The sequence below is a fragment of the Lynx rufus genome, unplaced genomic scaffold (genome assembly GCF_022079265.1).
Source record: "Lynx rufus isolate CCGP_SWC_20201006 ecotype Redwood Valley unplaced genomic scaffold, mLynRuf1.p SCAF_5, whole genome shotgun sequence".
Taxonomy (NCBI): domain Eukaryota; kingdom Metazoa; phylum Chordata; class Mammalia; order Carnivora; family Felidae; genus Lynx; species Lynx rufus.
This window is the reverse complement of record NW_025814867.1, coordinates 81,156,086-81,228,174: the sequence shown is the minus strand read 5'-3', so window position 1 is coordinate 81,228,174 and position 72,089 is coordinate 81,156,086. Positions and strand designations below refer to the sequence as shown.

At 37.9% G+C, this 72,089-nt stretch overlaps 2 protein-coding genes across 2 annotated transcripts in view; one reads left to right on the top strand and one right to left on the bottom strand.

Moving 5' to 3' along the window:
• The window catches only part of TMEM207 (transmembrane protein 207), a 19,101-nt gene extending 8,320 nt beyond the window's left edge, over nt 1–10,781 (top strand). Inside the window, exons 3-5 of the mRNA XM_047099271.1 lie at nt 188–232; nt 1,039–1,181; nt 10,645–10,781. Coding sequence (XP_046955227.1) covers nt 188–232; nt 1,039–1,181; nt 10,645–10,781 — 325 coding nt within the window. The remainder of the gene's footprint in view (nt 1–187; nt 233–1,038; nt 1,182–10,644) is intronic.
• Nucleotides 10,782–23,751: 12,970 nt separating this feature from the next.
• CLDN16 (claudin 16) lies at nt 23,752–45,720 on the bottom strand. Its single transcript, XM_047098696.1, is given in 7 exon segments — nt 23,752–23,885; nt 24,609–24,800; nt 28,430–28,594; nt 31,874–31,976; nt 45,391–45,525; nt 45,527–45,577; nt 45,580–45,720. Coding segments are annotated over 7 exon segments (921 nt in total).
• Between the last annotated feature and the right edge of the window lie 26,369 nt (nt 45,721–72,089).

Here is a 72,089-nt window from a genome sequence, read left to right as displayed (position 1 = left end):
TATTCTTAGTATCCTGAATGAAGTGGGCACACTGTATACATTTGCTTAATTGTGCTGGGGCGGGGTGTGATGTGCAGTGAGTATTGTTCCAGAGAAACTGGTAGGGTCAGAACGGATAACATGGTCTGAAAGAATAGGCTTTGACCAGCTAGAGGTCCAGCACTAACTATTGTCCTTCTACCACCAGGTGCATAAACTATAAAGATCAATACACAAATGGCTGGTATATCTGGTAAGGACATCCCAATTTGTGATAAATTTTTGGTGTTATGTATACACTCTGTGTCCTAAATAATTGAGATGGCACATGAAATCATACAGTTAAGGAAATGTTAGGGGTCATGTAATACATGTGGCAACATCATTTTCAGTTTATTGTCCCCTATTTACTAATGTACTTCCTGTGACAGGGAACTTAACTATTTTTAGGACTAATATCTTGTTCCCAAATTAGAGACATGTAACAGTAAAATAATTGTTCTTTCTCTTGAAATCTCCACCACATGACTCCTCTACTGATTCCAAAAGTCTTGAAAACCCTCAAAATAAAACCGCTGCCTTTTATAAGCTAGTCCTTCAGAAATTATAAGACAGTTATCAATCTCCTCATACATGACTTCCATATTTTCTAAGCAAGTTTATCAGTTCTCTCAATTAGAAGGTTAGCTCCTGTCTTGTCCACCTTTAAATCCCCAACCCCAACATTTAGAACCTGTTCAGTTGCTTAAATACTAGTTGAATGTATGGCTGGCTGGCTGAAAGAAAGGAATAATGAATGAATGGATGAAGGAACAAAGACCCCGTTCCTTAGAACACCCCTCCAATTTCCAGAGGAAATGATCATTACCCCCTGGCAAGATCCACCACTCTGCGGCAGGGAATATTCCCGGTTCAGTGAGGATGGATGAGGTGTGGCAGGGGATTGCTCAAGGAATCTGGCCTCACAGAACCTTGCATCCTAGCTCCTGAAGCTCTTGCCCCTTCTCCAGGAAGTAGCAGCAGTCTTACTTACTCCTCTGCTGCTTCTTCTGGCATCAGGTTCTTGTTGCTGATTTTCCTGGTGGCTCTTCTCTGTGGAGTAGTGTTCTCCTGCCTCCATTGCTGGCTGCGGAGACCTCGAATTGATTCCCCAAGACGCACTATGGCTGTTTTTGCTGTTGGAGACTTGGACCCCGTTTATGGTGAGCTGTCTGCACACTTCTAGACTTCCTGTTAGAAATCTAATGGTTTGTAGTGAATTGAAAAACTAACCTCTGGAAAGCAGATTGGTGAACTGAGAACAAAACATAGTTTATTAGAGACTCAAAGGAATTCATTGGGGAGAAAGTCTACATGAGATAACTTCAGAAGGAGGATCCCCCCCCCAAATGTGACTTAGGGAAATGACTCGTAGTTTAGTACAAGGATAGACCTAAACATTTTCTCAGTCAATACACAAAAGCGAAGAGAGACACAGGGCTTGTCACTCCAAGTGAGTGGTAGAGTTTAAGGTACAGAATAGTCTCTCTGAGCCCTTGATGTAAGTCTAGCCTGCCTTGTGTTCATGGTCTCATTTACTAAGTTCTCTATGCCTCACTTATCTGCAATGACATTGAACCACACTTTCCAGATTGTCTGCTACCAATGGACAGCCTGAAATACTTGGAATCGGGCAGGCGGATATCAATATCCATGTCCTTTCTCTCCAGACACACAAGTAGCACCCTGATCCTGCCTGCTTCCAACCCCCACCCCCAAAACCATGCCCTTTCTGCTATTTTCTAGTTTACATAAGAGTAAGGAATGGATCCAAGTTTTCAGAGTTATTTGTAGCTGCAGCCTTAGCTGTAAGTAATAGAACTATCACTTAACTGACCTGGGAGGTCACAGATCATAGTTTATTTATTTGTGTTAAGCATTGTTCTCAACCAGACCATCTGTTGTGAAACTTTCCCTTTAAGATGCTATTTTGTACACCATCCATAGTTGCCTTGGGAGGGTGTGGTGGAGATTAACAGCCACTCTCCAGGAACTTGGACCAGCATAAGATTTTTAATAGATGGAACAGGGCATGCCTTGAGAAAACTAACAGCTAAATAAAAAGTGGGGTAAAAAATTAGCTTAAATGTTTTAATATCAAAACTTGGTACTCTAAGATTTAGGGATTATATTTATTATTGACTTTTTAAAAAGTTATATTTAATGGAAGAAACACATGTCAATTTGAGAAATGGTTACTTGGGGAAGGATAATTAAAGTCTCCAATGAAAAAATAATCTTTCTCTTAAAATTGAACACATTCTATTAAGCATAGGAGGAAATCAGGTCACTGACATTCTAATAAATTTTATTAGTCAAAGTGGTCAACATGGCCACATTGGTCTATTTTTCTTTATTTAATTTGAGATATTTAACAAGTAAACGCAATTATGATTCTTCCAACCTGACTTGAGTTTCTAAAGAGGAGAATCTTCTCTGGTCTTCTTAGCCTTTACTTACTCAGAAGAAGACTCTTTTCTAGACTGTCTTGAATCTTTAGAAATGTCTCCTCTTAATAAGTAAGCTACCCAGTTATACTGTTATCATTTTTAACGCAGTTTATTTGCCATAGTTATATCCCCATTTATCTGATGTTTTATATTTCCTGTGTGGTGGTTTACACATATGCTTTTGAATTTGCCTGAACTTGCCTCAACAGACAGGTATGACTGGGAGAGAAGGTGTCAAGCATGATCGATTACTGCAATAATCTGAATATAATCATATCAAATGCAGGGTATTAGAATCACATTCTCTGTATTACTACATGACCCTGAAGTCATTAAGGACAGGAAAAGAATATACTTGGGAAGAAATGGTTCTTTAAAAAAATACAGTCACAGTTTATTTCACATCTACCAAGTGCTAGGCACAAGATTAGGGCTTCTTGGATGTTATTTCTAACTGCTAAAAACCAACCTGGAAAAGTGGTTATTATTTCTCCCAAAGGATGTTATATACTTTTCTCACTGTGCTGGATAAATATACCACATAGGCCTTTGCTGAAAGTCAACTAATAGACTTCAAGTTGTCCATAATTGAGGGCAGAGAGCCAGCAGAAATCTGGGCAGGACACTCATGGCTTAGTCACCTCATCCCTTGTGCTAAGTATAGCCTGGTATCTCAAACCTCCAGACATTTCCACTGGGTGATTCCTCAACGGTAGGGATTACTCTCCAGAATCCACATCCCCTTTCTTATTCTCTTGGGTCCTCCTTAATCCCACTGGTAGCTCACTGAATCTTACTTTGCTCAAGAAACACATAAACTCTCCCTCAGCTGAAGTTATTACAAAACTCATTTTTGTCGCTTTCCATCTTAGGACCAGAGGCTCAGTTTCCCATTTCTATTTATTTATTTATTTTCCCCTTGCCTAGTTGGGTGTTAGGTTATCCCACCTCCCACCCATCTATCCTATCTCAGGGATGCTCAGAGTAGCTGTACAGACAGTGAACAGCTATTCACACAGTCTTGGATGTGAATGTGGCTCCCAGAGTTGTGCTTCCTTGCATTCCTGTGTTTCCTCTCTAAAAAAAAAAAAAAAAAAAAATAGAACAGGGGCGCTTGAGTGGCTCAGTTGGTTAAGCATCTGATTTTCGATTTCAGCTCAGGTCATGATCCCTGACCTGCATGGGGTTCTCTCTCCCTCTGCCACATCTCTGCTTGTGCTCTCTTTCACTTTCTCTCTCTCTCTCTCTCTCTCTCTCTGAAAAAAAAATTGCAACAGAATAATTTTTGAAGTGGTATTCTCTGTGATCTTTAGTGATATCTTTCTGACTAGCAATTTGTGTATTACACATCCCAGAGAGTCAATTTTTTAAGGCATTCTGAAACCCAGACCCAGACCCAGACTGGATTTCGTTTCCCCAGTGGATCCCCATTACACTTTCATTTCCCCTGACAAACGATTCTTTCAATCTACTGTTTCTGGAAAAAGAGGTTTCCTCCAAAAGAGAAATGAAGAACCACTACAGGATCTTTTTACGGCTACAGGGGAGGTCAGGACCCAAATCTCCACAGTACCCCATAGAGTATGTGCTCACAGCTTCAAGGTGATCCAGTCACTGCCAGATTCACACACCCACACGGCTGGGTATGGGGCTTCACCTGTGTTTTCCTCACAGTCTCAGGTCAGAGGACAGAGGAAAATGAGAACCCAGTTGAAAGATAATGGTGACGCGAGAATATGAAATAAGATTTCTGGACTCCCTGCCACCCTCTGAGCACAAAGGGGAAGATAGCAAATTCCCTCCTGAATGCAAAATGTCGGAAATGGGTCATTTAAAACATTTTAATGGAGAGAACTGGATTTGCTCTATTAAACTTGAGTTTCTTCCTAGATCTTTATTTTATTTCTTCAAAAATTATCTCATTCTATTGCCACTATTTGTTGAATATATTAGTTGAAATAGCTCTGCTCTTCTGATCTGTGGATCCAAGATTTGACTCTCAGGGTCCCATAGAAGCTGCCCTCAACTGAAGAGCCAAGAAGAGAATTTTGACAGAATATGGAAAGGTAGAGTAGACTGAACTTGAGTGCTGTTAAAATGTGTACAATGGGAGATTTCTCTCACTAGCAATTCCAGGCAATATTATTATGGCTCAAGTTGTCAATGACCTTTTTTTTTTAATGTTTATTTATTTATTTATTTATGAGAGAGAGAGAGAGAGAGAGAGAGAGAGAGAGAGAGAAATAGCACAGGGGAGGGGCAGAGAGAGAGAAGAAGACACAGAATCCGAAGCAGGCTCCAGGCTCTGAGCTATCAGCACAGAGCGTGATGCAGGGCTCAAACCCACAAACCACGAGATCATGACCTGAGCTGAAGTTGGACACTTAATCGACTGAGCCACCCAGGCACCCCACCGAGTTGTCAATTATCTCAATTAGAAATATCCAAGAGAGAAAGGCAAATGTGTGGCCTGGGATCCTCATAAACAGTGTGTAAACATATTATGTTTCCATGTCCATAACATATCACAATGAAATTATTTATGCACCATAAAGGGAGAAAAAAATCTCTCTGCTACCCCCTTGGAGGGTAAGGAGGAAGGGTGGTACTGCTAGGGAAAGAAAGAAAGAGGGGGACCAAAAGAAAGTCAGGAGGGTGAAGGGAAAGGTGAAAGATAAGAGCAAAAGGAGAAGGAATCTACAGTTTGAAGCTGGAGATATTTTGAGTACTGAAATTAATACCTATTTATTTCATACAAGCCCTAAAGTCATGCTTGTTTTTTGTTTGTTTGTTTTGTTTTGTTCTCTTGTGTCAGTCCCGCCTCCTTTTCCTGGACTCAGCCCCAGGGGTCTCCTAGATAGTCTGTCTTCCCATTATCACCCGCCCCTGCTACCCCTGACTCATCTCCTGGATCCTTCGTTTTCCCTTAGCATCCCTGCTATTCCCTAGGAAGGACCTGTTCAACGTCCCATGCCTTCCTGAATGGGGTTGTCCATAAAGTGGTCTCTGAGACCTCTCATCCCTTCTTTCAGTCATCAGACCCTAGCAGTTCTAGAATTAACTCAGCACCTGTGTTAGGGGCAGACATGATTTCTTGTTTCAATGTTGTCTTATGGCCTTACCTTGCCTTACCTATTTTAATGATGCTTTTAGGATCCTTCTTATCTGCAAAGACCACAGAAAACAAGAGATTTGCAGGTTTTCCCTCCTTCAAATGTATAAGTTGAGAGAACCTACATTGGGCAACAGAAAGTGATTTTTTAAAGGAATGTATGCAAATTTTTAGTAAAGTGGGAAAAGAAAATCATTAAAATTCTCCATAACCATCTGTACCCCAAGATCAAGGACTGTGAGACAGGCTGAACAGAGAGAAAATAACAAGTGACTTAAGAAAGTTTTGAGTTTGTCAGTTTAATGGTTTTGCTTATTAAATCTGTATTTAAAAAATGGCAAAGAAGTTTTAAGTTTGTTTATAAACAAAAATTTTTCTGTTAATTTACTGAAAATAATGAAAATAAGTTTTCACTGAAAATAAGGTTTTGAAGCTGAATAAAACTCTTATTTATGAGAAAGCAAGACATTTTAGGATAATGAAAAGAAAAACGTTTGGGGTCTGGTAGGTGAGAGAAGGACTAAGGGCTTGAGGGAGAAAAAGCAATCTAGTGTTCATTAGAAAAGAAAATTTGAGAGCATAGAGGAGAGATCCCCACCATTATTGACAGCATAGCAGAGAGATCCTTGCCATTATTTAACTAAAGTAATAAATTACTATAAAATCTATATTGACTGCTTTTCCATCCTATGTGATTCAGAGCTGGGTCCTATTAGCTCTAACAGGGCAGAAAACAGATCCCATGCTATTCCTGAGAAGCCAGCAAGGTGAGCACCCACATTGACACCCTTCCTGAAGACACTCATCTTGGCTTAGCTCCTCTTGGGGGCTGATCTCCTCAATAATGCTGCCTTTCAGATCTAATCTTCCTGACCCCATTTCTTCTGCAATTTCAGAGATAATCTTCCCCTTTTCTTACTTCAGGGTAAATAGAAGTACTAACCTTTCAGCAATGATTAAATGGGAGGGTTCTGAATTGGGGAGGGGAAAGAGAACTGGACAGGGACAGAGAAGAAGCCTGCCCTTCCATGCCCCTCCTTTCCTCCCCCAATTCTCCCGGATCCTATCTTATCTTCAGATGTTTTTTTTTTCTTAATGTTTATTTATTTTGAAAGACAGAGGGAGAGAATAGGGGAAGGGCAGAGAGAGAGGGAGACAGAGGATCTAAAGGAGGCTCTGCACCAACAGCACAGATATGGGGCTCAAACTCATGAACCGTAAGACCACGATCTGAGTCGAAGCTGGACACATAACTAACAGCCACCAGGGTGCCGCTAGGATGGTTTCTGAAGTGTTATTTCTGTATACTTTATGTTCTCCATGTAAATATTCTGTGACTCGTTTTAGGCAAGGAAAGAGGGAGTATTTCATTCACATGCTTTCTTTTCAGGGCATGATAATAGTAACAGCTCACAATTTGTTGAGCATTTACCATGTGCCATGCTCTGTACTACCATCTCTAGTCTCGTTTATTCTTCTCTACAACCTTACGAGGGGTCCACTATCATTCTGAACACTCTAAAGATGAGGGAAGCAAGGCACTTAGCCGATAGTAGAACAGTGACTGAAATTCAGGCACTGTCCACCACTCTGATAGAAGAGGAAGGAATGAGATACAGAAATGAAAAGAGATGAAAGAAGTGGAAGGGGCAGGTTCAATAAGGCAAGTCAACGGGACTGCTCTTAACGATGTGGGAAATCTGAACTCTGGCTATAAAAACTCAGCAGTGAGTATATTGGTTTTACAAAATTCAACAACAAACTCATACCTTCTCCAGAAGTTCCATAGAAAATGACAGGATATTTGCAGGCATTTTAACTGAGTTCTTCCAGCTTAATTTGTCAGAACATAAAAATTATAGGGGCGCCTGGGTGGCGCAGTCGGTTAAGCGTCCGACTTCAACCAGGTCACGATCTCGCGGTCCGTGAGTTCGAGCCCCGCATCAGGCTCTGGGCTGATGGCTCGGAGCCTGGAGCCTGTTTCTGATTCTGTGTCTCCCTCTCTCTCTGCCCCTCCCCCGTTCATGCTCCGTCTCTCTCTGTCCCAAAAATAAATAAACGTTGAAAAAAAAAAATTAAAAAAAAAATTATGTCTGCTCACCGCTCCCTTCATAGGATACAGATATCCCCCGCTATCTGAAAGCAAGCCTTTCATAAGCCGGAAAGACTTACAGAAGCGATTACCATTAATTTATATGGAAAAATTTTTGAGTGTTTCCAGACCCCCAAAATAACCTGTCTTTTCTGATTCCTTAGAACACACCTTGCTACTGAATGCACAAAGGAGGTCAAGATAAAGCACAGAGAGATGCTCACAGACACATTTCAAAGCCATGGTGGCTTGATGTTGGGAGGTGGAGTGTAGCTCCAGGGAAGGAGCTGCGTGGGGGCCACTCTCCTGCTCAGGTGCACACTGCCTCTACAGTGGCTCACTGCGAAACAAATACTGAACATCATTCTCTTTTCACCCTTTTTTGTAAAAACAAAAACCCTCTTTGAATTTCTTTCGGTTAGCAAAAGCAGTTACTAATGGACTTGTTTCTTAAAACAGAAGTGGGGTAATGCGAACATTCGGAAAGTGGAGGGTACCGGTATTGTCTGTAAACCTGCTTTGAAAAAAAATTAAAAACTGATATATGTTTGATTTCACAAAAGCTTTCTGAGCACATGGGCTTAGTTATGTTTATCAAATGAGTGCCCTGTGGTTTTCATAACAGGCTTAAGAGCAACGGCCAAATTTGTAGTAAGACGATAACATAAAACTTACCCACCACAGAGAGTAATTGTTAATATCCATCTGCCAGAAGCACAATATTGATAATAGCAGCAGCAGAGATAAATTTGAGCTACAAATTGTCAAGTTAATCTGATCAACCACTCCAGGCAGAATGATAGCTAAATGACCATTGACTTGCTACTAGGTATACCAGGAGCAGTTCACCTAGGAAATGGACAATGCTTAGTACCAGTACCCACAATGCAGGGAGGTGCTGGGGCAAATACGCTTTGCCATTGTTAACTGTTTTATCCAGTGCCTCAGACTTAGCTTACATCATCCTAAGTTTCCTAACTGCAAAAGCCTCTAACTCCACAAATTATTCTGTTTAATAATCTCTGTGCTATAATGTTGATAATGATAATGATTAAATATTTAACCATTAAAATAAGATAAATTAGAACATAATATTGTAAATAAAAGAAAATGCATGCATATTCCTGGCATATGGTAGAGTTCTTGATAGATCTACTACTCCTACTACTGATAATTAGTTATTAATGGATAATTATTATGTATCAGGTTTTGTTTTAAGCACTCTAAATTCATTTAGCCTTGCTTTTACAGACATAGATACTGACATTATCCTTTTATTGCATAGGAGAAAACTGACATACAGAAATGTTATGTAATAGCCTAGGAGTAGATCATTCAATTAAATAAATAATTCCTCCAGGAAAGTGCTGAACCAGGTTTCCATTCAACATTCTCTACCCCTCATAGATTATATTAATGTTTGAATTATTCTACTCTGCTCTCCCAGCCAGTGAATACAAATACAAATATATGAACATTCACGATTCCAAATAAACATTATTCATTCCAAGGTAAAGATTCTGAGCAACCTGCGTTTGGATTCCAGTGATACAGCTATTGCCTAATATGTAACTATTCCTTAAGTTGTTTTGATAATTGTGTCATTTTCTTTGGGATCTCCTTGGTGGTATCACATTTTAATCCTTCAAGAAGAGGTCAGCAAACTTTCTCTATTAAGGGCTAGATAGGAAACACATTTGATTTTGCAGGCCAGTTGTCTCTGTGGGGACTACTCATCTCTGCCATTGTAATGCAAAAAGGGACAATATGTAAATGAATGACATGGCTGTGTTCCAATTAAATTCAATATACAAAAAATGGTCAAAGAGCTAGATTTATTTCAAGGGCCTATTTTTTCTTTAATGGTGAATTTAGAGGTGTTACTGAAATTTATAGTTGTTATTGTTTTGAAAAGAAGGAATCAAATCATTTCAACACAGCCGAAGACCCTGGTTAATATATATATATATGGAGAAATGTCGTTATGAAATATTACTGTTGGTTCCTGTTGTAACTCAAAAATAGTAACAGTCTTTCAAGGGAATACTAATAGGAGATTTCCAAAAGAGGTACTGAAATAAGTTCATCTCTCCAAGTGATCAGTTTGAGGAAGAAAATGCTTGTTTTTGATATTTAATGGTGTCTAGTGTGCATAATTTAAAAGTTGAAATTTTGGGGCGCCTGGGTGGCTCAGTCAGTTAAGCGTCCAACTTCTGCTTAGGTCATGATTTCAGGATTCATGAATTTGAGTCCCCCTTCCCCCCACCGCCTCTTGTCAGGCTCTGTGTCCACAGCTAGAGCCTGGAGCCTGCTTTGGATTCCATGTCTCTCTCCCTCTCCCTCTCTGCCCCTCCCCCCACTCATGCTCTGTCCTCTCTAAAATAAACATAAAAAATTTAAAAATAATAATAAAGTCAAATTTTTGATTTTGAAGCATTTTTCAAAACTTTTGTAATGTTTTTTCTTTATTGTGTGTGTGTACTTTAAGTGCAAACTTTGCACAAGTTAACATTTTTACTATTTATTATAGAGAAATGTTTAATTATGTTAGTTGTAGTTTGCAGAGCATAAATCTAAAATAATGAAGTTCAGACATTATATTTAAATATTTGTATTGAAATTTGCATTTCCCATGAAGGAAACATTAGCTAAAATACCATTAGTATTTACAGGAATCTTATCTTCTAATCTGCCAAAAAGGGCATCCCTCCTACTTTCAGCTGCTAAAATGTAAATGCTTCTTGATGGGTTAGTCAATGATGATATAGTCTGTTCACGAGAGCAAATTTTCTTGCTATAGTGACTAACCTATCACTGTAGAGAGCAAGATAGTTGTAAATTTTTTCTCAAGGGTACAAATAATTTTCTGTTGCTCTAGTGATCCAAGAAATGCCAGATTTTATTAGGCAGTTCCTGTACTTCTGTTTTATGCTGACTAGAAAGATTACAAGTCCCCGTTTTTCTCTTTCCAGGGACAGAAGTGGCTGTGAATTCAACTGTTGGAATTCACCTTCAAACTCAAAACCCTGAACTGTATCCTGCTCCATGTTTTGGCACATTAGGACCCCCACCTCCATATGAAGAAACTCTGAAATCAAGTCAATTTTAGCTCTGGATCATCAACTGGAAACATCAGAAATATTTTTAATTCTAAAAATCAAACTTAGGAACAATTCTTTTATTTAGTGGGAATTCCCAGAAATCAATTAATATAGCCTGAAAAAGGACAAATAGGCAGAAGAATGAATGTGGGGAAAGGATTTTGGTCAGGAAGATATTTCAGTAGTAAATTAGTGGACTCTTAGTGTATCATTGCTGTGTTATATTTTGTGCTACACAATCAAGTCAATGTTTCTCCATCAGTACTCAAATAGACAGTGATTAATGCATGGAGTGGGTCTTCATTAAGTTTGGGATTTCACTCCAGGTACACATCACAGCTTTCCTGGCCTTATTATCTCTCTTTTAATCTGACCTCCCCCCTAGTATGGAATTAATAAGAATTATCATAATTTCACAATGACCCGAGCATGGTGCCAGACCCAGACCAGAAAGAGAATATTTGAATTAAGGTAAAATGCGACACTAGGGAACAAGGGACACTCAGAATTGAAGGGTGAAGGATGAATGAAGAGGAAGATTAAGAGCCCAGTTCAAACAGTTGCCTGTCTCAGCCTGAGGAGAGAGAAAGTGTAGATAGAAGCTGAAGAACTCTACCTAAGCTGTGGACCATATGTAATAGCACAGTGTGGAGAAAAAGAAAGCTCTCATTTTGTATGAGTAGATATGGACTCTGGAGCCCTCAGCCTTTCTCTGGTGTCTGAAGACTTGGCATTTCTTGGGGAACTATGATAAGAACCTTTGGCATAGATATCAATGTTCTCATTGAGAACCCTGAGTACAGAAGTAGCAATGGGACATTTTCAACTGGCATTTTTGCGGTGGCCATGAGCAAGGGGGGCAGAAAAAGAAATCTGTGGCACATGTCTGGCTGTCATCGGCTGACAAATTTGTCGAAAAAAACAACCTGTATCTCCACTTATTCATCTAATATACCTCTTAAATTTAACTTGACCAAATTTATCTCCTGACCTTTTCCCAAATGTGTTTATCCAAACCTCCTTCATCTCAATTGATGGTAACAGCAAATATCCAGTTGCTCAGACCAAAGAACTTGGAGTCATTTTTGAGTCTTCCCTTTGTGTCATTTCTTATATCCGTGTTGTCAGAAAATGGCTTGGCTCTTGGGCACCTGGGTGGCTCAGTCATTTAAGCGTCCGACTCTTGACCTCGGCTTATGTCATGATCTCATGGTTCATGAGTTGGAGCCCCATGTTAGAGCCTGCTTGGAATCCTCTCTCCTCTCTCTGCCCCATCGCACTCATGCTCTCTCTCTCTCTCTCTCTCTCTCAAAATAAATAAATAAATTGATAAAAAAAATTAATATTAAAAAAACAAAGAAAACAAGAAAATGGACTGGCTTGGTTTTAACTTCAAAATAAGCCTACACTCTATACAGTTTCTACTGCATCCCTGCTGTGAGCCAGTCACTACCAGTTCTTGCCTGGATGGTTGTAATAGCATCTCAACTTGTCCTTTTGCTTCTAGCCTGCCTTTCTGTATTCTGTTTCCAACACAGTAGCTGGAGTCATTTTTTCAAAACGTAAAGAGGATCATGTCCCTTAACTAAACTCCAATGACATTCCACCTCACTGAGAGAGAATGCCGAAGTCCTTGACCCATGGCCCTGTAGGATCAATACCCTGTTCAGTCTCCTTTCCTATGAGTCATATCCTTCCTCATTTGCCCCAGGAACACTGTTATCAGACCTATCAGGTGTTAACCTCCCTGCATCTTTCTGTTAGGGACTCTGGTACTCACTGTTTTCTTTTGCCTGCAATACTTTCCCCCCAGATATCGATATTATTTCACCCTTTTACTTCCTCTAAGTCTTTGTCCCAATGTCACCTTTTCATGAAACCCACCCTGATTATTCTACTTTTTTTTCATAATTTAAGGTTTTTCTTGACTTTATTTATTTATTTTGAGAGAGAGAGAGAGAGCAGGGAGGGGGAAGAGGGAGAGAGAGAGAATCTGAAGCAGGATCCACTCTGTCAGCACAGAGCCCGATGTGGGGCTTGAACCCAGTAACTACAAACTCATGATCTGAGTCAAAGTCAAGAGTCAGATATTTAACCAACTTAGCCACCCAGGTGCCCCTGATTATTCTAAATTGCAACCTTTCCCAGACCTGATAATTTCAATTCTTTCTCTCAGATATACTTTTTCCAAAGAATTTTTCATCTACTCTACTACATATTTGAATTCTATTTAAAATCTGTATTCATCTTCCCTTGATAGAATGCAAATCTATGTGGGAGGGACTTTTGCATTATTCAATAATTTATATCAAAGGGTATAAAAGAGTCTGTTACTTAGCATGTATTCAAACACATTTTTTAAGCAATGTTACCTAGTTCTGGAAAGTCCCAAAAATAACAGGATGAGATTTGATGGGGACAAGGCTTTATGACAGTGAATGTGGGTAAGAGCCAGGGACAGCTGGCTTAGTGCTGCTAAAATAACCTCATTAGTATCTACTGTTGAAAGAAGACCAGAGAAACTTGTGTTAATGTACTTTAATAATCCCAGGTAGGCATGCAGGGTTTAAGATGCACACACTGCTTTCAGATTTTATTGTCATAATTTTGTGACCAAGCTATTCCTAACTTCAGGGTATCCATGGGAAATTGAACATATCCACTCCCTTCTGAAATCCACTAAGATTACAGTAAAAAAGTAAAAATGTTTTTAATTCACAAGAACAAAGAGAGTGGCAAGAAGAGGACAAAGAGGATGCACAACAAGATTTTAGTACCTGGAAGATGTCTCAGATGTGTATAGATGGAGAAATCATAATTCATTTGGGTTTCAAGTTTATCCACTTTGCTAAGTGTCTCCAGGAAAGAAACTGAGAAGAATGAAGCAAATTCATGCTGTAACAATGTAGAAGGGCCCAAGAATAAGAGGTAAGAGAGGTGAAGGGAATTCTGGAAATTATCATAAACATGATCTACAGGAAGATAGTATTAAGCAACCCATAGAGGAGCCAGTTCCAGTCAGAACATGACAGCAAATGGTGTAGGATAATAAGAGGGATGATAAAGGAAAAGATATAAATGAAAATGTGGTGATAAATTAATGATTGGTAAATGGAAAGTGAAGGAACTGAAAAGACAAGGCAATTATAAATCTATGAAAAACAGAGGTTGGATTAACCCTTCAGCCCCCGAAATGGTTACGCTATGAATAATGTAAATAATTAATATTGAGTTTTACATTGAACATTAGTCATCTCGACAAGCTAGGCGGAGGGGGAAGTGTGATTGAGGAAAGGTGGTAGGATTTAATAAGAAAACTAAATCGTAGTCAGATGGTGGGAAGTCAGTGAATAATATCTAAAAGTAAAAGAAAACAATAATGGTAAAGTACATCATTTGGAAATTAGGTCATAAGTATCTGAAGCAAAACACTAAATGAGTTGAAAATTATTGCCTCAAGAAATAGGACTTGGAGAAGGGCTGGCTTTTATCATGAGTCTACAGTACTATTTGACTTTTAAAACTAAATATGTGTGTTACTTTAATTCTCTCTATATATGTAAATATAAATATAAAAATATATCACTGCCTTCATTTAACAGATTAGAAAATGTGGGTTGTGGAAGGGTAATTGACTTGCCCAAGACGTGTAGCTAATTAGCATGGGAGACTATATTACAGACTAGGCATTTTGATCTTTCAATTCCTATTCCAGGTTTTTTTCCACAATGATCCTCTAACTTCATAAGTGGCTACAAAAATAAACATCAGAGAAAATGGGTTACAGTTAAGTTTATCTCAAATAAGTAATGCTAGGGAGTTTTTGTTCATATCCGTTGAGCTTCATATGTTAAAATTCATCCCAGGTATAGAACAGGCAGTGGCTACATTGATACCTAGAAAAGTATAAGCACATCTGGAAACAGGGCTAATGATTGAGCATCTGGAGTTTCCCAAAGACATTAGTGACAATATGGTTGAAGTGATCGGAATTTATTTTTGTGACTTGAATTTATGTGTCAGGACAAGCCTAACCAACACGTATGCTTGGCATGTGGTAGGCTGGTTAATTTAGGGGGGTAGGGAAGAAAGAATGGGGATAGGGTGTGGGCAGGCGAGTAAGGCTGGTAGAAAAAGGGTTTCTTTCCATAAAAACTTTTTTGGCAAAGACCTCATCAGAGATCCCAGACTACGTTTTTTACTTAATTCTAAAAAACCACATACTAAACAACTATTACATGTTAATTATTGTACGAGGTTCTGGATGTTTTTTTTCTACCAAAGTTAGTATGATTTTTAATGATATTATAGTTTCCACTATTTTGCTCTGATCTCCAGACAGAGACTTAGAAGTTCTAGCAGATGGTCTTTATGGTCCACTGAAAACAACTGAAAGTAATAAAACTAATTTGGATTATATGATTATCATAACCTTTTAAAAAGAAATTTAAAATGATAAACCTGTGTTTTTTTCTGTCATCTCATTTCTGAAAATCTTTACTTGCGTCTTATTTCACCAATAAATTTTTAAAATTCTATTTATTTTATTTACATATTTTTAAAATATAATTTATTGTCAAGTTGGCTAACATACAGTGTATACAGTGTGCTCTTGGTTTTGAGGGTCGATTCCCAGGATTCACCGCTTACATACAACACCCAGTGCTCATCCCAACAAGTGTCCTCCTCAGTGCCCATTTTAAAATTCTTTTAACCTGTTGTCTCAGATTTTAATTCTAATAGGACTAGAGTGTTTCCGTCTTCTGTTAAAGACCATTCCTTTTTTTCTAAACAAAGCTTTTCTTACTGCTAAAGGGTGTAGCTTTTTCTTTGAACATCCAGCAGAGGGCATGAAAGCCTACCTATGAGTCTAGCCCAGTGTTAGATTTGATTTAACGGCTAGATGAAATCATGAAGCTGGGTTACTATTGACATCAGATTTTGACAGACCCAAGCCTAATGGAATAATCATGACATTCAAATTTTCAAGGAGGAATCTATTACCTCAGCTCATATTGCTCACAGTGAAGCTGAGCATCAGATAAGACACCGGCCAGGTGTAGAAAATCTGAAATGTACCCTTATGAGGATGGGACATCTGAGCGTTGCCCACAAAGGCAGGCTAACTTACGCACACGATGTTTACGTGACATGTAGCGTCTACAGCACCGACCCTACAGTTCCAGCCTATTTCTTTTTTACCTGACCACAAGTTCCCCTTTCATTTCCGGTTTTGTAGTTCCAGACTTGTTTCATTTGTGTGAGGAACACAACTTTTATAAAAGACAACTTCAAAATTCAATCTTTCACGGAAATGAAATAGAATTGGGATAGGGCTGAACAGCATTCATGTGAACAATGAAATGAAACTCCAGCACAATATTATATCTAAGGCAAAATGTGAAATACTTCAGGATGGTATAAGAGAAAATGAGACAATGAAAATGTGCTGGCAATGAGACCCCACTTTTGATAGAGAATGATTTTTTTTTAAATCAGACCAACAGAAAAAAAAAAAAGAAAATATACATTCCAAAGGGATCATTTGCTTTTAAATTCATTTTGCTTTGTGATTTTGTGCAAAATAACTCTATACAGGCTGTTTTTTTGTTTTGTTTTGTTTTGTTTTGTTTTGCCTTTCCTATTTAATACTGGATCCTGGAAAAGAGTATAATTTGTGTTGTTATTTTACTAAATGTATTTCTAGGAAAATGAAGTAAAAGTGACATCCCTTTACAAAATGGAATCATTTAGTGATAAACAAGATGTAATTTAAATTTGTGGGGGTTCCTGGATGGTTCAGTTGGTGGAACATCTGACTCTTGGTTTTCAGTTCAGGTCATGATCTCATGGTTCATGAGATTGGGCCCCATGTTGGGTTCCATACTAATAAAGTGGAGCCTGCTTGGGATTCTCTCTCTCCTCTCTCTGCCCCTCCCCTGTGCTCTCTCTCTCTCTCTCAAAACAAATAAACTTAAAAACGTAAATTTGTGCATTTAGAAAAGTTATTCTTTCCTTCTAAAATTATGTCAGTCTATACCTAACTCATGAAGCAAATAATGTATACCAATCAAGATGGCGGATTTTTACATTAATAAAATGAAAAATGGTACTTCTCAGAAGCACTAAAACTATCAATGAATGCAGGTTGAAATTATCAATAAATACAGCTTTCTTATTTTTATTATTACGGATGTTGGGGAAAGACTTCTTTTTTGGAAACATCTGTTTATGGGATCCAACAAGCAAAACTAAGAGAAATTTTTTTTCTCTAGCAATTAATATAATTATGTCTGTCTTTATATTTAATAGTTTTTCTTTTTTCCATTGCATATGAAAACTGAAGTGTCAATTCAGATTATTCTCTCTTTTATGTATCTAAATTTGGGTAAATTTATAAACTTAAAGAGTCTTAGTTACCACTAATTAATTGCCTTCTAGATTTAGTTATTATTTTTGCTTGAAGAATATTGAGAGACACAAAATAAGAAAGCCTATGGACATATTTTATATAATCAGTGAATGATTGCAACTTAACCTGATATTGTGTGGAATATTTGTCACCTGAGATATGGCAAAAAAAAAAAAAAAAATCAACGCCATATGAGGAGAGTTGGTATGAAGGGATGGGATACCAATCTCTTAAAGATGTTAAAACAGGGGCGCCTGGGTGGCTCAGTCACTTAAGTGGCCGACTTCGGCTCAGGTCATGATCTCGCGGTCTGTGAGTTCGAGCCCCGCGTTGGGCTCTGTGCTGACAGCTTGGAGCCTGGAGCCTGTTTCAGATTCTGTGTCTCCCTCCTCTCTGATCCTCCCCGGTTCATGCTCTGTCTCTCTCTGTCTCAAAAATAAATAAACGTTAAAAAAAAAAAAGATGTTAAAACATTACTGGGGAATGTTTTGATAAGCTGTTAAATATAAGAGAAAGCAAAAGAGTGAGGAACCACAGGGCTTTTGCTTTGCTGTTTGAGGTATACATGTTTCTTTCATTACAGAGCTAAACTGTGTAAGGCTTTAAAAGAGAGTCTGTTTAAAAATACATTTTCTGTAGCACCTAGGTGACTCAGTTAAGCTTCTGACTTCAGCTCAAGTCATGATCTCATGGTTCCCCTGTTCGAATCCCAAGTCAGGCTCTGTGCCGACAGCTCAGAGCCTGGAGCCTGCTTCAGATTCTGTCTCCCTCTCTCTCTGCCCTTCCCCTGCTCATTCTTTCTCTCTCTCTCAAAAATAAATACAATATTTTTAAAAATATATCTTCTTTTACTGTAATTTTATTAGCGTAAGTCAAAAATTCCATTGAGAAAGCAACAAAATTTGACATATACTCAGAACAGCCATTAATGGGACACTAACTTCACATGATGAAGTCTCCATTATGTTTCTAGCTCCCGATTTTTATTCTCCAATAATGCATATTTTTCTCAGTTTCCCTCATCTTTGTTTTGAAAAGGTTTGCTAAGTGCTTCAGTTTCTGCTATATTAACCAAATTAGCTTATTTTGTTTTTATTTACTAACCTCAAAGCCTTTCCCATCTCTATTAAATAGATATCCCCAGATATCCTTTTCCAATCAATACTTCCCACTCAATAGCTTTAGAAAAGAAAGGCATAGTGTAATGCGTGTTTTAATTTAGTAAAGGAGAAACTATGGTTTGCAACTAGAGTATATCTCAATTCCTTCCCCAAGTTCTCTGGGCTTAGCTTGGCTTACAATATCATAATTTAAAAAACAGCAGAGAAGTTTAATGATTTCAACAACCCTCCCCAGTTTTCCACTGACATCCAGCCCCTCCTCCAGCAAATTCAGGAAAACAATTCAAGACCGAAGTCTATTGGCTTCATGTCCCTTTATCTGTATGAAAGCTACATCACAAAATCATCCCCTTTCCCTCTTTCAAACTTTCAATTTCCTTTTCAACTCTGGTTTTTCTCTCCCCCTGCCCCCCAAGTACTATCAAGAAATGTTAAAGCTGTCAGTTTTGTGGAAGGAGTCAAGTTTTTGCAAAGGAAATGTCATAGTACTTTACATTTCGCAAAAGTCTCCTAAACCTGGATTCAAATATAGACTATAGAAATTAAAATCATAGTATATGATTTGAGTCATATCAACAGCAAAGTGTGGACAATTTTGGATTTGGAATTTTGGATGCATTTAAAACATATATTGCAGATAGTAGCCACAAATCAGATATTGGAAAAACTGTTATTAAGGAGTCTTTAATTGTTAATGTTGTTGACTGATCATTAATGGTATTGTGCTTATATTATCAAAAAGGTCTTTATTACATAATGAAGTATTTATGAGTGGGATAATATGATTTCTAGGATGTGTTTTAAGTAACCATATATATAAATAAATAAACATCATTTTCTTATTTTTTTGGCTCTGGAAACATATATCGTGAATTTCAGCTGTTGAAAAATAGAAAACTGCAGGCTCCAAATGGTGTCACTTGAACTGAGTTCCCAAACTGGGGCTTAATACCCAATCTAACTGCAGTTGAGCCTCCCCAGAAATGTGACTTTAACAGGTCAGTCAGGAATTGTTTTCTCCATCAACACCAATAAGTCTGTCACCTGGGTCCTCTTCATCCCCCAAAGAAAGATGAGGTCATCAGCATGTTAAGACACTTTGCAAACAGCATCCTCTGGAACAATCTTTTCCTTTTGCTAGTAATTTTCTTGCCCCCACCCCCATCTGTAAAAACCTGGCAGTTTTCTACAGCTCCCCAGAGCACCTCTCTGCTTGCTGCTGGATTGGGGTGCTGCTTGATTCATGGAGTGTTCAAGACAACCGATTAGATCTTCACATTTACTTGGTTGAATTTTGTTATTTAACACAGCGTATGTCCATTTTTAATTTGCCAACTCTAATCCTAGCTTGTGCCTTTACTTTGTATGAGCAATGAACTTGGTATGAGCAAAGACATTTAATAAGCTATTGTACCTTTTGCTTACAGTATATTCTATTTTAAGAATAAAATAGAATTAAACCATTGTATACCAAAATCCAGTCCTTCACATATGGACTATCTCATTTTTGATTACCTGAAAAGTGTTTTTACTTATTTTTATATTTCAACTCAGTTTCAAACTTAAATGGATTTTAAATGGAAACTTTAAATTGTATTGTAAGTGGAAAATGTGCTTTTTCAAATCCGTATACAAATAAATAGATGGCTATAAAACATAAATATTTAACATACCACCTAAAAACATGTCAGATAGCATTGTTAGTTTAACACACTTTGAGAAGCTCATCAATATAAGCTTTGAAATTTGGGAAGCACCATAACATGGGACCAAAAACATGAAAATCTATAATTGCTATCCGCAGAAATGTTCAATTAGTGATTATTTAAAAAGTTGATCAACTGTATGGAGAACACACGGAGGGTTACTGGAGGGGTTGGGGGGGGGTGGGCTAAATGGGTAAGGGGCATTAAGGTATCTACTCCTGAAATCATTGTTGCGCTATAATGCTAAATAACTTGGATGCAAATTAAAAAAATTTTAAAAAAAGTTGATCAATGGTGCTCAATTTATTTAAATAAATGCAGATCAAAGCAACAATATAATATTCTTTTTTACCCATGATACTGATAGCAATATTAAAGATTGTTAACATCTTGTGTTGATGGCACTGTAGAGAAATAAGCCCTTTTATATGTTACCGGTGAAAGTGTAAATCAGTACATTTTTTGGGGGGTGCAATTTGACTATAGATATCAAAAGTGTTAATATATTCACATAGATTCAGCATTTCCACTCTTAGACATGGAGAGTAACGCTATAGTTATAATCCTGCATGAAGACAAAGGTGTTTTTAAAAAAATATCCATTGCCACATAGCCTATAATTGCAAAAATGAAGGTATTTAAAGGGACAGATGAGATAAATAACAGTTTGTATAAACAATGAACTATGCAGCCATTAAAAAGAATGAGGTGTTATGGAAAAATGCCAATAAATATATTTAATTATTGATTTTCTTTTAAAAATGAAACTACTGAGTAGCAGCATGGTGAATACATTTTCCAAGGATCTATATATGCCATAAATTTTATTTTTTTTTTTTGTTTGAAAGGATACAAGAAATATGTAAGAGGTACAACTTTTGGGAGAGAGACTGTAAGGGAAGTCCATGGATGCTGGTAAGAGAGATGTTAATATTCACAGTTCTGTATTGCTAATTTTTGAAAAATCTTAAGCATATATAATTCTCTGTTTCAATAGATTCTCTAAGTGCTGGAATAATTAGTGTTTTTGTTTGTTTGTTTGTTTTCTTCCTTATCTTTTATTGAGATAATAAGATTATCTCAATAAAAATTTTAAGTGACAAATCACCAGCGTTTTTGAATGGAAACATAGGGTAACCAATATCTCATTGTGCATTATGTTGTTTTCAATTAATTACTGCACATCAGGGGCCAACATTATTTACTTGGGAATAATTATTTCTGAGCTCAAAAGCTGCAGAGCCTGCTCCAATAATTCTTTTACTACCTAATTCTCAGTTAATTCCTCTATTTTATTTATTTTAAAAAATTGAATATTTATTTTTGAGAGAGAGAGAGAGAGAGAGAGACAAAGACAGAGCATGAGCAGGGGAGGGGCAGGGAGAGAGGGAGACACAGAATCTGAACCAGGCTCCAGGCTCCAAGCTGTCAGCACAGAGCTGGACACAGGGCTTGAACCCACGAACCGTGACATCATGACCTAAGCTGAAGTTGGACACTTAACTGACTGAGTCACCCAGGTGCCCCTGTTCTCCAACTTTCTGTAATGCACACATACAACGTGTATAATAACAAAAGGCTAATTTCCATTAAAAGTGTGATATTAGAAAATAGGATTTAATGGAAAGATAGGTAAATAAAATTGTCCAATTTTATAAATTTTATTTTTTCTTGTTCCAAGTAACAAGATACGACTGAATTTTAGTATCAGATACTGTTTGTATATTTTGGGCTTATCTTAATTTTTCTTTCTGGGTGTGTTGAGTTGCTACCATGTCAATTATTACTTCTTCACTATTTAATATTTGTTTTGTTGTCACTGTATTCTTTGTTATGCTTTATTTTGGGAAGATTCATTAAATTATAGTGAATTAGTAATAAACATTCCCAAAGGAATAAAAAAATGAATATTTCTCTGAGGATATACGAAACATTTTTATTGAGAAAAATTTTAAAACACTCATGAATGTCAATATTCTGAATCTTCTGAAATATTTTCTTATACAAATGAAGTCTTTGAGGAAGGAACAATTTATCTCTCTAAAATCTAATGAGTTATTTAATTAATTTTACCCTGCCTTTCCCAAGAAAAATTTCAAGAGACTTGCTAGAATATGTAAAACATGACAGACAATGTATCATAAAATAAGGATGGGAATAAAAATTTTAAAAACCAAGGCTCAGAAAGAACAACACGAAATTAATTTTCAACTGCATAGAATGACACCAATATAACAGGTAAACATGATCTACAAATAATTTTTTAAGTGTCAATTACATGGTTAATAATATCCATGAAATAAAAGTGAATCAGTTATTCTTAACCTTAAAATTAGATTAGAATTTCTCCTGAGAATACTAGTAAAGAGATACCATGTGAAGTCATGAACACCACTCTCAATGTAAATATATGTTCTAGGCTTTCATCATCTTATTTTCACATTGTTTTTAGCTTTATTAACTTAAAATACTTCTTTTGGGGGTCTTCAGAAATTCGCAGCTAAATTTCCATTTTCCAGAGAACTACTATCTAGTTCAGTGGATAGCCTGTTAAGATACTGCAAAAGCATTAAGCTATTCATGTGATTTACAAGAAATCAGAAAACCTGAGATTAAATTATATAACTTTAAAAACAAACCCTACCATTTAAAAAAAAATGTATGACCACAGTGTGAATACGAACAAGATGCTATTAGCAATCATTCACTGATTTCTTTACGTGTATGATTAAATATATAATTCCATTTTTTTTCTCGACAAATAGACATCTTGTGAGAAAAACTGATCTTTATTTCAGTGGAGAGTTGTGAGAATTTATTTCTTCCAATCAACAAATATTTGTTAAATTTTATCATTTGTCAGATATTTTCCTGGGTGCTAAGGATCCAGTTGGTGGGAGAACACCTGAATCAGTGAACTTTAATATGGTGCATTTTTGAAACATTTTTGGATGTCCAATATATAAATGACTGAACTCTCTGGTTTAGCTGTTGCAGCTGTGGTCTAATAATTTGGCAATATATAGGCAAACTTACAGTCGCAATAAAATAATACACAGATCTCTTATGTTGTTTACGAGGAAGACAGTGACCACTGCTCTGGTATTAATCTGACATTTGCTTTTGACATTCCAAGTATGGAGGGGACACTTCTTATCTTTCAGTTCCACCAGCAGCTGGTAGATGAAGCTGTTAATTTCTTTTTTCTATTTTAACAGAGTCAGAGTAACAGTAGGGTTTGATATACTAGTTTAAATGTGGAAAATCATCTTCAAAGTTATCAAATAACTCACTCAGTTGAGAACACAAAGAATGAACCAAAAGCCAGAGAAGGAGCTAAGAGGCTGTCAATACCTTCAAAGATTAGAATCTCTGGCCTCTTTTAAAGGTTGCTTTCTAGTCTTAAAGTATCATTTTACTTGAATATCACCATGTCACAATCTCTAATAGCAATATAAAATCACAAACAGACATTTGTATATCCTAGCAACCTTATCTGTAAATACAGGGCAAGTGTATGTGAGCATGTGCAAGAGGAGGGTGGAAAGGAGGGAGAATATGGGAATAACAGAAAAGGAGCAGTGATAGCAGAATCAAACTTCCTGATTAAGCTGAGCAATTAACTTAGTTGAACATGAGGACTAAGTAAGTGCTCCTAGATCAACCTGCTATCGTATTAACCTAAACATATTGATTGATCATTTCAGGAACATATATACACAGACTGATGTGTGGCACTTTACACTCTCGTGTCCACGGCATACATTTTGGCGGTCTCTGTCCGAGGGGCTACGTATGACTTGGCCATGGAAATAGCTGCATTTGAGTAGGCTTTCCTCATGGAATACGGATAGTTCCTTTCAGGTCCAACATCTGTTGGAAAGAGATAAATGAAGTTGTATAGAAATAATTACGATTCAGTGAACTTTGGGGAAAAATGTCATTTTACACATTCTTCTCATAAAGAGACGAAAATATAAATACTTTAAGAAGGAATCATCTAAGAAGAACCCTAGAATAAAATCTAAGATTTTCATCTGGAAAGTTATTTTTAGATTTAAAGCTTAGGTACTTTCCTTCTTTTTCTCTCCTTCCTTCCTTCCTTCCTTCCTTCCTTCCTTCCTTTCTCTTTTCTTCCTTCCTTCCCTGCTTCCTTCTTTCCTGATGAGGAGATGGATTTTCTTGCTTTTTAACAATATTTTTAGAAACCCAATAGTAATACATTATATTTTTTAACAAGAAATATTTGACTTGGCTCTCAGTCTACTTCTCTGTTTAACTCTAGAGATAAATTTAGTAGATTAGATGAAGTTAGATATATAAGATTATGAACACATTGAAATCATCATTATATATTTAGATATTGGATACAGTTATAGATGTGGTTTTTTCACCCAATATACCACTTATGAGGTATGAGGCTTGAATATTGCAAATCAGTTTTCCTTGAACAACAGAAACTTCTCAAGTGTCATTTTTTATAAGAGGTAAGGATCAAGTAAGCAACATTATTTTGCACTGGTGAGAACTGTTTCTACCAGATTGGGAAGATTGATAATGGAGGCAAGTAAGTGTGCTATTTTATTTTGTTCTTACCTTTGAAGAGGTATAAGCAGCATGTCAGGACAGCACCAGCCAAAAAGCAACCCAGAGACCCAGCCATTCCAAGCCAGCAAGACCAACCAAATTTGTATTGGATGCCAAGAAATATATTGTGCAAAACCAGAGAAGAACGTTCTACATAAACATCAACAGCGTACCACACTGAACCAATGATTCCTGGGGCACCTGAAAGAAAGAAAAGTTGCTAAAATAATACAGGCTTTCCAAATGTAAGTTCATGGACTGCTACCCAAAATGGATGGCATCATTTAGAGAGGGGTAATAATCATTTGGGGGGGCAATAATAATTGCTTTCTATTTTGTGTTTCTTCCAAATTATGTATCAGTTTATACATAAAGAGAAATACAAAAATTTTAAAATGCAGTGTTCATCTGTTTGTGTAAACTTAAAATGATCATTGTGGTTTTCTTTAATTTTCCTCTCTCACATGTTATTTTGAATGCTGTGTAAAAGGAAATATGAAAAACAACAGAAAAAAAGAAAGAACACAAAATTGAAGACAAATAATACACAGCATACGTTCACTCTATTGATTTTTTTAATTAAAAGTATATATCTTTAAGAATATTCTATTCTTCTCTGCACCACCCCCTGGACCCACAATTAAAGCTGTGTCAGCTACATAATCAGCACCCATATGGAAACTATGTTTTTTGAAGTCAATAATTTTAGTCTGTTGGGCTTAAAAACAAATAACTGGAGTAAAAATTGTCTTTATTTTAAAATAAATTCTTACCTACCATCCACACACCATGAGAGAACAAACTAAGAAATTTTGTTCCTTTTAAACAAAATTTAACCCCCCAAATTAGTCTATCTGACAATTTGAATGGCTTGGAATGATGCCAGTAGAGTCCGCTTGCTTTAAAGGTATAAATTGCACATCAGTGCTTAGGTGCAGGGAAAAAAAAGGTGAGGAGCTATAGAACAAAAGGCTATGTGAAAATGGTGTTTCACATTCTTTTCTAGGGGGTCTGTGATATGTATTTAAGTCACCATTTCATTGCATTATTTTCCCAGTTGTTTAATGCAAGAAGTTTAAGGACAGATAATGAACACATAACCTTTAGATAACAGAGTATCAATTACCACCTATTTTCTACAATACTTCTAATCTATGGGTTTAAGATGGAAATTCCTTTTTTAAAACTTAGAGATTATGTAAAATTATATATACATATAACACACATAGATACATATATATATGAAATATGCATATATTTCATTTTATACCATATGAAAATAGCATGTCATATATATTTATATATATGTATGCTGTTAGTATTTCGTGTATTATATATATATATATTTATTATATGTAATATAATATAATTATATAATATATATCTAATTTCTTCTCTTTTTAGGTTTATTTATTTTGAGAGACAGAGTGAGTGGGGGGGCAGGGATTGGAGAGAGGGAGAAAGAGAGAGAAGTCCAAGCAGGCTCCACACCACCAGCACGGAGCCCAATGTGGGGCTCAAACTCATGAACCATGAGATTATAACCTGAACCAAAATCAAGAGGCAGAGGCTTAACTGACTGAGCCACCCAGGTACCTTGGCATAGTAATTTCAAATGATGATTTCAAGCCTTTGGCAATATCTGGAAATTTAATTTCATCATTTCTTCATCCATTCCTATAGGGAATTTTTCATCAACTAATATTTTAAAATTTAGCTGATTTTTATTTTTTTAAATAAAAAGTGGCATATATAATGATATCTCAAAAAGTATTCTGAAACAAAACTGTATGCATTAAATGGTGTTTAAATTTGTTAAATAAAACACATGGTTACATACAAAAGCTCTGTGTTATCACTAGGCCAACCTAGACATGAGAATAAATGTCTTAAAAAGGAAAACTTACTAAGTTCTTATAGTTTTTTAATACAACCTAAGGATCATCAGGCCTTGACTCAATGCTTGTGTGAAAAAATTCAGGGAGGCCCCAGTTTTGACTGTGTGATGGGTTAGGCTCTCTGCTATGGGCTCACTCTGTCCACACTGGATCTTTACAACAGCAATTCAGAATAGATTTTATTGCTGGGACGTGGCCTTATTTTGCAGATCAAGTAAAGAAGACCAGTTAAGAAACTGGCCTAAGGTCAAAAATCACATATATATATCTCCAAGTATTAAAAAAATTAAAAAAAAAATTTTAATGTTTATTTTTGAGACAGAAAGACAGACATGTGTGGGGGAGGGTCAGAGAGAGAGAGAGAGAGGGAAACACATAATCTGAAGTAGGCTCCAGGCTCTGAGCTGTCAGCACAGAGCCCGATGTGGGGCTCAAACTCGGGAACAACAAGATCATGACCTGAGCTGAAGTTGGACGCTTAACCGACTGAGCCACCCAGGTGCCCCTAAAAAAAATTTTTTTTAAGTAAACTCTACCCCCAACGTGGAACTCGAGTTCCCAACTCTGAGATCAAGATTGCATGCTCTACTGACTGAGCCAGCCAGACACCTCTGCAAGTATTTTTAATTCCAAAATCCCTATCCATTCATTTTATACTTCCTGGTGAAGTTATCACTTATATTTGCTTTGCTAAATTTTCACTACTACCATTAAAAAAAAAGATAGTTTCCTCCCTGGGGGTGTGCCCATTGGTTTTCAATCTTCCTGCACTTTGATCTCTTGGACAGTGTATTTTCTCCCAACTTGCATTAAGGTCTTAAGAAGACATCATATTGTGACAGAGGAAGACTAAAGTGAATTTAATGACAGAATTTAATGATGCTTTTTCATCAATAAACACCATGTAAAGTGCTTCTTGACTTGTTTATAAGTCATGCTTGATTTATTATCCTTCAGAATTCCATTTATTCATCTGCCTCTTAAGTGGAGATATAATCTGCTTATTGTTACATTTACATTCAGATGGGTTGGCACATAAGAAAACCTGACATAGGACTTGGCACAACTTAGTTGCTAAAGAATTGCTAAAGAATTGCCTACTCCTACAGTGGGTACAGGTAAGGAGATGGGACCTTGGGACTTTAGGATTTAACTTCAAGAATAATAAAAAATAAATTATTTGAGGGGCGCCTGGGTGGCGCAGTCGGTTAAGCGTCTGACTTCGGCCAGGTCACGATCTCTCGGTCTGTGAGTTCGAGCCCCGCGTCAGGCTCTGGGCTGATGGCTCGGAGCCTGGAGCCTGTTTCCGATTCTGTGTCTCCCTCTCTCTCTGCCCCTCCCCCGTTCATGCTCTGTCTCTGTCTGTCCCAAAAATAAATAAATAAAAACGTTGAAAAAAATTAAAAAAAAAAATAAATTATTTGAAAATTTTAAGCCATTATATAACTTTTTAAATGGTTAAAAATAGTTTGAGGACTTCAATAAACTTTGATCTAACATCGTACCAAAAATTAATGATCTGATTTCACAGCTGAAGAAAGAAGGGCTGATGTGCTCCTTATTCCTTCAATCTAGAAAAGCAAGTCACATATGATGTTAAAATGAACAGCTTCACGGGGCACCTGTATAGCTTAGTCGGTTCAGTGACTGACTCTTGATTTTGGCTTAGGTCATGATCTCAGGGTCATGAGATAGAGCCCCACATTGGTCTCTGCGCTGATACTATGGAGCCTGCTTGGGATTCTCTCTCTGCCCCTCCCTCTGCCCCTCCCCTGTTCATTTGCACATGTGCACGTGTACTCTTCCTCTCTCTTTGGAACAAAAATTAATAATAAATAAACTTAAAAAAATGAACTGCTTCACAACAGCATCCTCCTTCATCTCAAGACTGTAGATGAGCACCTCTACCCCCATCCCTAGTGCAGAGAGTACCTGCTATTAGTAATATGGTTCCAGCAACAAAGCAGATGCGGACTTTGATGTATGGCTCATCAGGGAGGAATTTCACACAGTGGAGACCAAGAAGCAGGGTGATAAATCCAAATCCAGCTAAAATATCTGCAGTAATCATCAATGCTCGAGTTACCACCAGCTTCACTGGAAGATCAGGGCATGTGGTTAAATCATGGTCAGAGGAAGGAAACACGTTAATGTAGAGGTATGCCAAAAAACAGATAATTACATACATTAACAAATGCCCATTGAATTAGAATTTAAATTTGCATGAACTTGGATTTTTTTTCATAAAATGCAAAAATATCATGAGATTATCGGTATTATTATTTGTTTAAGCACTGATTATTACTTAGACTTGTCGGCCCCCTAGCAAAATGCTTGGCCTATCGTGTACACTAAATACCTTTTTCCTTGTTTGTTTCTTGTTCTGGAATGAGACTTGTTCACAAGTATTATAGCTGAATACTCAATTGAAAGTAGAGTATCTATTCTGCAGAAGTTGCCCAATGAATATTTAAGAAATAAACGATCACTACAGTTGTTTGAAGTTCCATTGAAAAATATACTTAAAATAACTGGTTAAAATTTGGTACAGGGGAGCAGGATAAAATGATTCAAGATGTCTCTTGCCCGTTCAGGCTAATGGGAGCCATCTCTTCTAAAGCCATCTCTTTAGAAGGAGGAGGAGCTACAGAGCTTCTGTTATTTAGTCGAAGACTACTTCTAAAGGCCAGATCATATTCTTTTTCATCGCTTCCAGGGGTGACCCTTCTTGGCCAACATTCCATCTTAACCCTTTAATCTTGCACTGTCAACTGAGCAAATTTCAACTATGGCCAATGAGAATATGTGGTAGAAGGTCCAGGGAAGAGGGTATTAGGTAAGTAGAAGTGGAATAGTAGCAATCATCTTCTGCAGTGGAAGCATCCTCAAATGTGAAAACCTCTTGAACTGTGAGTCTCGGTTATGCTAACTTAAAAATGGGAAATTTTGTCAGGAATGGAGGGTTAATTACCTGATGTCAAAACTACTACTATTTTAGCTCGCTAATGGAAAGGAGGAATACAATTTATTCTTTTTGAGGGTATTGTAATTATGTTTTATTTTCATAGTGATGGGGGCTTCCTTGTATTTTAAATAATTCTTCTGCAGTGGTGAGATAAATTTAGGGCTGATTTAGTAATAGATTGCTTGTAAAATGTGGCCAATTTATTTAAAATAAAAAAAATACCTTTATAATCCATCTAAGAGGAAATCAATGCATAAAATCAGCTTTTACCTGATTAATAGGTGAATATTTAAGATCTTAATATATGGCATTATTTCAAAAAATTTAGATTTATATTTCTAATTTAGGCCAAATCTAAGGCTTATTTTTCTCAAATTTCAAGAAAGAGAAAAATATGTGCCTAACTAGGCTATATATATAGAAGTGGGTCTCCTACTCAGCACCCCAAGCCAAGCAGTCCCACACCTTGGAGTGCCTTCCTTAAATATTAAGTCCCTTTTGGACCTGGGACCAATAGGGCCAGGATTGCCTTTGGATGGGACACCTTGAAATTGTGACCCTGGTTTTCCCCTCTCCAAGCCTTGATCCCACATACAGCATGATTTCTGATGCTCTGTAGAACTCCAGGACTCATGTCTGTGGTGTTATCCAGCCAGCCTTATGGCCTGTCCAGTTCTAAGAGGGCAGCTCTGCAGGCAGACTGCTAATGCTAACGAACCAGGAAATTTTTTCCCAGGTACTGTCTGAGAACTGGCTGCTAGAATAATGTTAAATATTCTGACTGGAGAAAAGGGAACTCAAATTAACTATATCAACAAGAGCCCTGAAAAAAAAATTTGTCTGGGTCTGTATATCCTAGGTCCATAGGACAGTGGGAAAAGTTATCTAATTGTGATTCTATAAAAGATATCAAAGACTAAAAGTAAAATTTTATAGGTAATATCCTAACTTAGAGGGTATAGTTGTTATTTTCTTAGAATACATGTTTGTATCTGTAGTCTCTAAGCACATGATGGAATTTCTTAAACAAAAGTAATTACTTTTTAAGATATTATTTGAAATTAATAGGTAAGAACATATTTTAAAATGTGAGCTAGTGCAGGCAAAAGATTAAAAAAAGAAATGTTTAAAAATACAATCAGCAGTTTTCTCTGTGCAGTAAGCTTATGAGTGATTTTCTGTTATTCTTGTATAAATGTACATAACAACATTTACAAGTTTGAAATATTTTATCTTTATTTTTTTTCTCCGCTCCCACCATAGCACCACATTTCTGGAATAGCCTAGTGTCCACATAAACTTACATTTTTATTGACCAAATCATGCTTTTTCGTGGATAGAAGTAGGTTACCACAAGGAGGGAAAAAGAGAAAGAATGAAGAAGTTTCAGAAAAAATGAAATATAGGCTTTATGAATTAGGTTAAAAAAAAAACACTCAAATCCTAAATAGCAGAAGAAGATATTTTAGAGCACTGCTCCTTTTAAGTGCTTATCCCTGGATGGAAATAGCTGTCCAGGGGAAAAGTCACATTCCAAGCATTTGCTTTTCATTTATCTTCAGAAAAGAAGTTGCCATGCTCTAACATACCCCGTCATCTGCTTTGAAGGAGACCAAAACCAATTAGCTTGAACAACAGCACCAGTATTTCTTGGCATGATTCAATGTTCTAAATAAATAAATATCTGCTGTGGAGAAAAACTGAGAGAATCAATGATAGCATTTTTTCATCTATGAAACCTCTTTATTCATAGAAATATGGACCTTGTTAACACCTAATTAAAATTTAAAGCTAAAGGTTAGGAAGAAGAAGGAGCTGGCTTTACTATTTCTGTTAATTGTGTGTCATATGTATTGATTCTTTTCATTCCCTGATCCTATAATCTGTGTGTCTCTCTTTGCCTATCTCCATGTCTGTTTTTCTCTTTGTCTCTGCCCCCTCTGTTTCCACCTTCTCTCTTTCTCAGCAACTCTCTCAATGAATTACTGTCAACTTCCTATTTGACTTACATCACAGCTAAAAAACATCTCTGAAATGGTTTTCATCTAATGTGTCAATTCTAATCCTCCAGTAACCACAACCTGAAGAATTCATCTCAATTTAAAAAGTGTTTACTTTAAGTCTACTGTGTGTAAGACACTCTGCCAGGTATTTGGGGGGAGGGGGGCAGAGATGAGGAAGTTAATATTTTTACCTTAAAAGAATGTATACAATATGGAAAAAGATAAAATATGCCCAACGTGTTTCAATTCACGTTTCTGAACTTTTTATGGAAACATTTAAAATGAGACAGAACTTTACCATAGTTCTGTAGAAACACACACACACACACACACACACACACACACACACACAATGAAAACCTGTTTGGGATCCCTCCTTGGCAAGGGGGTTGTCTAAGGCATACATACAGGGGTGTTCGGCAAGGATAGAATCATACTCGTCACAGGTGCGAATCCCATCAAAAACGTTCGTGACACACTCCCACCAGAGGCCTCGGCATTTGGTGCTCACCTAGATGTTGGGAGAAGACACTGTGTGAAACAACTCATGCAGGCACACTTTAGTTCCCCTCGATCAAAGGAAGACCTTGGCTGTTGTGCGTTTGATAGTAAAGTACATTGGTTGCAAGCGTGATCAGAATTTCATTTACAACAAACACAATGTGTTTTACAGTATTTTCCCTTAAGCACTAACAACTAAAGGCTTTCTCCACCAGGAAATGAATTCACTTCCTGATGGGGTGGAGAGGGGGGCAGTGGTACCTAACTAGATAAAGTCTTCATTACATATAGGCAAATGTCTATAGCTGGTTCGATCGTGGAGTCATGGTTTCACATGGGGACAACTTAAGTCACTTTTCCTCTGCTGACATTTTTCATCAAAAATAAATAAATAAATAAATAAATAAATAAAATCAATATAACAATAAATGCTAACTCTTGACGTCCTGAGTCTATTAAGAATGTACATTAATTTTTCACCCCGATAAACACTGAGTCCCATGAAGAAAGGTATTATTGTAAATGAAGTTCACAATTTTACAATAATTGCCAAAGAATGCCATACCTCAGGACAGCAACAAATGAAATATAAAGACCCACAGCTTCTTCCTTTTTGCTCCACTGACACATTACAAATGTTCCAGCTATGATATGAATGCGAACGAACTGAGCATTAATGTCATAGAACCTGACAGCTGGAAACCAGTTTTACTTAGAATCATAGTGCAGATGATTCTAAGTGTCCACCTAGAGCTAAAAGACACCAGTGCCCAGAGCCATTCCATGTTTTATCTGTAAGCTGCACGTCACAAAAGATTTCCTAAAATTGTAAACATGCCAATGGGAAATAGTTTCAAATATTCTTGACACAGCTCATGCATATGGAACAGAGCTAATATGATTGTTTGTCCTGATTCAATTACAGATTCACATTACCTTGGGATTCTGGGAATAGTTTAGTAAAATTTAACCAAGAATTATCTTGGAAAATAAAAACTTATTTTTTTTTCCTTAAAGAAAGACTAAATAACAATGTGGGAAGAGAAATGCCAAAGCGGGGAGATTAAAATTGGTGTGAAGAAGAAAGGAAGGGACATAAAACCCTTTGATCTGCAAAAGGAAACCGTATCAGGGAATATTTGTGCTTTGAAGCTTTGCTTGGTGTTCTACCTTGCAGGTGTATTGTGTGCCAAATAAAACTTTACTGCTTGTTCTTCCACTACAAATGTCAATGTTGTACTTCTATTGTCCTTTTATAGGTAAAATACACATAATCAGTAATAATAAATCTATATTGAGTCCATACTGTGAAACAGTTACTATTTAAGTATATTATTATCCCATTTATTCCTTAACTGCTCCTGTGAGACATCAATTACTATCAGCTATTTTACAAATAAGGAGAATGAGGAATAGAAAAGGTAAGTGATAACCCCAGGCAAGCATAGTTCACAAATACGGCAATCTGTGTGCTTGCTCTTAAGCACCGCAGTATACTTAAAACCATTTTAAGAAATTCCAAATCCGTTTCAGGCTAGAGTACTCCAGCACTGAAAATGAGAAGATAGCTTGGGGTGAAGGGTTATAAACCCTAACTTTAATCTTGTCCTATGGCTATTATTCTACAAACCTTCACTTTGGCTTGCTCTTCCTAAGGCTAAAACTGAAGGGATGCTTTGGGGATATTATCTGCCTCAGGAACTGCAGTAACCAAAAATTTAACACAGATCTACCTTGTGAAAGTTAACATACCAATTTTTTAATGATGGATGTGAGCATCTCAAGTTAGATATGCATGCAATTTAAGCTGCCACTAAAAAAGTATAGACTTTAAATCTAAGTTGACACTTTTTAAATGTGTTGTATCTTTGGGCAAGATCTTACCTTTTTTTGAGCCTCAATCTTCTTATCTGTGTAAAGGAGATAGTGCTAGGATAGTTATAAGAATTAAAAAATTACAAACACACAATATAAATGATTTGCTCATAAGTGAATTTAGTAAAGTACTTAAACATCGTAACAACCTGAGTAGTGACAGTGTTCAACATTGCTAACTAACCACAATCAAAGTGAAGAAGGGTAGGTATGATGGGTTGAATGATGCCCCCTCCCTCACTTCTCCCACCAAAGATTTGTCTAAGCCCTAATCCCCAGAACCTATGGATTTTTGGATGTTATCTTTTTTGGAAAAAGGGACTTTGCATATGGCCAACTAATCTTTGACAAAGCAGGAAAGAACATCCAATGGAAAAAAGACAGTCTCTTTAACAAATGGTGCTAGGAGAACTGGACAGCAACATGCAGAATGAAACTAGACCACTTTCTTACACCATTCACAAAAACAAACTCAAAATGGATAAAGGACCTGAGTGTGAGACAGGAAACCATCAAAACCCTAGAGGAGAAAGCAGGAAAAAACCTCTCTGACCTCAGCCGCAGCAATTTCTTACCTGACATATCCCCAAAGGCAAAGGAATTAAAAGCAAAAATGAACTATTGGGACCTCATGAAGATAAAAAGCTTCTGCACTGCAAAGGAAACAATCAACAAAACCAACGGAATGGGAAATGCCAACTAAAAGGCAACCAACGGAATGGGAAATGATATTTGCAAATGACATATCAGATAAGGGCTAGTATCCAAAATCTGTAAACAACTCACCAAACTCCACACCCGAAAAACAAATAATCCAGTGAACAAATGGGCAGAAAACATGAATAGACACTTCTCTAAAGAAGACATCCAGATGGCCAACAGGCACATGAAAAGATGCTCAACGTCGCTCCTCATCAGGGAAATACAAATCAAAACCACACTCAGATACCACCTCACGCCAGTCAGAGTGGCCAAAATGAACAAATCAGGGGACTATAGATGCTGGCGAGGATGTGGAGAAACAGGAACCCTCTTGCACTGTTGGTGGGAATGCAAAATGGTGCAGATGCTCTGGAAAACAGTGTGGAGGTTCCTCAAAAAATTAAAAATAGATCTACCCTTTGACCCAGCAATAGCACTGATAGGAATTTACCTAAGGAATACAGGAGTGCTGATGCATAGGGGCACTTGTACCCCAATGTTTATAGCAGCACTCTCAACAATAGCCAAATTATGGAAAGAGCCTAAATGTCCATCAATTGATGCATGGATAGAGAAATTGTGGTTTATATACACAATGGAATACTACGTGGCAATGAGAAAGAATGAAATATGACCCTTTGTAGCAACGTGGATGGAACTGGAGAGTGTTATGCTAAGTGAAATAAGCCATACAGAGAAAGACAGATACCATATATTGTCACTCCTATGTGGATCCTGAGAAACTTGACAGAAGACCATGGGGGAGGGGAAGAAAAAAAAAAAGAGGTTAGAGAGGGAGGGAGCCAAAACATAACAGATTCTTAAAAACTGAGAACAAACGGAGGGTTGATGAGGGGTGGGAGGGAGGGGAGGGTGGGTGATGGGTATTGAGGAGGGCACCTATTGGGATGAGCACTGGGTGTTTTATGGAAACCAATTTGACAATAAATTTCATATTTAAAAAAAAGGAAAAAGGGACTTTGCATATGTAGTGGAGTTAAGGATCTTGAGGTAATGAGATCATCTTGGATTACCCGGGTGGGCCCCAAATTTAATGACAAGTGCTTTAATGAGAGACACATAGAGAAGAAGGTAATATGACCAGAGGCAGAGATTGAAGTGATGTGGCTGTAAATCAAGGAATGGAGTAGTGACCAGAAGCCAGAAGACGAGAGGAACAGATTCTCCCCTAGAGCCTTCAGAGGGGGCACAGCCTTGTCAACACCTTGATTTCAAACTTGTAACCTCCAGAACTGCAAGAGAATAAATTTCTCTTGAGTTAAGCCACCAAATTGTGGTAATTTGTTATGGCAGCCCTAGGAGACAAATACAGTAGATATGATTGGTACAGAGCTGTTATACTGAAATAGAAAACAGGACTTCTCATAGCTTATTCCTGTTCAGTCCCTCAATTAACAAGAACATACTGGATCCAGTTTACACTAACTAGAGCTAGGTTATACGGATTTGAAGTCACTGTTCCATAATTAGACAGTGACTGTCCATAATTCCTGCTGTCTAACATAGCCCCATTAAAACAAACAAACAAACACTCCTACTGTGGTATTTCTTTTTATATATGAGGTTATTTAGAAAGGAACCTGAGAGATATATGTAGGAATACTCATTTTACACTAAAAAAGAGTCTCTTGGCAAAATAATCCAGCAGTGGTGTCATTTTCAAGGCTATTGATCATTTACCTGCAATGACCATATTTAGAAAAGCAATGAGCTCATTAGAGGAAACAGGAATCTAATTTCATTAGGTATTAATGCTCAGGGGCACACTATTAGATTGCTTGGTATTCACACTCGGTTAAGGTACGTGAGAATAGTGGCTGTAATTAACTAAACTTCTGTGTTAATATAGCACTTACTGGAGACACCCTTAAAGGTGCCTTTGTGCACAAAGACAAGGTTAAAATTTTTTATGGTATTTATCATATTTAGGGAAGCCCTCCTTGGCTATAATATATAATCTTCACTTACTTATTCCTGTGTTATACAGAAGCTTATTAAGAACTCTCTCAAAGGCAAGTAAATCTAAATTCTTAAAAGTTTTAAGACAAGGTTCTGTTTAAAAAGGAGACTGATGCTTCAAATATTATGATTAACCTTTCTTAAAGGGCAAAAATGCAAAATGTTAACTAATAATTCTTATCTTGCAGGGTCATTCAAAATAGAAGATTGCAATTTTAAGCTTACTCTTTTAACATGCAATTTATACATTATTAAATACAGATAATGATACTAGAGGGATTTCTATATTATTTCAATGAATATCTGTCCTGACGTGAGGAGATTATCTCCTAAATGGGGAGAACTCAGTTTATCCAAGATGTAACAATAAAAGCACAAGTCACAAACATGAGGCTGGCATAAATATCTTAATATTATTTAATTACAATAGTAAAACAGAGATCTTATAGAGCAGTCCATATTTCTGCTTTCCTTTGGCAACTTAGTCATGCTGGCCACCTGGACTCCTCAGTCCCACATAACAATGATTAGCGCCAAGGGACTGGCTGCTTCCTTTAGATGGGGCTTGTACTCACAGTTTTCCTCCCCTCCCTCCTCCCCCAATCTGCCTCTCTCAAGGATGTTGGTTACCTGGTTCCTAACAGCATTTAACTCACTCCTCGTGTATAATAATGAGAATGACTCCCTTTGCCTTCAATTTGTCAAATTTCTACCTATCCTTCAAATGGCACTTCAAAGATACTCCTTCTTCCAAGAAGTTCTCCCAGTTTCTCCAGCTAGGGTTAATTTATTCCTAGATCATACCATAATCTGTGCATATTTTCTATAGTATTTACAATATTGCATTACTATTCTTCTGTGCATTTGCAGACATCTGTCTCCCAAGTCTGTCTGTTGTCCTCTTTCAAACTATATTCATTGAAGATCTGCCATGTGCCAGTCAACAGACTAACAAAATGCTGGGGATAAAGCAAAGCCCAAGAAAGGTATGGCACCTCGCTTCAAGGAGCTTACAGACCCTCCTGCTTGGAACATAATGGATGCTCAAAAGATGTTTATTAAGAAAAAAAAAATTGGTCACTTTTTCTTTCTTTCTTTCTTTCTTTTTTTTTTTTTTTGAATCTTTATTTCCTTTGAGAGAGAGACAGAGACAGAGACAGAGTGCGAGCAGGGGAGGGGCAGAGAGAATTCGAAGCAGGTTCCAGGCTCTGAGCTGTCAGCACACAGCCTGACACGGGCTCCAAATCACGAAAGCAAGTTCATGACCTGAGCCAAAGTCAGAAGCCCAACCGACTGAGCCACCCAGGCATCCTGGTCACTTTTTAAAATTCACATTAACTATCTGTCTTTAGACAATGGTTACTGATACACTCTATGCACAACTGGTACTTAATATATGCTTCTGACTTGACTGAATGGATAAAACAGCTGAATCTAGGAGTCAAAGAATTATGATTTAGACTATAGAGTTAATACTGATTTATTGTCAGGCTGGACCCTATCTACTCGACCAGCTCTGGGAAGTAAGTGTTTACCACAGGACTCGGGATGAGCAGGATACCACTCAGAAAATTCTTAGGACACCATACTGACCACGTCTCTTCCCTGTTGAATTTATAATATCCTAAATTAGTTCCTTAATCCTGGGATTTCCTATTCCCATCTCTTTAGCAATTTCCCATTAAGGCTTCTCTACCCTTGTCTTTGCCATTTTTTTTCCTTGTCACTCTGGAAATATTTACAGACAGCAACATACAATTTTGCCTGCCTTGTCTTGTTTCCTGTAGTACTGGATGTGTTTGTCTTGCCTCCATGTATTTTATATATCTTTTGGGAATTAGAGAAACTTAAAAATACTTTAATTAATCGGCATTTATTTTTCTTCCAGCTGTGTGGGGAAAAATATATTTATATACTCAATAGTTTTAATAAATATGTATCGTTGGCTGGCCACTATAAAATAAGATTTTTCTTTGTCAATGCGCATTAAGTTATAAGTGCATATGCACTGAGATGTGTGTGTAAATATAATACATAGAGAGAGAAGTATGCATAAACCAAAAGAAAAGTAAAAGAAGCCATGAAGATGTACTATTTTAAAAACCACTTTGCACACACATATTATAGGAATTTATGCTTTTCGCACCACTTTACCATTCTTGTGTTAATGTTCTTTAATACGGAAGATACAACTTAGCTGTTACCAGTATTTACTTAGATATATTCATTAAGATGCAAAACCTTAATAATTCCATAGTAAATAACATACTTTACTACTAATACTTGAGACAATTTCAATTTTAACATGAAATGCATTTGAGTTTTTTTTTTTATACCAGGATTCTGAACTTTTCATTTTAATATTTTATATTATTGGGGCACCTGGGTGGCTCAGTCACTTGAGTGTATGACTCCTGATTTTGGCTTAGGTCATGATTCCAGGGTCCTGGGATCAAGTTCTATGTAGGGATAAATGCTGAGCATGGAGCCTGCTTAAGATTCTCTCTCCCTTTCTATCTCTCCCTCTGCCCCTCTTCCCCACTCATGCTCTCTCTCTCTCATATATATATATATATATATTACTATCCCAAGGTCTAAAAGAACTCAAAACAGTCATTTATGAAGATAAAGAAGCAAGATTAAAGTAAGCATAATAGATGTTACCTTTCCTTTCCTCTCCATTTATGTGCCACGAGTTATTTGCTGAAATACATTTGGTTTAGTTCTGCCAGTTTATTTGTGGGAGGCTGGCTAAAAGTAAAAATGGCAAGAACGAGATAATACTTACTTAGTAGGTAAAATGGTCTTCATGGTTATATTACCTAATTTACATATTTGAACTAAACATTTCCATTTTTTTAAGTTTATTTATTTATTTTGAGAGAGAGACAGAGTACACGAGTGAGAGAGGGGCAGAGAGAGAGGGAGAGAGAATCCCAAGTAGGCTCTGCTCTGTCAGCTCAGAGCCTGATGTGGGGCTCAGATTCACGAATCATGAGATCATGACCCCAGCCGAAAACAAGAGCCAGACACTTACCTGACTGAAGCATCCAGGCACCCCTAAATATATCAGTTTTAACATTTATTGTTTATTTAAATCACACGTTTAATCATCTTAGAATGCTTCTGAAAGCGTGGCATCCTAACTTTGCAATGACTACTGCATCAGTTGTGACAGATCAGTGTTTGCTGAGTGAATGGTAATAAAATATTAGTTTACTTTTTCCTCTCTTCTTTTCTTCATTTCTGTCTTTATTTAAAGCACCAGGCAGAAAAAGCTATATTCTCTGGACCAGAATACACTCTTCACCAACCTTATTGTACATCCCAGAGAATTAGATTTTTATTCCTGCCTTTTTAAAAAAAGGGACGAAATCCATATCTTCAACAATTTTAAATTGTACTAAGATTAAAAAGCCTTGCCTAGAAAATGGTGGTGGTCTCCCCACAGAGATACTTTTCATTTATGGCTCAATGTGTGATTTCCAAAGATCACATCGCATTATATTCATTCTTTTCATAAACATGCCAAGTATCTTAATAGATGCGCCCTGTCAGTTCATGTGAATCATGAGTTTCCATGATGTGGGAATTGGTGTGAAGAGGAGGAGATCATGAGATGAACAAGAGAATATCTGTAGCCGCCAATGTCTGCTGAATGAGTTTGCAATGAGTCGGGAAAGTAAAACCAGTATATATATATATATATATATATATATATATAATCAGAGTACATGCAGGTATGATAATTTTAACATTTATTTTATATCCAAAACAACTGCGGCATCATTAATGTAATTAGAAATCCCAGGGAAGAACCTGATCATGGGGATAAAATAAATCCAAATGTGAGAAACCTTCATTTGAGGTAATAAAATTTTAATCATAATAGTGCTTGGTGTATAGCAAATTCTCAGTAAATAATTAATGCAAGATTAACTGAAAACGGATTAATCTTGTGAAAACATTCTTTCCCTCTGATAATTGAAAGAACTTTGCCAAGAAACTACTTTTTTTTATTTAAGTGTGGTATATGAAGAATTTCATATCTTCTAATATAGTTAACAAACTAATAATAATAATTCAGTTTATTTTTCTTTTTAAGATGCATTTAATAGGTAACTTATGCTACTTTGTCTCTATTGTTTGCTCTTATTCCCTGGTTAGATAAAAAGGAAACAGTCATAAGTATAAAAATGGGCAAACCACAGCTCAGAGAAGTGAACAAAATTTCTCCAAGAGAATCGATAGCTAACACAGGGATAGAACTTAAATCTCATATCTCTCCCTTCAGTGAACATTATACAAAATGTCATCTCCTCCTCCAGAACAAAAACAAAACAATAAACTGCAAATAGACAATAATATATCTCTCGTTTATTGACTGATTTGTATTTGCCCGGGACTGTGGTAAATGCTTTAGGTACACAAGCTCATTGAATCCTCACGAGGCACTTATTACATTATTATCCTCCCTTTACAGAAGAAAAAATGTGCTTTATAGCAATTTAAATGTCTGCTATTTAAAAGCATACAGGTATTGCCTGGGAGTGTGGGATTTAATCTAGGGTCCTCTCACATCAAGTCCAACCTGTGAACTTTGCCACTAGAAAGCATTGTACTCCTGGCCCCCTCGAGGTGCTGTATAATAATCTCAGTGACGAAAAAATAGTGGGATGGTCCAGGGACATTGCTGCTTAATGACTTCTGTACAGAGACTCGTTTTCCTCCATTTGAGCTCTTGGTGAGTGACTCCACCATTCCTCTAATTGCTTAAAAACAGTAAAGTGGATTTCAACCTTGGCTTGTCCCTTGAATCAGCTCCTTTCTCCACATGCACTTATTAATCCTATCCATTCAAGTTCTTTAGAGCTTCCCATATCTTCACGTCTCTCTATGCTTGCTGCCTCACTAGTCCAAGCCATCAATGTTTCCCTCCTGTTCTACGGCAAAGACCTCCCAATTAGTCTCCTACATTTCCTTCTATTCATTCTAACCTTTCCCCATAAGTAGCCACAACAATTGATATTTGTAAAACACATGTGCTTATTTGTTTACAGTGAAACACCTTTCACTACAGTGTAAGATCTATATTTTACTTGAACACAAAGCCTTTGATGACCAAGCTCCTATAGTCTCCTACCTACATTGGAAATTCTTACCATGCTGACATAGTCCAAAGCCACATATATTACTCTCATACCTGGATCGCTGCCCATACCATTTCCTGTGCTTGCAATACTCTCTACTTCTTCCTTACTTACCTGTCCTTAGGTCCTACGCTAGGTGTTTCTTCTGGGTTGCCTTTACTCATTCTCTAAGATTGGGTGAGCCAGTCACTCAGAGTTATTTGTTATCATGGCACTTGTCACACCGTATGGTAACTTTCAGTTCACTTGCCCATAACTCCCAGTAATGTTGGGACAACCCAAGGTAGATCCAGGTCACATATTCCTTCCAAACCTGTTCACACGGCAACCCCAGGGGACAGAGGTATCAAACAGTATTTGTGGAATGAAAGAAGATAGGAAGAAAATAATAAAGGGACAGAGAGAGAGAGGGAAGGAAACAGAGATGAGGGGGAAATTATGGGAAGGAAAAAGAATAAGTAAGGAGATGAAGAGCATAAGGGGTAGAAGAGGGAAGAAAGGAGACAGGGAAAAAAGGAGAATGGAAGTATCGAGAAAAAGAGGGTGGAGGGAAGGACAAGAAGAAATAAGTAATGAGGAATGGAGTAATATGGAAGGAAGAACATAGGAAGTAACAGAAACAGAGAAGGTTTGCATTAGATTCCAGATGGAAGTTTCTGGGGAGACTGTAGACACCATGGGTCCTTCAGTGAGTGGCCATGACTTTGGGATCACAGACAGTCATAGTCAAGGAGTCCTTGTGTTAAACAACATGAAGACTGAGGAAGGATCTTAAAACTATGGAGTTTACTTCATCTTCTAATTGAAGAAACCGAGCTAATTGAAGACAGAGCTGGGGCTTGCTCAATGGAAGACAGGTAAGATGCGAACACAGGCTGGAATAATCTCGAAGCCCTAGATCTTTCCACTGCATCAGTCCTCCCAGAGACACAGGAATCAGTAATGGAGGAGCAGGGCCCCTGGTCCCTGGTTTGGAGCTGTGCACTGTGCCATCCGTGTGCCATTTCTTTTCTCCTAACATTTTTACTTAATGCAAAGAACTTTCTTCAACGGAGGCATGAGTAAGGCAAAATAATGTTTTATACTATTTTGAGTATGCTGTAGTAAGACAAAAGAGTATTTGAGCTCTTTCTGCCTTGTGCTCCCGGTTATTCATCTTAATCCTCTAACAAGCCTTGAGTTTTTACTCATTCTGTACTTTTGCCATGTATCCTCTCGTCTAGAAGGCCCCTGCTGCCATTTCTACCTTTTGAAATCCTTTTGGAGGCTTTGCTCAAATGCCTTTTCCTCCCTGAGGCCAGCTTCAATGTCCTCAACAGGAAATAATCATTCTATCTTCTTTGCTTCAATGGTATATTGTTCATTTCTTTCTCAAATATGAACTGGCCTATGCCTTTCATTATAGTTCCATGTGTATCTTTTTTCTCTACTAAATGTCCACTCCTAGAAGGCATGACCCATTCCCGCTTTATCTTTGCCTCCCCTAGGAAGATTAGCCCAGTACTTTTTATATGTCATACATTCCATGTTTGTTACTTTGAATTGAACTGTTGAATCCATTTTCCATTTTCCATCTCCATCACTCTAGAAGATTAACAAAGCTAACAAAGCTAAAAATTCATAATACTCCTTTTTGCTTAAATACTGCACAGGTGGGTTTTTTTAAAGCACTTTTACTGTGTTAACTTTTGTCTAATAGTTGTTTAAAGTGAGCTGCTCATGTGGACCAAAAATGATACATACATAAGGAAGGAAGCAAGGAGCGAGAGTAATAGACTTGAGTCAGTGGGTATCCGAACACTGAAATCTGTGGATAATTGTATGTCTTCACATATTGGCCAACTGAAGGAGCAATTATTACAAGAGGTCCCTGTCACATTGAAAATACTGACAAATAGAGATTGTTGGAGAGCAGAAGCCTCATTTGTTACAGTTTTTCTTTTAATGTGGAAGCGTCTTGGAGAATGTTTGCATAGTATGTTTCAAGTATGGGAAATAAGAAAGAAGCTAAGAAATACTAACTCTTGTCCAAAGTTAGCAAGGATTTACTCGAGGTGAATAACCTGGACTGCTCATACCATTCATTTTAACTAGAAGTGTTCTTGCACAGAGCAGATGGCAAATTGGTTGGATGTACTGAAATACAAGCAAGAAAATGCTTTAAATGCCGGGACTCTCAATCTCCCTCAGCAAGGTCTGACCCTTCCTAAACTTCCATTCTTGCCAAGTGAAGTTAGTATTTCTGTCGGCTTAAGCAGAAAGATTTTCAAATTGTTTCAGAAAATATTTTAACAGTGCTTTTAGATGAGATTTTGCATATTTTTCAAAAATAATTTTGAGTGTGCTAGAGTCCAATATATTTCTAAATTAATCTCCTACTACTGGCAGTCTGGATTCTGGGGAGCTAATAGCAGCAGACATTTTTATCTGCACTTTTCTCTGAGCACTGTTCAAAAGGCATTCTTTTTTTCATTCACCACTTACATGCGAGGCCAGATAAAATACATCACTGGACTCACATATAGCACACATCCTTTGCAGTATTTCAATTCTATCACAATTTTCAGGCACATAATTTTCTAGTTCTAAAGAAGCATTTATAACTCTGTTGGTTTTGAAATGCCATGTAGAAGTCAGAGGAAAATTAAAAGCTAAATATAAATAAATAAATAAATAAATAAAGCCAAAATAATACACAGCAGAATAGAAAGGTCATTACCTTCTGTTTCTAACTGTAACATGCGAGTCTAATAAATAAAATTAGGAGAAAAAATATATAAACTAGCTCTTGGGTATCTTTCCTAAACTTCATAGAGGTGATATTATAGCATTTGTTAGAACAAATTGTTCCCCTCAGGATATAAGTAAGAGAGTAGAATGGGTTGTTGCATAGTCATTGAGTTCCTGATATATTGTTTCTTTTCTTACCTACTTTTTCTGAAACCTCACTAATGAATAGTAGCTGATTTTGAAGATTTGATTTTTAATCAGTTCTACCTTCCTCACATTCCTATAGCCGCAGGAAATTACTGTAAATTTCAAAATGTTTTCTTTCTGAGCTTCTCCAGTAAGAAAAATAAAATCTGCAAATGTGAACCACTCACTCATTTGTGTTAACAGTTGGCTTCCAAGAGCAACTTATTTTTGAAAGTTTCTTAAATCCATATCTGTCCCCCGTACTTTGGGACCCACTGGAAAGATTTGTTCTTCCTCTCACTCCTACTTGGAAACACCTTAAAATAACAATTCCTCTTATGTAGGAAATGGGTAGGTTTTTATACACCTTGAGCCTGATTACTCAATTTCTTAGATTATCACTCTTTAAGAGAAGCCAGTCATAATGCTGTCATCCAAATTAGAAAATGGTTATGAGAAAGGCTGTCACTGGAATGTTATTCTAATTTAGTATAAGCAGCAGTGGAAGAGGTGAGTTTCTAGAAGACTCAGTGGCAGGGATTATGTAATTACACTTATCCTTAAGAAAAAAGAGGGATTATCCAGTTACCTCATCTATATAATGGGATAATAACAATGCCTACCTCATAGATCAGCTGTGAGGATTAAATGAGCTAACATAAGACTCAGTAAGTAGTAAGTAAGGAGTAAGTCCATCCATGTTGGCTATTATTTCTATCCCCAGTAAGCATCCTGAGACAGCGGGGCTGAGAGAAAATTTGGACAGGCTTGGGTCAGAAAAAGAAGGTGCTGACTTCTTACCTCCAGGGAATCGTCAGCATTCACCATCCAACAGTCTGTCCAGGTGGCCACAACCAAGAACCCAGTAGAGAAAAAGGCAAAGAAGCAGGCGGCGTACTGAAGAAGATCCCTCATTTTAGCAAGCAGCCTGTCTGGAAGGGACACATGGGCAGCTGCGAGCCCTGGGCCCACTCAGGTGGCTGGAACGTTGTCAGTCTTCTGAGCTTCTGGTACCTGGGGATGTGAAAATACCGGTCTTTTACTTTTCCTCACACCCCACCGCAGACGTCTTAAGTTGTGGTAAGAGTAACGCGAACAGGCTGTAACCCACAGAGGGGTCCTGGAGGTCATTATCCAAAGCAACCAGCCTCCAATCAGAAGCCAGGTCAGTGAAAGGGCTGAGTGTGTTTTGGGTGGGGGAGAAAAGGCACCGTGGTAACATTTTCTGGCCAGACTGTGGGCTAATGTGAGGTGATGGTCACCCGAGGCACGTGCCAGTGCCAAGATGGAGAGAAGAAGGGTCACACCCCATGCTGATGCCTGTAAACCGATCTTTCTCAGGCCCTCCAGGGAAAGTGAGCTATTCTCCTCCCCCTCAGTAAGGAGGCTACACGGTTGACTGAGTGCTCTTTTATTATGAGGACTATTTTAATATTCGTTGACTACCTTGGACAGACAGGCCACTGGTGAAACTATGCTAAACAAGTGTTTGCTCAAGGGAGTTTGCATTCCACAGTGTTGGGCAGAACAGCTCCTTGAAGGGTTTCCAGCACCCTCGCCCCAGGTGGAGTCACAGTTCCTAACCTTCTGGCACCACAGAGTGGGAAGGCGTGCGCAGTTTCATCGTCAGTTCTGTGTGTAAATCCTTGCTCTGAAGCTTATAGACAGAGGGCACTTGGGCTGTGGGTTCTGGAAAACTGGAGGTACTAATGCCATCTTCATGAGACATTTGTGAGAATTGTCTGATATTGTGTCTGTATATCATTTAGGACAGTATCCAACAAAAGTAGTTAAGTGGCAAATATTAACATGACCAAGAAGTCCTTATATGATTACTTTTCTCCCATATATTCCTGACTGAATGCATGTCAAAAAACAAGCAAACAAACGAACAAAAACACCTGTTTATGTTAGGGAAAAACATTTTTAAAAAGTTTTTGATATAGCATATACAACTGGAGCTTTACTTTTATCTGAATGGGTAGTTTTATTGGGTAAAAATATTCCATAACCAGTAGTCTTTTTAAAATACCTAGAAGAGCATACACACACCCATTTTATCATAATCAGATAGACTTCTCTAAACTAAAACACAGCACTTAAGTGTAATAATTAAAACTATATTACATGGTTCTTAATCCAAGAGAGAGAATACAAAAGGGGTGAGATAGAAAAAGAAGAGGGTGGTGAGGAACAGGAAAAGAATTACAAATAGGCCATTACTTTGGGAAGACTCAGCTACTAAGATAGTTATTATAGGAACAGCTCAAGGAAGGATTACTTTTTTTCCAACTTAAAAATGATTGGGTTATACTATTTAGGGTAAAAGGCTAAAATCAGTATTGATACACTATCCTTCATATATTAAAATAATAACTTTTTATAACTGAAATTTGTTATTTTCTCATTTTGATTCATTTGTGTTCAAATATATAAAAATGTAAATTTAAAGTTAAGAGTAAATGCATAAGTTTATGTAAAACCATATGTGGAAGATAAACTTAACTGTCACCATAAACGAGGATACATATGTTAGAGGTAGTTACTGTTAGTTTGTAAGTTGCACTCGAGATGCTTTCAATTTTACTAATTTTACTGACTTATTTTACTTAACAATTGGGAAAAATAGTGCTTATTGTTTGAAGTGTTCATTCAAGAATGGAATTATCTATGGTGTAAGGCAGCCACAATGCATACATACTATTTTGCTGAGTCACAATTGAATCTTTCCCTGTGCCCTAAAATCTAAAACGTTCATGCTCTATTGGTCTGGGAGAGGAAACCCATTCCAAAAGCACACAACCCGTTACAGGAAAAATCCCGGACTTAGCAGCTAGCTTTCCACCTAGGGACCTTTCACAATGAACTATTCCCGCTAACAGTGCACCCAGGGCAATGGTTCTAAAACTTCAGTGCACACTGGAATTTCCAAAGCCACTTGTTACAAATGCAGAAGTGGGAGCTCCACCCTCAAAGATTTGAATTCAGGAAATTGGGAGTGGAGGGCACGTGTTCAGATTTTACAAATGTCTTGTTTAAAATTCTGATTCTGAAACAGATGACCACACTTTGAGAGACTGAGAAGAAGAGAAGAAAATCAGAATTAAAACCAGCATACTATTTTTCATAGTCATATATTATAGACCGCAAAGCCATGGGAGGGGAGATGTCAGAATTGCATCTTTGGTACAAACACATCCCTATTGATAACCAATAGCAGATCCCAGATCCAGATATAAGAGCTTAACAGAGAAGATCAAGAAAGAGAGAAAACGCTGAGCACATGCATGCATTCTACATGCAAACACAAACATGTACACGTGTATCTTGGGAAATCAGAGATTCTTCTATAAGAAAAGTATAGACTATAAATTACTTTCATTCCTCAAGTGGTACTAAACATTGCATATCGTTGAAGGTGAAGGTACTATTCCTATAACTATAGAACTGTTCCTGAATCAAAAGTTTAGTACTTTTAGAGAACAACACAAGGCAATCAGATTTAAATGTTCATTTCTGTGGGTGAGTCCATAATATGAAAGGGGACCCAGGAAAGGAGAGCCATACCAACTAACAGAGGAGGAAGGACTTCATGATGGAATGTGTGTGCATTTCTAAGGAAGATTGAAATGTGTAGGAAGCTGTGAAGATGGAGAGTGTAGAAGGAGAACAAATCACTCACAAGTCCATACAGACAATCACTTTTGCTTTCTGCCCGTGCTGTCGACTCTGGTAACTAGCTCTATCAACTCATTCACAGTTTAGTTCTGTTCCATGCCCACATTTATGGGCAGCCTACTCTGACTCCAGTTTTATGCGAGGTTCTGGGGACACAGAAAAAATAGAAGATGGAAGACGTGGTCCCTGTCTTGGAGAAGTTATAGTCAATGACCCAGAGCCAGGCTCATGGTGTGAAATGAAGAACTCCACTTAGGTAACTCTGAATACAACCTTAAGTTATAGTTCCACTCCCCAGAATAATGTCCAGGCATATTAGTTAGAAAAAAGCAGAGTTTCCCAATGTAATAGAAACACAAAGGACAATTGTCACTATGTATGTGGCTCAGCAGTGTTTACAAAATATTTTCAAATGCATTATCTCATGTAAGTGTCATAAAGACAGCTTTGTTTTGTTCAGTGCACCCCAAGTGCTTAAAATTCCGCCTGGCATGAGGTAGGTCTTACCAAATATATGCTGAATTTAATTGAATCCTCACAGCTCCCACATTTTATAGAAAAGGAAGTAAGGTTACACTTGCTCTTTCTGAGCCATCCCGGCTCCCCCAGGATCAATCCCAGGCTGGCAGAAGTGGCACTACCATCTTTGCAGTTCCAGAGCTCTCTGTTCTGCACAGTCGCTAAGAAATTTTGGTCCATTCATATTCACTGTGTTCCCCTGGGCACACACTGGGCCTGGATGAAGCTTTAAAGCCACCTGGTGATGAAGTGAGTGGCTCCCTCAGCCTGGCAGCTGAGCTCTTTGGTCTGTGGAAGGAGCTCATTGAACAACTGGAAAGACTGCAGTTACCCCTTTGGCCTGTAGGTGGAAGCAGCTCAGCACTTTGGTTTGAGAAAAACAGTAAGGTGCTTTTTTGTGTGTGTTAACTGTTTTTTCTCTTAGTGTCACACACTGTCCCTTCTATCTATATTCTTTATAAGAATACACGTCCTTAGAAGGAATAGCTGATTTATACCACAACTCATGAATGCTCTTCTCACTCATTTTTAATTGCCCAGTGCTCATTGGAAAAACTTACATGACAAAATCAGTTGCTGTTGTCAGAGGCCATACTGACTATAACTAACAGCAAAATAAATCTGTGGTTAAAAGCTTGGACCTCAGAGTCAGGCAAACCTGAGTTCAGGCTAAGCCACTTAACACATGTGCTCTCCTGGGCCGGTCACTTAATTGCTTGCTCAATAAAATGAGAATTATGAAATCTGTCTAAGATGGCTATGAAAGGTAAGTAACATTTTCAAAAGCCTTAATACAGTGCCTGGAAAATAATAAACAATGAATTACAATTTCAGAATAGATGAGTTGGAACCCCTTTCCCTAGACTTACAGTGAGATTTGAGAACTCTCTCCTTTCTCCATGATGACAAGGAAGTGAGACTCAACACATACTACCAGTTGTCTCCAAAAAATCTTCTAATATTTATCTTCTTTGTTGCAGTTTACAGTATATGGCGATGGGGGCGGGATGCTGGGTGGTGCAGGGCTGAGATAGCTGGCCACTAAGAGTTGCAAAACAGGTTCTAAGACACCTCTTTTGCAATTTCTGCCTGGGGTCTCTCACCTCATTGTGGAATGTGATATTTTTTGTCTAGTGACTTCAGTTGAAACTGGGACTAAATGCTTCCAAATGAAAACCGTATTACAGAGACTTATGTGATGTTAGACTGGAACTCTAGTGTTCATCCTGGCTAGACCATGTTTAGATTGGTTGTGCTTAGTTCTGAGTACCACCAGTTAATGAAAATGGAACCCATCTAGAGGAGAAGCTTCCAGGTAGTGAAGTTAATGAGGAGATTGGCAGACATCTCATATTAGGTATGGCTGGGAAAGTTGGGATCGAGAGGGTATTTGAATCTAAATAAAGGAGACAAACATGATAGTGGGTTTTAAATAATAGGAGAATTGCCATGTAGGAAAGAAATGATGATCTTTCTGGGAGGCTTTGGTGAATGTGACTAAAAAAATATTTGAAAGCATAGGAAAACAGAATTGTACTCAGTTAAGGGAGAAATTTCCAACAATCTCCAGTCTGGTCTGGTGGGTTTCTTGACATTGAAGATATTCACATAGAGGAAGGCTTACCACTGGTAGAGAGTTCATGAATCAGTTCATGATGGGATACTTGGACTCTCCAATTTGAAAACACATGGGAGAGCATGAGGTCCTGGAAATTTTATGCTGTTAATTTATGTCTTACTTTACATAGAATTTGAGTCTTACTTAAGCCAAATCTCAGAGATGACTCAGTGAATCATTCATCAAAAATCACACCTCAATTCAGCAGCAATGCTTACAGCATTACTCATTCTGTAACTTATTTCACCTGGAAAAACAAGACTTTCATCATGTTACGGTACCATTCAGCCTTCAAGGGTGCTTTGGGTGAATATGCTAGAATAAACCTGGTATCAAAGGTTAGCATTTTACTCCCTTTGAGTTAACACGTAACTCATAAAGCCATCCTAACATGAAACTTTTCTCTTGAATGGCCTACACCCCTCTACCGACATCCTTATGTTCAGTATTAAATTGGTATTAAGTGAGTCCGTCAGAATCAGGCTTCTCACACGTGAAACTCTTTTTTCAAATGATTCATGCACATTCAATTTGCCATTACTAAGTTTTTCTCATCATTTTGCTCTTCATTCTTATTTTCTCTCCTCATATGTAAGCATTCACTTATGGAGTTAGTTTCAGCTCTTCTGTTTACATCACAAAGACTTTGGGGCACCTGGGTGGCTCAGTCAGTTAAGTATCTGACTTTGGCTCAGGTCGTGATCTCAAAGTTCATGAGTTCAAGCCCCGCATTGGGCTCTGTGCTAACAGCTCAGAGCCTGAAGCTGCTTTGGATTCTGTCTCAGTCTCTGTCTCTGCCTCTCTCTCTCTCTCTCTTTCTCTCTCTCTCAAAATAAATAATAAGCATTAAAAACAAATCCCAAAGACTCTGTGAATGGTGAATGTTCAGTGTATCTTTCATCCATATTGGGTAAGACTATCAGGGGATTGTAGGACATGCTCTCACAAACTTTCAGGCTGTGTCCTTATCACTGCCCCTCTGTGCCCACCTTTATAATCCAGTGGGATCAATTAATGTATTCTTACCTCAGCTCTCTGGGATGAAAATAGCACAGAGAAAGTTCCCATCAAGACAGTGGATTACTAACTTCCAATTTCACTTACTACACTGGTGCTAAATGACATCAGTGATAAAATCATGTTAGCAAGGGCCTAGAGCTGGGAGGAAAGAGTGAGTACTCTGCTGTATCCATAGTTTAGCATATTTTTGGGACAGTAGAGAAAAATGAAGTTGGAGTGGCAAGTTATGGTCACATTGTAGAAGATCTTCAATTCCAGATTGAGGAGCATGGATTAACCTGATATTTGTTGTGGATCAATGAATGTTTTCAACAAGAAAGCACGAGTGATGAAGTAACAGAGAGACAAGACAGCATCCTTTTCTTCTGCCCCCTGTGAACTTAATTCCTCTCTGTCCTAATCCTTAGCCTTTAAACCAGAGTGAGCTCCACCAACCAGGTATGGGGAAGCAAATGTAAACAAGGCCTGATCAATGAATTATACTTTAGGAAATTACCTTCACTCGTTCCCTTGCTCTTTGCCCCAAATCACCCCATGCCAGTGTCCTGTCTCCCTGGATTCAGAGTCTTTGGAGTCTATCAGTCATTGAAATCCTGGTACTGACCACTTGGACTTGTAAATGGACTAGACTGTCTAGTTTTTACCTTTGGTGGCTCCTAGGACACAGCTTGTACTCCCCCTCCTGGCCAGTCTGACTAACATCCATCCCATCCTGCTCACCTCTAGTCCCTGGGACCTCCCCTTGTGTCAGTCCGTTTAAGAAGACCTGTTTCCTTTTGTCCACCAAGGAGAAGCAACTCCAGTCCTTAACTGACCCTCTGGTTCTTTGGCACGTGACCTAAAATGTACTAATTTAGAAGCAAATTCATCAGCCTAATTTTTTTTAACCTTCATAACTTGTCTACACTTTACACATCCAGCATTATTTTCACAGTCAGTCTTGAGCTGAAAAGCAGTAGGGAGCCAAAAGGGAACAGAAAAGCAAAGGACGTGACTGCTTGGGGGGGGAGGAACGTGTGGTGGGGACATCTTGCTATTTCTACTCCATAGCCTACGCTGTGTTCCGTGTAAGTAGCTACTGCTGGAACCACAAACACTCTGACCTTTCCTGACTTATATCTTTGTTCATATTGCTTTGTCTTTAGGAGTGATCTCCACTAATACTCCAAGCCCACTTATCTCAAACCAATATATCTTTCCAGATGCCTTCTTCAGAAAGCCTGTTATTAATAACATGAGACAACATTTATCTTTCCTGTTATTTCCTCTGTATATCTTGCGATGGCTAACTATGTTATCAACTTGAGTGGGTCACAAAGCACCCTGATATTTGGTCAAACAGTACTCTGGGTGTTTCTGTGAGGGTGTTTGGGTGAGATTAATATTGAAAACAGTATACTGAGTAAAGTAGATTGTCCTTCTTAATGTGGGTGGGTCTCATCCAGTCCTCTGAAGGCCCGAATAGAACAAGGCTAAACTTCCTCCCAGTAAGAGAGAATTCTTCCCATCAGACTGCCTCCAAACTGGGACATTAGTTTTTCTCTTCTCTTCAGACTTGAACAAAAACATTTGCCCTTCCTTGGTCTGCAGACTGCCAGCCTTCAGATGGGAACTATAATTGGCTCTCCTGGTTCTCAGACCTGCAGATTGTGGACCAATTCTTCTGGGTCTCCAGCTTAACCATTCATCTTGCAGGTCTTGGGACTTGACTTGCCCACCAACATAACCACAGTAGAGTGATAGATACATGTAGATATAGATATATAGATAACTAGGATATATACAGACACATATCTCCCACATCCTATTAGTTCTGTTTCTTTGTAGAACCTTTCTATACCTCTCATAAGACAATGATATATTACCCCCTCTTTCTTACTCAGTCCTTATCAATGTAGCTCCCATTCTAGTTATTATGCATTTTTTTCCCTTAATCTGTGGTAACTTCTGTCTCTGAACATATGTTGATGCTCTTTCTTCTGGCTGAGATGGTTTTTATTTTTCTTGCCATTTATTATAATCCTCATCATCATTAACTTCATGGACCCTGATTTGATATCGTTAGCTCACTCTCCTCTCTGTCGTTTGGATTTGTAATCCACAGCCACATAGTTTAGCATGTCATTATTTCAAGTTTTCTATATGTTAGTCTGATGTCTCCAGATAGTGCTTAACAAAACAAAAATCTTCAGTAAAGTGTATGTTAGGCATATGATGGGCTTACTATCCCCAAATCAATAAGACACCATTTAAGAAGTTTGCAGTCAAATAGATAGATACATGATAGATAGATAGATAGATAGATCTTGTGTTGAAATATGTGTTTCTGAAAAATGTTTTAGGAGCATAAATGATGGAGTGATTAATATCTCTAGGCAATTATTGCTAAGACTTAATGGAGGAGCTGATGGTTGATCTGGTATTTAAATGCTTAGACGTCACTGAACACAAAAGATGGAAAAACAGTATTGCTGGCAAAGGAACAAAGGCCCAGGGGTCAATCTCATTGTTGAGGGATGAGTTTGTGATAGCCATCCTCTAGGCAAATGAAACAGGGATATTTATTTATTTATTTATTTGGCCTGTACTAAGTACAGTGATTACATCATTGTAGAATGTCACAGGCTGGGGTTGTTTGTTTGTTTAAGAATATAAGTTTCCTGGAAATAGAAACTGTGCCTAGTTTTACTGAATTCCAGGGTTCAATAACTATATGTTGAGTGAATGAATAAATTAATAAATGAGTTGCATTTCCATTTGTTAGGTGTCATGCTGGAAACTCATCAAAGAACAAAATATGCCAGTGGGGAAAGGGCATTCAATAATATTTAGGCTCTTAATAGATATTTGCTATCTCTCAGATAAAGATATAAGTTTACCTTTCACATTCTACATAGGTCCCTCTACAGTGGTCCTGTAATAGTATAGTTTATCTGGAATACATTCTACGTTTAAGAGGCAGGACGTTTTAGTAAAAGGCGAAAGATTTATATGATCTGAAGAGAAACCAGAGTATGAGAGGCAGGACGTTTTACTAGAAAATACTGAGCTGAAATTCCATATACTTGGTTCACTCCCAGGTACACTTTAGATTTTCTTAGCTTTTATGATAATTAAGTAGCTTTAACAATTGTCCAGTAAATTTAGTCATTATAGATAGTCAATTTATGTAACAGAGGTTCAAAACAAAACTTCAAGTAAATTTCTATATCTATGCTTCAAATGAATAAAAGGTCCTATATACGAGTTTTCAAAGAAGTAATGGAAAGAACTCTTTATCAAGTTAGCTATATTTAACTGGAGTTCATGAACATTTTCACTTATATTACTTAATTTTGTATTTAAGACGTAATTAGAAAAGCATCATATCACCATTTTTTAGATGAAGAAAATGAGCACCGTTTGTCAAAAGACTTAACCAAAGTGACAGAACAAGAATGTGGCAGAATCAGAGTTTGGATGCAAGACAAAGCGGAACACAGGCAGGTGTCCAGTAGAAACTATGAAAGCCAACGTACATGAGTCAGGGAAATGGAAGTCCTTCTGAAATCAAGGCCTCCTCACACCTGGCAAGTATTCAGGGACAAGCTTCTACTCTACCTGGTAGCTGTCCAAAATCCTGACTCCATAAGATCCTAAGGCAGGATTCAAGTGTATGATCAACGTAAGACCGAACAAGATAGAATCAGGGCCTGGCACTCGTGACCTTCGGATTGTCATCTTGGCCTACAAAAGCTTTGTACTGAAACTATGAAGCAAGTCACTTCACTCATCTAAATTTATCAGTGAAATAGTTTCAACCAACCTGCCCTCAGGGAGGCGGTGAAATTGACATCACTCAGGAAAGGTGGAAGGCGCTCTATTGTACTTTGTATCCTGTTTTATATCCTTGTAGAAACACTGTAAAGTTTTACCCTCCATCAGAAAGACCTTCTGGCATTCTGGCCTCTTCCCTCTCTCCCAAACCTACTCACTGGGATCCTCTTCCATCTTTAAGAAACTTCTCAAATATTATCTTCTTATGAGTATAGTGTGACGCCCCCGTTTGTATGTAATCTCTCCTTTGAACTAATTTTAACTCTTGGCTTATAATACACACACACACACACACACATATATATATATATATATATATATATATAACACATAAGAATAATTATTAGTGTTGCAAACATTTATTGAAGGCTTATTACATGACACAAACTGAGCTAATTCTTTTTTAAATATCATCTCTTTTCATTCTCCCAACAATCAGAAGAGGTCATTGCTATTATGAACACACATTTTATGGATGAGGAAACAGGTGATATATGTTTTTTCATTATTTAAAAACATTTTTAAAGTTTTTATTTATTTTTGAGAGAGAGAGAGACGGAGTGTGAGCAGGGGAGGGGCAGAAAGAGACGGAGACCCAGAATTTGAAGCAGGCTCTGAGCTGTAAGCACAGAGCCCAACCTATAAACCGTGAGATCATGACCTGAGCTGAAGTTGGACGCTTAACTGACTGAGCCACCCAGGTGCCCCTAGAGTGATGGATATTTTTTTAATGTTTATTTATTTTGAGACAGAGAGATAGAGCACGGATGAGTGGGGGTGGGGCAGAAAGAAAGGGAGAGAATGAATCCCAAGCAGGCTCTGTGCTGTCAGGGCACAGCCCAACAGGTCGCCCTGTCTCTGAGCTGAAATCAAGAGTCAGATGCTTAACTGATTGAGCCTGATTGTAGTGATATTTTATGCTATCCCAGTTTTCACAGGTAGCACATAATGGAGCTGGGATCCTGGGTCAGACTGACTCCAGAGAATATGGTACTAATGCCGCTATACAAGGTAGACTTCTACCTTATATTAGCACCACACTTTTTCCTACTAGATCACTAGAAACCCATGGTTAAAACCAGAAGGCTATCTTGGAGGTAATCTTGTTTAGCCACCCCATTTTACAGATAAAGAAAAACAATGAGACTCCAGGAAAACATTGTATCCAAGGTGACTGACACAACTGTGAATGAGATACATAGGACCAAAGCCCCTCCACTTTTCACTTTCCACAATGCCAGTGAGATTCATCAGGGCATAGAGGGCACCTCCTCACCCTCTTATCACCTGCATGGCCACCTTCTTATAGCAAGTGCTTAAAAACTAAATTTTACTGGATTTTTTTGTAATCAATGGTCAGTAATTAGAACACGTGGAGATATCAGAGTATATCATGGTTGTTAATGACATACATCAAATGCAAGCTACTAACTAATGTTCTTACATATGTAAGGAGACTTTAAACAGATAATCAAAACATTGGTAGACACTGTTTTTACCTTTTTTGTTTTGTTTTTGGCAGAGATCGATTAAATTGATCAACTAAGTTCTATTAAGCCAAACTGATTTACAGAGATGAAACGAACTATAAGGGATAAAGCCCCAAAATGGGGTTTAGGCATGAAAATTCTCATGGTAGAAGGAAACTAATCATGTGACCATCCATTTAAACAAAATTTTCCAACCACAAAAATTCAAACAGTGGAAAAAAAAAAAAACTTTCCTGGGTGGTGAGCTGCATTAGCATCAATTCCTCAGTACCTCCTTTACCACATTGGCTTTGCACTACCCTTTTAAAGGTTCCCATTGCTATCAGGAGAAAATACAAAGTATTTAGCTCGGCATGCAAGATCTTTCCCAATCTGACCCTTGTCTGCTTTCCTAGATTCACCTGTTACGACTCCTTAACATGCACGCAGTTCCTTTGAACCAGTAACGCTCTCTAGCATCTGGACAAAGCCTTTTCCTCTATCTGGAAGATCTCTGCTCTTCCCCTCTCCTCACCACTTAACTCCTCTGCCCCTTTATAGACTCAAGTTTCATTATTTAGTAGGTGATTGACTTTTAAAACTGTTTGATCATCAAAATCACCTGAGGAGTTGTTATCAAAAAGCAGATACCCACAGAGATTGTGGTTTCCGGGCATCATAATTTCTTAACAGAGCTTTGGGAGATTCTGGGAAATCACTGCCTTAGATAACTGCTCAGAACCTACCCTTCACTATGATGTCACTTATCAGACTGTAATTGTGTCTCTTCTCCCAACCAGAGACGCTCCTTATTGGCAGAGACGCACCTTTCATTTCTCTAACACCAGCCAGCGTTAGGTCATTAAGCAAGGTTGTGTGAATAAATGAAGTTGGCAGATCACCAGCTTCTTTTCTCAAATTGTTCCCTCTGTTTACTTTATTTTCTAATAAGCTTTTCAGATCCTCTTGGTTAAAGTTGATAATACTGTAAGTTATCCTGGTAGATATTTTTATTTTTCTTTTGCAACACTTTACAGTCTGACTTGTATTTATGTATTTGGATATCTCTCCCACTGAGTTCTGAGCTTCTGAAGTCAGAGTAAGTCTTTTTTTTTTTTTTCAATTCTGTGATTCTTTCAATAATCACGAACATACCACATTCATATTTGTTGAATTAAAATAAAACTTATATTTCTTTAATTTCCTCATCTTTAATATCACTGGGGTTCCCAGAATCAAACACTTTAGGCCCACATAACGTGTAACATTTCACAGAAATACAGCCAATTAACTTGAGTTTGTCTCATATAAAAAAAGCTTTTGATTCTCAAGCAAAAATTTAGGACCACACTCATATATATCCAACAGGAAGAGGGATGAGGTTTCAGAATGTGGGAGTAGGACATAATTAGTACAAGGGCACAATATTCTTCATAGTAGATAAATCTGTAATCAGTTTCAGAAAAATATATTCTGAAGTCGGTGATGTAGATTAGTTTGCAAATTGTGTCTCAGTCACTCAACTCCAATGTCCCTTTAGCTCCAAGTTCTCTCCAGTAGGATCTGTCAGTAAAAGCAGTACTTGAGAATGGCTCTGATGTTTGGCAAAATGAAGGAGGTGGTTACTGGAATTATTGTTCCCAATGTGATAATCTGAAATCCAGATATTGAGGGAAAAAAGACAAAAATTTAGAGCTGGGTAACTAATCAGGGATTTAAAAAAAAAAAAATGAAAGCGCTAAATCAGGGCAAGGGTGAAGAAATCGAGAAGGATTAGAAAAGGTTGGTGACCAGAGGAAGATAACAATTAAGAAAGCTAAATCTAAAAATTGTCAACATGCTGAGTACTCATTTTGGATTGACCCACAAACACTTTGCTGGGTAGAGGGAAGACTCTTGAAATAAATAAATCAGAATCAACTGTAAATGTTGCACAAATAGATAAATGATGAATGAACAAATGCATGAAAGGATATCCGGATCAGTTTATGTCCGTAATTGCAAGTAAGGTCATCATACTGTGTTCTATCGACACTTTGCCATCCTCTTTGGGCAGAAATGTCTAATTCTCTCAACTAAAACTGGGCTTGCTCTCTCTCTCTCTCACACACACAAACTGTTGTTTTTTGCTTTATGAGATATTTTTATGTCTAAAACATTCCCTTTTACTCCTGGCATGTGGGCCTTTCAGCTGAGGCCTGCAAGGGGCAATAGCTTTTTCTAGTAGGACTCAACTCTGATCTATAATGAGGCTACACTCATAGCTCTGACATTCCAAAGAGCCCAGGAGTTGGAGCAAAATTAAATGCCAAGTCTATGAAACAAAATAAAACAGCGTAAATCCCCTTGGTCAGTTAACATTTGCAAAAATGCTGTCAGTAAGTTATTAAGCAAATACTATTTATTTGACCTTCAGGAATTGTATGTGAAAGGAAAAGGTAGGGCTGCTTATCATTTATCCTAAAGTGCATCTCTCACGCTGGAGTTTGAACATCCCTTCTGAATATATAAAAGTGACTGGAGTCAGGTTCAATAAGGAAAGAAACAGAAACACTGTACTTCACAATAAACACACAAAGTATTATTGAAAGTTTTGTAAGCATATGCACCTCTTTAAAGAGAAACATACAGGGGCACCTGGGTGGCTTGGTCGGTTAAGCGTCCGACTCCAGCTCAGGTCATAGTCTCGCGGTCCGTGAGTTCGAGCCCCGCGTTGGGCTCTGTGTTGACGGCTCAGAGCCTGGAGCCTGTTTCGGATTCTGTGTCTCCCTCTCTCTCTGCCCCTCCCCTGTTCATGCTCTGTCTCTCTCTGTCTCAAAAATAAATAAACGTTAAAAAAAATTAAAAAAAAAAAACAACAAACATACAGTCCAGAGACCTGTAAATCTAATGCCATTGAAATTTATTTAGCTATACCCTACCCTGCTACCTTCAATTTAAAGATGTCAAATACAATGATAGACCTAATTGATCTTTGCTTATATTCTTATTAATGATACTTAAAATTGGAGCAAATATAGTAGTAGAACTCAGCATAGAGTATATGTAAAATGAAGTTTGTTTTCTTTTAGGTATTGCCTTTAAGCCAAAAAAGACGCATTTCTGTTTATATTAATAACTGGTATTTTTCAAAACATGTGTCGACTGAAAACGATGTGCCTGGATCTAGCTAGATGAGCTGGTATCTGAATGTGGGAGTGAATTCACAGATCTCACATTCTGAACTCCATGTGCTACACGTATTAGATTCAACCACAAGAGGATTGTTTTCCAAACAGATGGCCAACAACGAGTCCCATCCTGCAGAGTGATGAAGAATGGAGTGTTTGAGGGCGTTAGAAAGGTCAGGAGGAGAAGAAAGTAAACAGTCGACTTGCCACTCCTTCAGATGGCATCCTCCATAAGCTGTGAACATTTTCTGAGCTAAAGCACTTCCTAAGATTTATTGATAATTTACACATTTAGCCTTGTACGCATTAAAGACCTCTAACCCCGCCAAAGTGGAAATTACCAACAACAATAACAAAAAAGAATAAAAAGAAAAAAAATCTATTTTCAGTGTTGGAGGGAAAAACAGAGAAAGAACTTCCTAGGGCTGCTTCCAGTGATTCATGGCCCCACCCCTCACATGGTAGACTGGACTTGATTTTTGGTAGCTGGAGTTTTTTACTTGCTTTTTTATCTCTCTAGAACCTTTCTATGCCTGAATTATATGATTCTATCGGCTATACCCTCACAAGCAGTAATGCTGCTGCCTAAAATCCCTACTCTTACTTTTATCACCCATAAGGGAAGACAAGCATCTGAGACAGCCCCTGAGAAGCTTCTTTTTCAAAAAGAAAAGAAAAGGGGGAGTCATGTATTTCCTAACAAGTAAGGTAAGGTTCTAATTGCAGGGGAAATATATAAGGATCTCTCAGATCCTTTGCCAGATTAACAATTAAAAACTATGCTTGTCTTATATGTTTAAAGTATGGGTACATTTTGGACTGTCATGTGTTTTCCATGTCACTGATTGGTTCTACAGAACCAGTAATATATTTCCTATATCACTGCTTGTTTCTGAAGAATTTATTCATAAATAAAACATGTTGCCAGAGCACTGTACTAGATATTGGACAATCAAAGATAACTAAGAGTCTTTTCTCTAGGAGTTCACAATCTATCTACAGCACAATTGCTTTAGGGCAATGCAAAGTAGTTAAATGCCACGTATCACAACTATATTTAAGGCATGTCTACTACTCAGGCTTAAGTTCAGAAAGGAGAGTGTCCCTTAGAACTTAATGTTAAAAAACATAATTAAGTTAACCTTTCTCTCCTTAAACTGGTCAAGCAGATTAGGAACCAGGGACCACATTTCTTGTTCCTAAATAAGTCACTCCTAAAAATGTAATATGTTCTGAGCCTGGATGCTTTGTGGAATCATTCATAAAATATTTCTATTACTGCTAAGTGTGAAGTAAGAATTTGCTAGCTGATAGAGAATAAAGACTCTCAAAGACCCGAGTTTTAGCCCCAACTCAGACACATAGTCATTAATTTAGGAAAAAATATTTCACTACTTTTAGTCTTTAAAAATTTTTTTTTATGTTTATTTTTTGAAAGAGAGAGAGACACACACAGAGCGCAAATAGGGAAGGTGCAGAGAGAGAGGGAGACACAGAATCTGAAGCAGGGTCCAGGCTCTGACCTGTCAGCACAGAATTGGATGCGGGGCTCAAACCCACAAACCATGAGATCATGACCTGAGCCTAAGTGGGACGCTCAACTGACTGAACCACCCAGGTGCCCCGTTCACTACTTTGTCTCAACTTCAAAGCCTGAGGAGGAAAGGAAGGGAGCTCTCAGCTGCTTCTTCTTCTTCTTCTTCTTCTTCTTCTTCTTTTAAGTTTATTTATTTATTTTGAGAGAGAAAAAGAGAGAGTGAGAGAATGTGAGCACGGAAGGGGCAGAGAGAGAGAGAGAGAGAGAGAGAGAGAGAATTTCAAGCAGGCTCCCCGCCACCAGAGCAGAGCCTGAGACAAGGCTCAAACCCATGTACTGTGAGATCATGACCTGAGCCAAAATCAAGAGTCAGATGCTTAGCCAACCCAGGTGCCCCCGGGGCTCTCAGCTTCTTAAAAGTCTTATTCTAAATTGGATTTCCTAAACCCTCCCCATGTCAAACAAAGGACACTGAGCAATAGAAAGAGTTGGGGTGGTAACGTCATGGATGAGAGGGTAGAACAAACCAAGGGTTGCATCTAGAGATTCAGGCAGATATCCACATGCACAGTGAGATCTGAAATGCAGGTAGAAATACCAGAGGTGAGAAGGCTAAAACTAATAATCAGGAAGTAGGATCTGGCAGGATGGAGCAGGAGGCAGGAAGCAGGCCCTGGCAAGCAGATCAGATATAATCTACCAGCGTTAGGTAGACTTTGACACCTAAGCGAGAACTTTGCCAATCCCAGCTCTTACGTTTCTCTTTAAAGAAAGTAATGGAGAAAAGCTAATTTGCCGATAATTGTTAAGTGCCAAGGGCCATATTGTGCACTTCTCAAAAGCTAGCTTTTTAATTCCACTTTGCTTTTGGGGAAACTGAGGTTCAGAGAGTGTTAGTAATTTGCTCTAGATTTAGGGGACACGAAGGAGCGTGGCGTCCATCCTGAAAGGGTCTGATGAGCCCTTTTGCTGACAGTGAGCCCTCTAACTCTTTGCAGTTTCTTGATTCTTTGGGTTGAAAAGGAGAAAATCTCTGAATGCTGTCCAAAAGAAAAATCTTTCATTAACCAGGCTTCAAGTACAGTAAGCATGGTCAGGATGTAAGTTATGTGGGAACTGAGGAGGCCTGAGATGTAGGGCTTAGGGCCTAGAGATGAAATGGATGCATTCATACTAGAGCAAGTGCTCAAAACTAGAGGAAGCTCTCTGAGGTGTTAGGGCAAACAGCTCAGGAGGTAGAACACAGAGACAAAAGATGATGGTGACCACAGGCAGGCAGCAGCCCATTCAGGTGGATGTTTAACCAGCTGGGGCAGCAGGCATGTGGGCTCCAGTGTCAGAGAGTCTGGAAGCTGGCAACTTAGAGAACCAAGGAGAATGGCAGAGGGTTGAGCGTAGACTTCTGGGTGCCTGACTTGAAACCAGGGTTTAGGAGTAGACAAAATCCCTGCTGCCAGATCAACTGGACAGAATAGCACAGTGCTCTATCCATTCATTAACAAATCAACAATTACAGTAAAATCTTGGTTTGCCGGCATCATCTGTTCTGGAAATATGCTTGTAATCCAAAGCACTCATATATTAAAGCAAATTGCAAGAGCCATTGACTCAGTTTTGATCATGTGACGTTCAGTGTCACGTACTACTCATATTGCAAGACATTGCTCTTTTCTCAAGTTAAAACTTACTAGAAATGTTTGCTCGTCTTATGGAATACTCGTGGACCAAGTTACCTGCAATACAAGGTTTTATTGTGTTTCTTTTGCACCTACTAGATTTGAGGGTTTGTTCTGGCCTAGGGTTATAGCAGTGACCACAGTAGACAAACAAACATTCCTACCTTCATAGAACTTATTTTCTATTAGAAGAAGGAAACCAGCTAGTAATTCAGGTACCAAGGAACGAGACAAGAACATAATTTCAAGAACAGATATTAGTTGGCAAATTGAGAACTTCAGAGAGTCTGATTCAATTCTCTCTGCCTGAATTATTAGTTTATGATTTATAAGGTTTCTGCTGAATGGGGACACACTTGGTCTCAAACCCTGGATTGGCATTGAACTTACAAAATGTCTAGTTTGGAGGTGTATAACAGCAGAGGAGTCACTAATGATATTAGAGTCTATATTAAGGAAATTATCATGGACAAATGTAACCCTCACATACATCTAGCTTATTCATACCTATCTGATTGTCTCTATGAGAATATGCATGGTCACAGCAGACATTTAGGCAGATTATGTATGCTGCACATTACCTAAATCTTGTTTACCATTCAGACCATATTCTTTGTGAATTCCATTCCTGTAGATAGTAACGTGCAACTTGAATGGCAATATCTAGCAGCCCTAACCTTTTACCAAGGGGTGTAATGATTGATATGAACTGACTAGTGGTGTTAACCAAGATACTTGACACTAAAATCAGTCACTAATATTAGTTTGCAAAAAAACTAAGTCAAATGAGTCCATTTAGGGGCGCCTGGGTGGCTCAGTCGGTTGGGCGTCCGACTTCGGCTCAGGTCATGATCTTGCGGTCTGTGAGTTCGAGCCCCGCGTCGGGGTCTGTGCTGACAGCTCAGAGCCTGGAGCCTGTTTCAGATTCTGTGTCTCCCTCTCTCTCTGACCCTCCCCTGTTCATGCTCTGTCTCTCTCTGTCTCAAAAATAAATAAACGTTAAAAAAAATAAAAAAAAAAACAAATGAGTCCATTTAAATGAAGTAGCATGTTCAAAAGTAAAGAGCTCAAGATATAGCATAAATTGAGAAAATTTCACAGTTCTTCTTTCTCCTAGTTCAAGGAGGAACTTTTGAATTAAATAAAAATCCCTGAGGATGCAAGACTTCCACATGACTTTCTAGGTGTTTGTTTGTTTGTTTGTTTAAGGAAAAAAAACACACATCGGGGCACCTCGGAGACTCAGTCGGTTTAAACGTCCGACTTTGGCTCAGGTCATGATCTCACATTGGTGGGTCCAAGCCCTGCATCCAGCTCTGTGCTGACAGCTCAGAGACTGGAGCCTGCTTTGGTTTCTGTGTCTCCCTCTTTCTCTGCCCTTCCCCCACTCATGCTCTCTCACTCTCCATAAACATTACAAAAAACCACACATCTTTCAATCTAATCTTAAAAACTTTTAAAATAGCAGAGGTAGAATTTCTCTAAGAGAGTTCTAAAAAGGAAAGAGACCCTCCAAAAATTACATAAATACAAGTACAGTCTTATATTTGGAAGCTGGGTTTCCAGGAAGGCGTATTTACAGCTCTGTCCATCTCTTCTACGCTGTCCTGCCTTCCTATAGAGGAATGTCACCTGTGTGGGGTGAAAGGAGGTGTTCTCTGTGAGCCTCTGCTTTTCTCAGAATGTAAAATTTGCTTTGAAACTTTGTGCTAATTCTGACTCAGTTCACAGGACCTTTACAAGTTTCATCTACCCACACCTACTTTTATTTGAGCAAAGGAAAATAACATTTAGCTTTTCCTTCCAGCAAACAAGTCTCAACAAAACCAAAGCTGCTTTAGTCATTTTTCTAGCCATCCTTTTGTAAGATTTTATTTATCATAATGAGCTCGAGTCACCTTTTTCCCTAAAGATAGAAAGAAAGAAATGACAGAATGATTATTAGGTCATAGTACTCGATAAACAAATTAATATATTTATCAATACGGGAAGACATTCATTATAAATCTTTAAATGGTAAAAAGCTAATGAATAAATAGTAAAGATTTATTTTATAAAGCAAATATATACAGTTTTTATTAGAGAAAAAAATCTAGGATAAATTACATCAAAATTTAAATAGTCAAGAGTTTCCTCTGAGGAATGTATTTTAGATTATTTTAGTAGAGAGTTTGCTTATCTTCTCTACAATGAATATTAATTGTATAATAAAAATGACCAAATGATCAAATTATAGCAGTTTTTGCTTCCTGTTTCCTTATGAACATTTAGAACTATAGTTAAAGAGCAATTTTATGTATCCAACATACATTTACTGAGCACTGTGACCTATACACAATTTCATTTGAGCCTCATTTATAGCTTCGTGAATCAGTCAGTTGAAAGATATGCTGGCCCTGCGACCTTAGTGGTAATCGCCAGAGAGAAAGGCAAATGTATAGTTGGGTAAAATGGGCCAGTAGAATTGGCCTGACTTGGGAACTGGTTCTTCAAAGGCAATCACTCTCTGGGGATGGGGATCTAAATTAATGAGTGGCATATGCCAGCAGGATTTGCTATTCAGTAGAGACAACCTAAATGAAGACAACAGTGTTATAAAGAAGAGAGTTCATCTGTTAAGAAGCAAGACTCACAACAGTATTAGCCAGAGAAAGGGAAAGGAGAATTAATCAGGTTATCAGGATCTATGACCAAGTGCTTGAGATTTAGAGAATCAAGGATTTTTTATTTTTATTTATTTCTTAAAATATTTTATTATTTATTTTTGAGAGAAAGAGAGAACATGCTAGCGAGGGAGGGGCAGGAGACAGAGGATCCAAAACAGGCTCTGCCCTGAGAACACAGCCTGATGCGGGGTTCAAACTCATGCACTGTGAGATCATGACCTGAGCTGAAGTCCAACGCTTAACAGACTGAACCACCCAGGTACCCCTCAAGGACATTTTATAAGATTGCTCTTTGTGCTCTAATAATACAATATAAGCTAAAATGCTTATTAAAGGTTTAAAGGCATGATTTCTGCCTGTAGATAAACTGCAATTTTTTTTTTTTTATAGCAAGTGATAGAAAACCCAAATCAAGCTACTTTCAACAACAAAAGGGTTTGGTTGACATGAATAAGTGAAAAGGTATAGAGTTTTCTGGCGCTGTCTCCACAATACTTTATGTTCTACCCTCTTAAAGAATGGTAGTTTGGTCTTCCAGCTGACTTTCCCCATCCTGACAGAATGGTTCCAACATTCACATACACGCATTTCACCATCTAGGAGATAGAAGACTGTTGTTACGCTAAAATTCCCCATAGCATCCTGAAGCGACTCTGAATGGACTCACTCAGGTCAAATGTCTCACTCTACTACTATTACAGTGGCAAAAAGAGTGAAATGCAGTGAGTGGCTTGGTTTAAATTATTGCATTAGGTATCTACTGCTGTGTAACAAAACTTAATAGCTTCAAGCAACAAATGTTTATTTCTATGGGTCAGGAACAGAGGCTCAGCTTAGCTTGAGTGGTTCTGATTCAGGATCTCTCATGAAGTCAAATGTTGGCCAGAGTGAAGTCTCGTGACAGTACAGCTTGGGAAGGATGTGCTTCCACTCTACTGTTGTTGGCAGGCCCCCGTTCCTCACTGGTTATTGGCTGATCACTTCCTCTCTTCATATTAGGAGCCTATATTATTATTAGCTGCCTGAGTGTCCTCATGACATGGCAGCTGGCTTCCCACACGCTGAGTGGTCACAGAGACAGAGTGTGTGCCTCCAAGAAAAAAAGCTGCAATCTCTTTAATAACTTAATCTGAAAAATACCATTAATTCTGCCAAATTCGGTTGGTCACACAGACCAGTGCCAGTAAAATGTGGGATGAGACTCCACAAGGTGTGAATGCCAGGTGGAGAGATTTTTGAGGGCTATTTTGGAGGCTTCCTACCATAGCCCTGTTCACGACTTTGCAGCCAAGAGCAGTATATGAGAACCCGACATAAATTAGATCCTGTTGTGGTCCCACAGAATACTAATTCTAATGAATTATAAAATGTTCCACAATAAAGTGGGTTCTGTGGCCAGTAAAGTTCAGGCAACAAAACATAACTAACAGGTTTCTTTTTGGATAATAAGATCCTTTCAAAAGAAAGCATTTTGTAGGTCCTGTTTTCTGAGGAATACACTTCGGCCAATATTAATTGGACATGTGGAGAACATTTTCACCTTGATCCTCCTCTAATCCTAATGTCGACTCCTTGGTTAGTTGACAAGCATGAACTAAATGTTCCCACTGGAGAAATTCACACTGGAGTAGTACATTTGAGTCTCTGGTTCACTGGTCAAATTTCCCTCTTTGATAGGTTTCATCTGCTGTGTGGGTAAATTTCTGAGAGAAGATAACGTATACTCTAATTTCAAGTCTTAAGCATCATCAATTTTCCAAAAGGTCACAGGATAGAAATATTGTTTTATGGGAGAAATAATGATATATATTATCTTGCTTTCTATCATAGTCTATGATTTCACCATGCACTTTTATATCCATCATCAAATACAAACTTTAGTAGTTATGAGGACAGAAAGTATTATTCTATCATAAAAGGAAAAGGAAAAAAAAATCTTTCAGAATGGCAAATGAATCTTTCCGCTCAAAAGGAATCAAGATATGGAAGATAGTCTTCACTAAAGTTAAGAGCTTAAAAAATACCCATGCTTTCAAGTTTTGAGTTCAAATGATAATTTTGAATGTTTCTATTTATCTTTTTCCTTGAACACTCCCACATCCTGTCCTGGAACAATTATAAGGCCTTGGCAACCCTCAGACATTCTCATTTTTGGAGGCTCCAGTTTACGCTATATTGAAGGTAGTGGAAGCTGTGGTAGGTTGTTCAAATCCCCCTGAAGCATAAGTCATTCATTCCCTTAAGCATCTGGGAGTGTTGGATGCTGGTGGATCACAGCTGAGACCCTCTTCAAAGTATTGCTCTCAGTTGTAGGGAGCTTCCCATCCAAGCATACACCCCCTACTGGGAACTCATATCTCAGAATGTAAAGAAACAAAGTCATGGCTTCCTTCCCCAACTTGGGACAACTATGAAAGGTCATCCTAAATCAAAAGCTCTATGTGGGATTGGTCAAATCATTGCTGTCCCTACATCACAGTGCAACTTCTCTTTGTGTCCAATCTTGTCCCCTCACCCTCTTCCAGATGTGTTCCAATGAGCCCTCCTGAGTAAATCCGTTTCTCAGTCTTCATCTCAGAATCTTTTTCCCAGGGAACTTGACTTAATACCTTTGGTATCCAAAGTTGGGCCTGAGAAACAGATTTTTTTTTAACGTTTATTTATTTTTGAGACAGAGAGAGACAGAGCATGAACGGGGGAGGGTCAGAGAGAGGGAGACACAGAATCTGAAACAGGCTCCAGGTTCTGAGCTGTCAGCACAGAGCCCGACAGGGGGCTCGAACCCACGGACCGAGAGATCATGACCTGAGCCGAAGTTGGCCACTTAACCGACTGAGCCACCCAGACGCCCCGAGAAACAGATTTTAAAATGGCATTTTAGAAGTCAGATAATTTGCCAGTGGAGTATTCATAGCTATTGGTGTGCTTTATTAGTGAAATTATTTTAAAAAATCACTGATGATTAACTTGGAAATAATAATGTTGGAATGGAATATTCTGATGGTGCAATATGTCATATATTGGGGGAAAAATGCGAGGCCTATGGTGATAGCTACCTGTTTAAATTACCAATTTAAGATATGGCAGCATATGAAAAGATTCTTATCCCCCATAGCTGGAGAGCCAATAAGAGCAGTCCCAAGACTCAAGAGTTCTATAAAAAGTGTTGAATTGCTATCTGGAAAGTCTGTTCTGACAAGGTCAAAACCCTGATTGGAAAGGAGTAGTATCCTTTGACTTGCAATGAGAATAACTAGGTTGATGCCTTTGAAAACCTCAAACTCCAAACCTAAATTCTCTGGGCCTGTAAAAGTAGCCCACTCCTCCAAGTTAACGACTAGTCTTTCCCCCTACTCAAGAACTATGTAGAAGCCCCTGTCTTGCAAGGTAACATGTATTCTCCCCACCATTAAATATATCTACACTTGTCTTCTAGATCAGCAATAGAGCTGAGTCACAATATAGCTTGGCTGGGAAAAACTGGGCCTGATAAGGAAGAAATGAATACTATGTTTAAGAAATTGCTAGACCTAGCCAAAATACAGTGGCATGAGCTGGGAGAGCATATACAGGACTAGGACCTAAGAGTGCTAAATGAAAGGGTAGGCAGGACTCAAATCTATGTAAGGAAAAGTTGATTGATAAGGGATCACCCTTCTGTGATAAAAAGATTTAATACTCAATAATTTAATCCTGGTAGACAGTATTAACATGCTTCTAAGATTAATAAGCTTCTTAGGAACTTAGGGAAAGAGATGGCTCATATTTGATGAAGTGGAAATCCTAGAACTCTCATGGAGGATGGTAGCAGGAGGTATTAAAAAACTTGAAGAAGTGAGCATGTCAGAATGGCTACACCACCTAGGGCTGGAAACCCACCAGCCAATTATTTGGTATGGAAGAGCCCCAAAGATGTTTCATTTACCAGTACAACAAAGAATGCACTGGAGAATGTGGTATCAGTATATCAGTATGGTTGGAAAGATAAGTCATGGCTATTATCAGTAGACCAAAGCTGATGGCAGGAAAGAATGTTATAGAATAATTGAGATTAAAAAAAAAAAAGTAAGGATTGTTTCAGGTGGCAATTCACCATCTGAAGCAAGGACATGTAATAGCTCTAAAGATCTGAAGATCTGAATGACAGCTAAGGGATATGAGAGATGTGCATACCTATGGATATAGTTAATAGATCATAGTGTTCTCAGGCACAAGACAAATGGACAGACAGAAAGAGTATTACCTAATTTACACAATGAAAACAAACCATGATGGATAAAGAAGAACTGGGGGATGGGCAGCTGTCCTAATAAAAGTCTTAATTTCCAAGACCAGAACCCATGGGTTAAAGGAGAAAAAAATCTAAAAAATATTTGGAGACCTGTTGCATCAGTGAGGTTCTGAGGGAATCTGTGGTGTGTGATATACTAATACTCCTCACAAACACAAACAAACAAACACTGGGCAGCCCTCATTGAAAGCATCATATTTAAAATATCATATTTAAGAATACTTTGACTTATTTTCCAAGTGACATGCAAGGCTGCCGACTTTGAGTGGTCCCAGAACAATAAAGTGTTCTGTAGCTATTCTAGGCTATAGCTCAGGAAGCCTTGCCACCTGAGCCATATGACAAGTAAATCCTAATGTTACTAAAAGTATGATTAAGTCCTAGTAAGATCAGCCAAGATTATGTTCACATGGGTGCTTCTTTATATCTGGCTGGATGAAAGAGGAACAAAAAAAGATACACTTGGTTTACAGATAGTTTGGCTCAATGGGTGGTGAAAGCCAAAGATGGACCATATAACCTCACTTAAGGCAACACTGAAAACAGCAGTATGGAGAAATCCTCTGACCAGTGAGAACTTCAGGTGGTACAACTGATCATTCACTGTGTGTGATAAGAAAAAGAACTCTTAGGAAGAATACATAAAACTCAAGAATATACAGAAACTCAAGGCAAACAATTGGCCAGGAGACTGGAAGAAAGATTCACTTTGGGAAAAGGAGGTCTAGGGGAGAGACATATGGGTGTATCTATGGGGCCGGCACAAAGTGTGATCTTTGGATCACATGCTAATGTCCACCAAAGAGCATCTACTACTAAACAAGCAATAAACAACCAAATAAGTGTTGAAACCAGACAGTAAGTACAACTTATTTGCAGATGTAGCCCCAATTCAAGTCAACTTTTAGAGAAATTTAACTCATTAACACCTTACTTTAATTAACAGACAGGAAAGAAACAAAACAAAAAGATTATACTTTGGTCTTCACAGTCTTTTTAATTCACATCTGAAATATAAATAAAAATAATTTTAAAATATAAAACAGTCAGTGAAGTAAATACTTGTAACCAGTAATCAAAAGGAGACACAGTTTATGGAAGCAGTCCCACAAAGGACCCAGACCTAAACATTGGAATTAGCAAAGACTCTAAAATAATAATTATAAACATGGGAAAGCATTTATAGGTAAAGATAGTTATAATGAGAGAAATACAAACTCTAAAAGGAAAAAAATGGAAAGCTTATAACAGAAAAATACAATATCTGAAATTACAGTATTGATTGGATGATGTCAATAGCAAATTGGGTAGTAAAAGAGAAAAATAATGAACCTGAAGATAAGCCAATGAAAGCATCTAAACTGAAACAGAGAGAGAAATAGAATTGGAGAGTGAGGATTAGTGACCTGTGGATTAATATCAAGTGATGTAACATTGTTATAACTGAAGTTTCAGAAAGAAAGGAGAGAAAAATGCATTTTAAACATTATTGCTCAATTTTTTAAAAATTTGTTTAATTTTTCAATGCACAAATGCAAAAATGTCAATAAACCCAGGCAGGAAACATACAAATAAAAGCACACTTAGACACTTTTTCAATGAAAGCCAAAAATAAAAGGGGGGGGTATCTTGAAAGAAGCTAGAGGCAAAGAAAAAAAATAAAGACAGAAAAAGAAAGCAACATATAATGTATAGGGAATCAGAAATACGAGAATGGCTGATTTCTCATGAGAAACAAGGCGGGTTAGAAGACAATAGAAGGATGCTTTAAAGACTCAAAACAAAGGAAAACAAATCAAAACAAAAAGTCAATTTATAATTCTATATCCAATGAAAATATCCTTCAAAACTGAACTTAAAATAAGGACTAAACGAGATGATGTATGTTTAAGCGCTCAATTAATAATAGATATTTCATAAATACTATAAAGACTGAGCTCTCATGCTTATTAAGTAACCCGCGCATAGTAGGCACTCAGTAAACATTGGCTGAATAAAAGAATGAAGTAGTCTCATATAAGTAAATGTTTCATATCTGTG